Source organism: Ranitomeya imitator, chromosome 10 (genome assembly GCF_032444005.1).
Source record: "Ranitomeya imitator isolate aRanImi1 chromosome 10, aRanImi1.pri, whole genome shotgun sequence".
Classification (NCBI taxonomy): domain Eukaryota; kingdom Metazoa; phylum Chordata; class Amphibia; order Anura; family Dendrobatidae; genus Ranitomeya; species Ranitomeya imitator.
This window is the reverse complement of record NC_091291.1, coordinates 128,062,163-128,134,251: the sequence shown is the minus strand read 5'-3', so window position 1 is coordinate 128,134,251 and position 72,089 is coordinate 128,062,163.

Genomic DNA, 72,089 nt, shown 5'->3' with positions numbered 1-72,089 from the left:
ATCCCTATTTTTTTCCTAATGAAAATTTCCTGACTTTTACTGCTAATTAACTTATCACATTTTTTTATAGAATATACTTCCAGCGTTTTAAGGTTGCAGATAGACACAAGTTCGTCGCTTTCAACCTATACTCTAATATGTTGATCCAGAAGAAGGTAAAAACCTCATGAGGCAGATGACTCCACACACGGCAATCATCCTAGATCCTTGGATTAATGTCCCATTACAGAATCATGTACCCATAACCTGTAACATTATATTTTTCAATAAAGGCGTCCAAGTCTTCCTTGAAGGGTCTTGAATTGACCACTGAATTGACTTTAATCGACCATCATAATAAGGCGCGGCAGAGCGGTTCACTGTCTCACTCCTGTCGTTGTTTCTAGCATAAGAAAAATTGTGAAAAACGCTTTGAAGACATGGTGTAAATGTACTAACTTAGTTCTTCCTGAGGGTCACCACTTTCACTTTCGATATCTCATTACTATGCTGAGACACAGGAAAGAAATATATCTTGGTACCGTGCTGAGACATGACTGATAGAAGTTACAGGCCTGAAGCCTGACTTTCCACTACTGAGAGGTTGTGATGGCAACAAGTCCTTCTCTGTTTTCGTGAAGACTTCATGTTGCTTTCGTCCATCTCATTATTACCATGAACCTCAAATAAATAATAACACAGAGTAGATTAATCCTACAAATGTACTCCTACATGTCTTCCCATGACATATCAGTCTCAGCCACCATATAATTAATCTCTAATGAATATTTTCATGTGTACATTTCTATCCAAGATGTCTTCGTTCACGAGTCACAAGTTTGAGTTACTATCTTGAGCTATACAGTATGTTTTAAGATTGACCTGGGCTTTCCTTGACCTCTTTTTCTACGATGACACCAGTCGTGGGGTTCACTCATGAAATGCCAAACTAGTTTAGAATATGTCCTACTTATTAAATGGTAATTAAACAGGAGCTGCTTCCTCATAGCAACAGTGTCAAGCAAAACTATGACAAATGACACAGACCTTCATTTATCGGTTGCGTCATTTAAAGATTCCATAAGATGGAACCAGGCACTTTTTGGTGGTGCTGGGATGCAGGGTTGTGCATGGTCAATGTTCCTCGCCCCATCTAGGCTGAAAACATCCTACTTATTGGCCCAACACGGGATAATCATTAATCCTGATGTCATATTAAACTACCTCAAATGTTTGGCTTTGTCAGTGACATGTCTTGTATTTTCTATACCACCTTGGTAAACTAAAAATTGATTCCCCTGGTTATTAACCATGGATGCCCATTCTGTATTGACCTTGGACCATCTCACCACTCTTTGTTCATGAGTGCTGCTTGATCTCTTGGACCATAACTGGGCCGTTCTTAACTAAAGGGTTCCGTAAACAATAAATAGCTGTCGGACGAACGATGGTTCAGCCGGCAGCTATTTCTGCCAGCTCCTCCCAGCAGAGCGAGCGCTCCTATGTTCTTTACGAGAGAACTGCTACCAGAGTGCTCAGGTGGAGGCTTATCTAGAAAAGAATCGCCATTTCTAAATCAGACATGCTAGATGCTTATTTCCTCCGAGATCATGGCGGGAGAGAGTCTGGAGCCCCCAAACACATTAGACTGTTGTCCGAGACTGCTGATATCGGTGAGTTTGACCAACATTCATTTATTGTATATAGGTGCCTTCTGTTTTTAGTTCTTGCCTTATTGTTTTTACTGGTTTTGATTTTTCTTCAGGTCTGTCTAGCAATCAGCAACTACCCTGCAGATGAATTCTGAAGGAAAGCTGTAAAGACCAGACAAACCCTGTTAAATAGAGTGGGCAAAGCCTAACCATGGAAACACACTTTAAGCTGACAAGTCATTGCAATTTTAATAAAATTAGGAAAAGCCTTTATTTTTTAGAATGGCCCTCAACAAAAAATGAATCATTTGGGGCTAGGATCTCCAGTGATCATCAACGATCTGCACAGGAGCCTGATAGCAAGTGTTCATTTTCCCTGCAGTGCCGCCACAGGAGAAATTAAGTATTGCATTATTATCATCAACAAGGAATGGGGTGTCCATGTGAAGCACAGACATGCTGGGTCCTCCAAACTTAAAGACAATCTATGTAGCCATTTCTGTTCAACCCAAATAGATGAGCATTTTCCATAGAGAACGTGACTCTTAACCCAGAACTGCTTAATTTAGGTTATCTAAAAGTTGGGTTTTCTAAACCAGACAACCTCAAGATGAGACGCTAGATTTAGCGGCTTCTTATTATATTGTTGTACATATAACATTACATAGTGATTTACCAATATCACTGCAATAATTCGACCTAAGACCGATTAATCATTTTGTTATATCACAAAATGTTATCACCTTCCGAGAACCGATCTGACTGTGTGAGGGAACTATACTAGAAATTAGATAATATATTAGATAACTGCCTGTTATAATATTTTGCGCATTAGAACATTAGCCAAGTAGGGCAGCCATGTAATTTCAGCCTGATTTAGATGATTCATATAGGAATGGATGCCAAACAAGAAAGCTTTATAGGAAGAACATGTCTAGTAACATTGCAGTGTAAATTGTTCTGAGGTCGTCGTGTCTGCAGAGGAGTATCGGTAAATGATAAGGATTAAGGAACCAAGCTAAGGTTCACCTTTCAACGGAAAGTATTGGCAGTAATGAAGCGTGTAAGGTGGGGGTGCCGTAATTTTTAGGCGTGAAAACTTTCCAGCCCAAACTGAATAATTCGCACTGCACATGCCCTGTAAGTGCTCTGCAGCAGATCTCCGCCTCTCCTCTCCTGTTTCTCAAAAATTTTGTGAAAGGAGATACAGAAACCATCTGGAAGAATTGTCTCTAATTTTTTAAAAAAAAGTGTTCTTTGTAAAACCAAAAGAATACTAATGTTTTATACAGGAAAAATATATCTTTGTACCATGTTAGCCAATAGATGGCCGCACTAAAGGTACCTTCACACATAACGATTTCGTTAACGATATCGTTGCTTTTTGTGACGTAGCAACGATCCTGCTAATGATCTCGTTATGTGTGACAGCGACCAACGATCAGGCCCCTGCTGGGAGATCTTTGGTCGCTGGGGAATGATCAGGACCATTTTTTGGTCGCTGATCACCCGCTGCCATCGCTGGATCGGTGTGTGTGACGCCGATCCAGCGATGTGTTCACTGGTAACCAGGGTAAATATCGGGTTACTAAGCGCAGGGCCGCGCTTAGTAACCCGATATTTACCCTGGTTACCATTGTAAAAGTTAAAAAAAAAAAAACACTACATACTCACATTCCGATGTCTGTCACATCCCCCGCCGTCAGCTTCCCTGCACTGACTGTCAGCGCCGGCCGTAAAGCAGAGCACAGCAGTGACGTCACCGCTGTAATCTGCTTTACGGCCGGTGTTGACACAGTGCGGGAAGCTGACGGCGGGGGACGTGACAGACATCGGAATGTGAGTATGTAGTGTTTTGTTTTTTTTTACTTTTACAATGGTAACCAGGGTAAATATCGGGTTACTAAGCGCGGCCCTGCACTTAGTAACCCGATGTTTACCCTGGTTACCCGGGGACTTCGGCATCGTTGAAGACAGTTTCAATGATGCCGAAGTCGTTCACCTGATCGTTGGTCGCTGGAGAGAGCTGTCTGTGTGACAGCTCCCCAGCGACCACACAACGACTTACCAACAATCACTGCCAGGTCGTATCGCTGGTCGTGATCGTTGGTAAATCGTTTAGTGTAACGGTACCTTAAGAGAAGGTTCACACCCATTGGATTTGTTATATATAGGACAATATTGGAAAATCAGCCTCATGAGATCGCGCCCCGACACTGATCTCCATTGTACCTTGAAGATTTTGTATCCCTTTAAGAGGAATAGTGTTGCCTGTATATTATTAGCAATATACTTTCCTTCCCATCTGGCGGTAGGCAGCAGAGTACATGGCTCTGTAGCCCTTACACTGAAATTGCTCCTCAAATCTCCTGTGTCAGCGAGAGAATTGTGTCGTGTAGTTTTCCAGCCAGATGTGCATTCCACACCTGCTCTCGTGCTATCCAAGAAGGTGAGAGCCGTGCTCGCAGTCTACTGCTTGGGATTTTTTCCTCATTTTTTTTTAATATATATTGTATATGCACCCATATAAATCTGTTTTTTCAGCTTTATCAGTAACAGCTCCTTTGCAAAAAAAAAAATTAACTTTTTTTCATTATTTCAAATGGCGCTTTTTGATGAGTTCCGTTCCATTCGGAAAAAAAAAATGTATCTGTTCAGACAGGATTGTTAATATCAGCATTTTACATTTTTGGGGTTTTAGAAATGAAGGATAACTCAATTCTGTGCATTTTTCCAACTATTTTTCAGCCAACTGACAAAGGAAGAAACTTCATTTCTCTCCGAATTGCATGCCGTTTTACTATGTTGGGGTTTTCCAGGCTTAAAGGGAATCTGTCAGCAGGTTTTTGCTACCTCATCTGAGAACAGCATAATATAGGAAAAGAGAAGCTGAATCCAACAATGTATCACTTAGTTTACTGGGTACAGCCGTTCTGACACAATCACAGCTTTTAGATTTAGCATGAAGCAGAGCTGAGAAAGCTAACTCCGCCCACCCCAGGCTCTCTGACGTGCATCATTTTGGGGCATGCACGCCTACTGGAGATGGACACCCAGACGCAGTCTACTATGTCTGAGTGTTCACCTTCAGTAGGCATATAAGCCCAAAAATGATGTACCAGTCAAGTGTATTGCTGCCTCTGGGGAGCGCAGAGGAAGCAGGTAAGTTGGATGTAATGAAAGGTCCACCGCAGCTCCAGCTGTGTGCCTCCGATGGAGGATGGGTGCAGTAGTAGAATGAAAAAAACGGTCAGAGGAGCACTAGGAACTCAAGGACACAGGTGTATTAGATGATTCCACAATGCGTTTCGACGGTAACCCCATCTTCATCAGGTGCAGATCTCCACCTGATGAAGACGGGGTTACCGTTGAAAAGCGTTGTGGAATCATCTAATACACCTGTGTCCTTGAGTTCCTAGCGCTCCTCTGACCGTTTTTTTCATTCTACTCCAAAAATAATATACGAGAGAGCACACGGTGACTCCATCTGGAAAGGCATGGTTTGACCTCAAGACATAGTTACAGTTAAAGTTGGGGCATTCACGATCTTCCGGGACAGCAGGACAACTCCGGAACGTCTGGACTGTCCCTCTGGATCCGCTACGGTTGGGGGGTATGCTATAAAGATTAGACTTGTTCCATGACTTTGAATTCCAAATACTATGCCAGATATGTATTTGTGTTGCATAATAATTGCCCTGTAGGTAATAGCAGCAGAATTAGGCATACATGTGGAATGTGCTTGTACGTGCCTATCTGTGATCAGAGGAAATGAGGGTAGACGAACAGGCCAAATCTTCTTTTCATAATTAAGATAAAGTAGTACTTGTATAAATGTACTGCTTTTTTGTGCTAAAGATATAACAAGATGGTATCACCCAGTATGGTACCTCACATAAGTGGCATTACTAGGACCAGAAAATCATTACTCTAGACAAACATATTCCTTCCTGTTGTGGCATGTCGAATCAAAAGTTAAGAGGGACACCCTACTTGAGTCAGGTTTGGGAGCAGCTGTCTTGAAGATCCTGTGGCTGCTCTTCATGGATCTGACACCTTTCCATCCCTTTTAAGATATCTGTGAAAATTACAATGATCGTATAATTAAGTATATAATATTCCTATGCATGGAGAAGCACATTGTATCCAGCAGTCATGTCTTTTTTGCCTTCCTTGTGTTGTAGCTGTGATGCCAAATCTTCCATATGCCGCTACTCTGAAATCCTCCAGAGAAGGCAACGTCAGCCAATGCTAGACATATAAATGGTTGTAAATATCATTTGCAGCCTGTTTTCATATGTCTTAGCCTTATAGCCCCCCAAAACTCATGTACTAAGGGCATTTTTAAAGAAAACTTAGATGGACAGTATGTCATTTACATGTATGGTTTAGCATTAGAGGCAACAGTCTTAGCAACTGTATCATTGCATTGAGATTTTTCATTTATACCAGGTGGCACAAAAGTAGATATATAGTACTGATCTCATTATGTTTAAACTTTGAGGAGCTCAAACTTGGGACAAACTAAACACACAGTACTAATCAATTCACGTTTATGGTTAGGTGCTCTAAATGTCCTCCTTCGATGTTGCAACATTCCTGGAACCAAACTCGACTGTCATGCGTCTGGGTTCAAACCCTTGAGCTTGTGCTTTGTGGTCAGCTTCTCTGTTCGCTTAGTCACAGCAGATACATTTTTTTCTCCAGGTGTTAAGTTTCTGCTATTGTTGCTTCAACCTTTTTAAGGTAACGTGTTTTCATTTACGCATTTGTCTGCCCTCTCACCTTTCGGGTGCGTCTTTATTATACCTTCCCCTTGCTGGTATTTCCTGCTGGTTGGATGTCCAGCCATACTACTATAGTTTAATCCAGTCAGCGAAAGACCAGCTAGGGTTTATCTCTTCATAGCAAACGTTGCCTAAAGTCATCCAGTGTGTGAACAGTGACACTACCTGTGCCCAGCTGTTTGCACACAGTGGTAGGGCACATTCTCATTCTTGGCTCCTCGCTGCTGATGCCACTTGCTACATTTCCGTGTGGGTCAGTGTAGGGAACGGCATCAGCAGAAAGAAGCCAAGGGAGAGAATGACCACTCCGACCACTATGTTCTCGCATGGCTGGGCACAGGCAGTGTCAGTGCGCACTCACACATATGCCAGCTGACTTTGGGAAGCGTGCGCTGTCAATCAGGAGTGGTGGAAGCCCCAAACATGCTTTGAGATTAAAAGTATTATTCTCAGGAATTGTACCAGTAACAGACACAGGGCAAGTATGATATTTATAGGGGCTAAGTTCCCTATGTCACTGTATATCTCATTTAAACTGCATTTTGGGGGGGTGACACACTTCACTTAGGTAACACTTCTACTACACTGACACTATTAGTGAATAAATAAAATAACCTGTTCTATTATAGGATTCTAATTGGTCTGTCTTTCTCATATATAGTTCTACTCCCTTTTTACTTTTCCTACATGTACACGTACAGATTACCAGTTCCTCGCCCACATTGATATACCTACTGCATACTCTACTTAGAAATTGCTTCTTCATTTTGGTTTTAATCTGAAATCTGAGACACGAATAAATAAAAATCAACAGGTTTCTTTTAATAAAGTTCGAGCTTTAAACCTATTAGGAAAAATATTGTTTTTCATATCATTGAAAGGGATTGTTCAGTATTAGATTAACAGATCAGATTTTTTTTTTTGTCCCAGAAACAGCACCACATCTCTCCACAGTCTGTGTCTAGCATTCCAGAGTCCAGCTAAAGGGGATGTCCAGGCTTGGGGTCTATGTCTGCTGTTACGGATCTGCAACACAGGACTAAGGTAGAAGGGGGAAAACTGACCCTGCACTATGACTAGGCTGAAACCCTACGATGAAGTGGGCGACCCATTCCTTGCGAATAGACCCACCGACGATCCTAGGTTAATCTCAAGCAAAGACCTATAGATAAGGGGAAGGGGTACCCTAAAAGAACTAAGGACTGGGTACAAAAACGGGTCACCTCCTAGTGGAAAACACAGAGAAGGCTGCAGAAACCAATAGAAAACAGAAACTGAGGCTAGCAGAACCAGAGGTACCAGCACTGCACAAATAACACACACGGAACACAAAGCAAAGCACCAAGCTAGAGCTGAAGCAGATGAACCCTGTTGTCCAGCAAGGACTGGGAGGAAGGTGCTGGTTAATAAAGAGTGGAACAAACACCTGACCCAAAACAAACCCAGCACCAGAGGAAAAAGACCATCAGCCAGAACTCCACAAGAAAATGGTGGATAGTCACAAACTAACCAGATTCCAACATCAGCAGGCTTGTGAATTCTCACTGTGCGCAGTGTACTCGCTGGCAGGATTCTTCGGTTCCTTTGTCGGGAGCTGGAGGTCATGTGATTCATCTGTGCCGGGATTAGGCGGGTGCATGACCACTGCAATTTGCAGACATGCAGTCACGTGTAGACTAGACGTGCAATGCCTTGCTCAATACTAGTGATACGTCTAGTGGAAATGTGGCCGGAAATTGTATACTTGTGCACTGGAGAATCCTGACAGCATACACTCTGCGCTCTGAGAAGATTCACAAGTCTGCAGTAACATAGACTGTCTGCAGTCACTGATTGAAGACTTATACCCCAAACCTTAACAACCACTTTAAGCCTTACTTGTAAGGGGGAAAATCAGCAATACCTGATAAAACCTATGGACAGGAGCGACACTGTTTCTGACATCCCCAATTATTATATTTAGTATAATAGCGTAATACATTGTAACACGTCTGCTTAGGGTCTTATTTAGCTCTATGGTTAACTATGTATAGTACATATGAAAAGACCATAAGTATCAGATTTGCTTCAAGTGATCGACATATGTAATGTCCTAAAAAGAGACAAATGACATAAGCAGCCCTTTGGAAGTGATAACGACCTTGTGAATAGTCAAGTTCTCCAACTAGACGCCAATGAAGGGAAAACTGCAGAATTAAAAATGCCATAAAAGAGGTTAAAGAGTTAGCGGATGATTCCTCTATTCATACCCATAGACAGTAACAGAAGAATGCATTAATGGTGCTCCAGAGAGTCTACGGGATTATGTGGAAACACTTGGAGTATCTGGAAAACTACTTACAATACAGCTTGAATCCATCCCGCAGAGCATGTTCTCCAGCGGGCTAGGAGACCGTAAAAATGCAAAACGTTGCAGCTTTGGGATACCCCTTTAGTGTCAAATGTAGGCAATAAATTCACATCTCAGGCTACTTGTATCAGAGAGGGAACTTGCACCTGCAGAACTATGAGCCCCAATAGTCATCACGTGCAGGAGAATCCGCAGCACATATTTATTTCCTGCATCTTTAGGAGAGGATATCTATACTGCGAGAATAACCTGTATGATGCGTATTTCTGGAGATACAGTAACTCTAGAGCTCTCAGTTTAAAGAAGTTTTTCATTACTTGGTCAACTTCTCCTGATACCCCTCGCTTGGCACCTATAAAATATAAAATCCTTGAAAAACTTGAAATCTTGCAATTTTCATAGGAGCCGGTAGGTCTTATACGAGAGTCATATTTCCTTCATTAACCGATTGCGTCTTGCTTCGTCAGGTAATTAGTCAGTTTTAGGGCGCATTTCGGTTGCATTTATGTGCGCTGAATTCTGGACATTAAGCAAGCGCAATCGTCAATATTCAGGTTATCATTTACCAGACGATGGGCACAGAACGATCACTAGCAGATCAATCTGTCCCCATACAGTATCATGTTATCAGCAGCAGATCTGCCGTTTACACCGGGCGATGTGCTGCTGAGAACTAGGATTGTTGTTCCAGCATAAACAATTCAATCACCTGATGAATGAGCAACATTTTGCTTGTTTGTTGGGCAATTGCTGCATGGTTACACCTATAAACTCTTGTCTGCGCTGCCGGGATTCATAAATGTGGATGTATGTGACACAAACACAACATCTTACACACACACGTATATATTCACAGCACACACAAACGTATACACCGAGCATATACACACACATATATGTATGCAAATAACAGATGGATGCATACACAGAGCACATACATACATTTATACATACACAGAGCACATACATACATTTATACATACACGGAGCACATACATACAAATGCATGCATGCATGGAGCACAGACATAGAGACACGTGTACAGATACATGCATACATGTAGCACATACTGTACATACAGAGACATGCATGCACATACATACATAACATGTATATACATACTGAGACATGCATGTACAAGAGCATATACATACAGAGACATGTATTTACAGGCACATACATACAGACACATGCATATACATGTGTCCATACCATAGAAACCTTCAAAAAGAACCTGAAGACTCATCTCTTCCGACAAGCCTACAGCCTGCAGTGATCCTCAACCTACTGAACAGCCGCACAGCCAGCTCTTCCCTCTCCTAGTGTATCCTCACCCACCCCCTGCAGACTGTGAGCCCTCGCGGGCAGGGTCCTCCCTCCTTATGTACTCGTGTGCCTTGTTATCTGCTCATGTTTAATGTATTTGTCTATATTTGCCCCGTATTCACATGTAAAGCGCCATGGAATAAATGGCGCTATAAAAATGTATAATAATAATAATAATAATAATAATATACATACAGAGACATGCATGTACAAGAGCATATACATACAGACACATGCATATACTGTACATACAAAGAGAGACATGCATGTGCAAGCATATACATACAGACACATGCATGCACATAAATTCCGACCGCATCATCCCACTTAAACTGACCTGACTAAAGTCTCCAATGACCTACTAACCACTAAATCCAAGCAACACTACTCTGTCCTCCTTTATCCTGGACCTGTCATCTGCCTTCGACACTTCCATCTTACTACAGATTCTCCCATCTCTTGGCATCACAGACTTGGCTCTATCTTGAATCTCTTCAAACGTACTGGATTTTCAGCATCTCCTACTCATGCACCACCTACTCATCTTGCCCCCTGTCAGTGTCCCCCAAGTCTCAGTTCTAGGGCTCCTGCTCTTTTCCATTTACACTTTTGGCCTGGGACAGCTCATAGAATCCCACAGTTTGCAGTATCACCTCTATGCTGACGACACACAGATCTACATCTCTGGACCCAATATCACCACCCTACTAACCAGAATCCCACAATGTCTGTCCACTATTTCATCCTTCTTCTCTCCAAGATTTCTAAAACTTAACACGGACAAAACAGAATTCATCACCTTTCCCCCATCTCACTCAATCTCTTCAACAGACCTATCCATTAAAGTAAATGGCTGCTCACTCTCCCAGTCCCACAAACTCGCTGCCTCAGAGTAACCCTGGACTTTAATCTCTCCTTCATACCACAAGTTAAAAGCCCTTTCTACTTGCTTCCAATTCCAACTCAAAAATATTTCCTGGATCTGTACATTCCTTAATCAAGAATCTGCAAAAACCCTAGTGCACGCCCTCATCATCTTTGGCCTCCATTACTGTAACCTCCTGCTCTGTGACTTCCATTTTAACACTTTCACACCCCTTCAATCTATCCTCAACTCTGCTTCCTGACTAATCCACCTGTCCCCCCTCTATTCCCCAGCCTCTACCCTGTGTCAAACCCTTCACTTTGTACCACATTACCCAGAGACTCCAGTTCAAAAGCCTAACCATGACATACAAAGCCATCCACAACCTGTCTCCTCCATACATCTGTGACCTGGTCTCCCGGTAATTACCTGCACCCAACGCCAATCCTCACAAAATTGACTTCTCTACTCCCCTCTTATCTCCTCTTCCCACAATCACATACAAGATTTCTCCCATGCATCCCCCCTACTCTGGAACTCTCTACCCCAACATATTATCTCGCTGTTAGGGTTGGCGGATTGCGCTAAATAAAATAATAAAGCGCAACTCGGTGTCCACCTTGCAGAGATGGAAAACTGCTGCTAGTAAACAATGATGGAACACACGGCGAGCGATTGCCTGTAGACACTGGGTTAACGCCACTCAGTGTGAACAGGACGCTGAGTTCCAACCTCTGTTACTCAAAACGAAAGAGAAGCTCTGCTACTGAGCTGTGACACTCGCACACAGGAATGAAAGAGGTGCTCTGCAACTGAGCTGTGTCACTCGCACACAGGAATGAAAGAGGTGCTCTGCAACTGAGCTGTGTCACTCGCACACAGAAACGAAAGGGCCACTCTGCACTGAGCTGTGTCGCTCACACACAGAAATGAAAGAGAAGCTCTGCAACTGAGCTGTGTCACTTGCACACAGAAATGGAACAGATGCTCTGAGCTTAATACCCTGACTAGGGTTGTGCAACTCTGCTGTGCTAACCGCACACATGTAGGAATCAGATGCTAAGCCAAACGGCTAATTGCCCCTACTGATGCTAGCTGCCTGCCTACGTGTACAGTCCCAAAGCTAGACAGACATACGACACTCGCAGACAGAATGGAAGGGTCTTCACTCACATAGTCATGTGCAAGATCTGTGTCTAGTAATTATTTTAAGTAATGCTATTTGTAATGTTGCAATATTGTCATGTTTGAAATGCTGTTTGTAACACTGCTGTAATACCATAATTTCCCTGGGGACCAATAAAGTGTATCATATCATATAGCCACACACAAATGATACTAGCGCACCGGCGTGTGCCTCTAAGAGCCTTTTATACACTAAAGACTCATGTCCAGATAGACAGGACTTTGCCTGTGGACCAATCTGGAGCTGCCACATCACCAGAACAGCTGACTTCCATCCACAAATGACAGGACGCCATCTCACGGACATGCTCAGTGAGGTGATTTCTGGACAAACTCCAGAGCTCCAGGCTTCAGTTGCCTATCGCTGGTTGCTATAGATTTGGCTGGAGAGTCAGCAGTAACCAAACGAACACTGTGAGCCTGAGCATGAGCAAGACACTGGAACTGATGTCTATGCTCAGCAGCACCCACAGTGGCGGAGTTGGAATGGGAGACCGCAGAGGCAGACAAGGCTCGGGATCTATCCTGCCCAGTGGGAAGATCCCGACACCTAACACTCGCCTACTGTGAATGGAGAAGGTGAAGAAACTTGTTTTTTCTCTCCACATCTGAGAAAAACGGATGCCACTCTAATCAGAATCTGATCACAATAATCAGACTGTTTTCTCAGACGTGGAGAAAACGGTTGTGTGATCCTACCCTTAATGTGATTCGATTGGAGGCCCCTGCTCCCCCAGGGTAGCGGCAAGTCACGTAGCCGCTATGGGGCCCCTGTGAGGCAGGGTGGCCCGCCTGCCGTCAGCACCGACTCCCCCGCCGCATTGAACTATACCGGCGTCTGCCAGTACAGTTCAAATCAATGATGAAGGAGAGAGCATCACCTGACACTCCCTCTCCCATCATTCCACTCTCTGCCTCTGACACAGCAGGTGCGCGTCATCGCGCACTCACTGTGTGCTAGGCAGTGCGGCAGCAGCCGCCGACACAGGAGCAGGGAGCAGTGAAGTGCTCGAGGAGAGGTGAGGAGCTTGTTTTTTTTTTACTGGACTGTGCGGCTGTGGTACATACTACTGTGTGGGCAGTGCTGTATACTACTGTGTGGGTTGTGCTGTATACTACTGTGCGGGCTGTGCTGTATACTACTGTGTGGGCAGTGCTGTATACTACTGTGTGGGTTGTGCTGTATACTACTGTGCGGGCTGTGCTGTATACTACTGTGTGGGCAGTGCTGTATACTACTGTGTGGGTAGTGCTGTATACTGTGTTGGCTGTGCTATATTCTACTGTGTGGGCAGTGCTCTATACTACTGTGTGGGCAGTGCTATGTACTACTGTGTGGGCTGTGCTGTATACAACTGTGTGGGCAGTGCTGTATACTACTGTGTGGGCTGTGCTGTATACTACTGTGTGGGCTGTGCTGTATACTACTGTGTGGGCAGTGCTGTATACTACTGTGTGGGCTGTTCTATATACTACTGTGTGGGCTGTTCTATATACTACTGTGTGGGCTGTGCTGTATACAACTGTGTGGGCAGTGCTGTATACTACTGTGTGGGCTGTGCTGTATACTACTATGTGGGCTGTGCTGTATACTACTGTGTGGGCAGTGCTGTATACTACTGTGTGTGCTGTTCTATATACTACTGTGTGGGCTGTGCTGTATACTACTGTGTGGGCAGTGCTGTATACTACTGTGTTGGCAGTGCTGTATACTGTGTTGGCTGTGCTATATTCTACTGTGTGGGCAGTGCTATATACTACTGTGTGGGCAGTGCTGTATACTGTGTTGGCTGTGCTATATTCTACTGTGTGGGCAGTGCTATATACTACTGTGTGGGCAGTGCTATATACTACTGTGTGGGCTGTGCTATATACTACTGTGTGGGCTGTGCTATATACTACGTGGCTGTGCTATATACTACTATGTGGGCTGTGCTATATACTATGGGGGTATATTATATTCTATGGGGGAGGCTGTGTTATATACTATGTGGCTGTGTTATATATTGGGGGTACATTATACATTATATACTATGGAGGAGGCTGTGTTATATACTATGGGGGCTGCATTATATTCTGTGGGGGGCTTTATTAGATTTTATGAGGGATGATTGCATCATACTTTTTGATGGGGCTACATTATATTCTATGGTGAGGTGGGCTGTATTCTATCCTGTTCGGGGCTACAATATATTTTACGGGGGGCTGTATTATATTTATATTCTATGAGGGGTGATTGCATCATACTCTATGAGGGGGCTACATTATACTATATGGGGGGGCTGCATTATATTCTATGGGGAGGTTACATTATACTCTGGGGGGGTTACATTATACTCTGGGGTGGCTGCATTATACTCTGGGTTGGCTGCATTATACTCTGGGTTGGCTGCATTATATTCTGTAGGGGGGTGGCTGCATTATATTCTGTAGGGTGGTGGCTGCATTATACTGTATCGAGGACTATGGGGAATACATTATACTATATGAAGAACTATGGGGTGCATTATACTATGGGAAGTGAATTGTACTACATGGATGACTATGGCGGTGCATTATACTATATGGAGCACTGTGAGGAGTGTATTATGCTATATGGATGAATGAGGAGTATATTTTAATATATGGAGGACTATGAGGAGTGTATTATACTATATGGAGGACTATGGGAAGTGTATAATACTATATGGAGGACTAGGAGGAGTGTATTATACTATATGGAGGACTATGGGGCACATTATATTGTATGGAGGACTATGGGGTGTGCATTTTACAATATGGAGGACTGTGGTGCACATTATAATATATGGAGGAGTATGGGATGTATTATACTAAACAAGGAAAATGCTGCATATTCATTGGGTGATTGGATTGTTTATGCCGGAATAAAATTCATTGTTCTCAGCAGCACATCGCTGGTGTAAGCTGTAAATGTGCTGCTGATAACATGATACTGTATGGTGATCTGTTAGTGATCTATTAGAGATCGTTCTGTCCTCATCATTCTTTCTCAGACGGTGGAAAGAGGCCGGGAAACAAGCGTCCAACGACTTCAGTATTGTCGATCACACTCGTTTAGCAGCCTGAACTCAGCACATGTAAATGCAACCAAAATACTTCTGTGTGATGTGCAATACATTAGCATTTGGGGCCCCATTTTATACTTTGCCTAGGGCCCCACTTTGCCTAAAACCGGCCCTGCCTATAGGAATAGTCCGATTGAATCCTACACTCCGAAAATCTATTCTACCATCTCTAGTAGACTTTGTAGGATGGTCGTCAGTCCATGAGAGTCCAGGTAAAATATTTTACATATGGAATTGGCTGCCTCAGCCTTGCACGGTGTGAGATTTTCTGCACGCCTTTTCAGGAGCCATGTTGTTTCCAAATGATTGATAACTTATTCATTTCAGTTCTGCTGTGTTATGTGTGAAGATCAAGGGTGACTTGTGATTGTTTTTACACCGACAGCCTTGGGTTAATGTAACCAGCTGTGCTTTGTACGTGTACCAGGCACACTCCTGAGGACTGCGGCCAAGTTCCGAAGAGTCGAAAAATCCCACGCTGCTCGACAGAAAATAACTTACATTGCAGATTTTGGGCGGGGCTGAATAAAATGTGCCTCTGTATTCGCGGTGCCGCGGCCTCAGGGTGCATATTTTTGTAATTAGTCCCTTTCTGCTCAGCAGTTTTGCAGCTGTGATGACATTTGGGTGTCGCCCCCTTGTTTCTCACGCTTTCCTTGCCAAGCCGTCTAGCCGCTGGTCAGCAGCCAAGGGTGAGGCCTGTGGGCCCCCACTCCTTGTGTACACGGGGAAGTGAGCCACGGTTTCCCTTGACGGTTTCCCTGACAAGGTCGTCACAGCAGACTAAGCCCTCCCTGCTCACATGGACAGAAGTAAAAGAGATTAGAAAGGAAAGGAAGGAAAAGAGGCACGTTGTGTCCCTCCTCACAAGTTTTATCCAATTTCACTAAATTGGAAAAACAGCAAGCGGAGAAGCTGGAAGTGTGCATAACAGATTTGCAGTAATATTTACTAAATTCATGTAAAGATCACCCTTCTATTACCCCTGGGACCATTTTATGGCTCTGATTTCTAGTTTTTGCCTAGATAAACCTCACACCACAAACAGCATTCAAAGAAAAGGGCAGACTTTACACTCGTTAACATGGAAATTGCACCAAGAAGGAAAAGCGGTGGAGCTATGGAAATAACAGGATGGATAGACATGTTACTGATGTGCAAATGATGAAAAAATGGAAACAAAAGTTTCTAAACATCTCTATTTGTTCAGTATGCGGTATCTGCGCCATGTGTAGAAATGAGGTTATCAATGGTTGTGTGAGGAATTTTCGACCTTGCTGAATGCACTCATCAAGATCTGCTGCTGGCGGCTCCCTTTGCAATGTAATAATTTGGTGTTACATTGATTTGGTTGTGCAGCCAGTGGTACAGCCATTTCTTCAAAGAATGGCCTAAAAGTGCTACCATGGCCTGCAATATCTCTGGACTTGTCTATCATCGAGCACATCTAAGAAGTCATTGGTTGACATTAGCAAAAGGAGCTGCCAGCAGCGGATCTTGATGATTTTCATGCACAAGTGCATGAAGCGTAGCAGAACATTCCTCAGACAATGACTAATAACCTCACTGATAGCAGTCAAGGAATGTAAGTCCTGTTTTGAAAATGTTGCATTCATTTGTTTGATCAATTACGTGCAATCAAGATGTCTATCCATGTTGTGAATTCCAATAATCCCATAAGTTTTCCTTCATGGTGTTACAATGGTATTTCAGTGTTGAGGAGCATAGAATAAAGCCACTGCAACACAGTAACTTACTATGCCCAACAATAAAAAGCATATTACCCATGAAAGCATGGGGCACACTGGGTCAGGCCTCAGCCGATGGTTGGCCATCTCAATTCCCTATGTCATAGGCACCGCTAGAAAACAAGGAAGGTGAGAGCAGCTTAAAAGTCATAACGTTATGAATCATTCATTTTCACAAAGAGTCCAGAAATATTGGCATAAAGATATGACTGCCCTTTTTCCAAGTTACTTGTGTTGCAAGACTGGATCGATAGGCTAAGAGTTTAACAAAGCGTGACTGATCTGTGCTTTCCTCTGGTCAGACAGTAAATGGGCCTCAAAAAACCATCAGCACTGATCCTTGACTGTGAAAACAACAATGACTGGTGGAGTAACTTCCGTTTGACAGACATTTTTACATGAACATCAGTGAGATGCTATAAACAAGGTAAAAAAGAGGGCATCTGAGAAGGTGCTAAAAATACTAAATATATATGTTCAGACAACTTCAGCATTTAGGATCAGCAAGAAGGACCACGTGATACACTTCAGGTATTTCTTTGGTGGCCTAGAAAGTAAAACCATATGTCATCTGGCCCTTACTCATGAGATACCACCATTCGCATGAGCGCTTGGTTTATTCACCAGGATCCTATGCCAGCTTCTTATCTTTCCTGAAAAGCAAAGACTCAGATGTTGAAGTTTCAATAGCGTGATCCTTACAATCCCCAACATCATCCATGGTGGAATAATTGAGAAGACCCAAAACACTTCAGATGCTTGGACAGCTAGATAGTTAATATAGTTGAAACAAGACAAATGTCCATCACGTTCAACCGAGGGATGGGAAATGATAAAGGGAATGTGGTATATGTAATACCACAATGCATGAGCCAGTCTGCCTCAGAGGAGGTAATCCTCCTGATCCCAATTGTTGATCTAATGGACCAATCAGTCAGAAAAAAACGTACACCTTTACATAATTATTAATGTTATTTTCTTCTTTAAAAAAAAGCATCAAAACCCCTTTTGAAACCATCAACGGTTTCCGATGTGACCAGCTCCTGAGGTAGACTATTTCACAGATGAATAGTTCTTACGGTAAAGAAGCCTGGTCTCCTCTGTAGATGTAACCATTCTTTCTCCGGGTAAAGGGAGTGCCCTCTTGCCTTTTGATGGGGTTTTAGATGAGGCATCTTTTAATAATAGTTTTTGTATGGGCCATTTATATGTTTCTTCAAGTTAACTATGTCTTTCATTAGACATCTCTTCTCAATACCAAAAAAATTTAATTCTTTTGATCGTTTCTCATAATTAAGATCCTCATGTTCCTTATCAGTATTGTGGCTCTTCTTCATACTTTTTCTAACTCCAGGGCGTCCTTTCAATGAACTGAACTGCGTATTTCAGATGAGGTGCACTTACGCTTTGCAAAGTGCTAGTGTTATGTCCTTGTTTTGCGAGTTTACACCTCTTTTAACACATGACAATATCCTGCTGGCTTTAGAAGCCGCTGATTGGCACTGCATACTGCAATTTAGTCTGTGATCTACAAATAACTCAGATCCTTCTCTACAAGTGACTCTCCTAGTTGTATTCCCTCTTGAACACATGGTGCCCACAAACTATTAGTGTCCATGTGCAAAGCTTTACAATTATCAACTTTGAAGCTCATCTGGAAAGTGAATGCTCAAACACTTAGTTTGTCCAATCAACCTGTAATGTCTATTCTCCGTAGACCATAGTACTAAACTACTGAAATTCTCTGGGTTTGGTGGACTTTCATACAATGGTTGTGGGGGCCTTCAGCATGGCTATCAGAGTGAGTTTAGGTTTGTTGGAAAACTCTTGCATATGCTTAACCCACAGTTAGTCTTGCCAAAATACTTACACTATTAGTCCGCACATCACTGTGGCATATGTAGTCGATACCACGTCTCACGATGCACCAAGGAGGGAGCGGCGCCTGAGCTAGGAAGGTGTCGAAATGGATGGTTACCTATCTTCCATACTTGTGGAAATATGATGAAAACAAACTCGCTTGGAATCCAATGGACCCTAGGTGAAGAATTAAAGGTTAAAGAGGTTTGTGCAGTGCTACACAAGGCCACCTTTGGTTCTTCTTTGTTGTGTCCCTCTTTGCAGTGTCAAGTTTTTGCGTTGATGAGGAGGGGAACGGATCTAATGTATTTGGTTAATTTTTCTAATATTTTTTCATTACGGTCACATATTGGTGGAATAAACCTGGATGAATGGATGGTAGTGGTAGTACCTGAAATGAAAGGTAATTGCAGAGATAGCGGACCTAATCTATTCTGCTTCTATATCCTTGCTCAGATTTCATGAGCATCTTCCTGCCTCCTCCCTTCCAGTCTTTTTCTCTCACCTCCCTGCTCCCACTCCAGCATGTTGCTCACAGAACTGCTAAATTAAAGCAGGGAGGCCTTGACACTTGAGATGCTTCCTACATCATAGAAGGTGCTGACCCCCATCACTCCCACCCTGCTTCCTCCCAAAGGTTCCTCCTGCAGAATTTAATGACGTTCAGAGATTAAAGTCCCCCTCACAGATCCAGCACACCCTCCGCACACCTTCCTCTTACTGCCTCAGCTGCAGGCCCGGAAACAGCACTCCAGCTGCTGCTTATTGCAGGAGGAATGTCTGTCTGGGGAAAGTGGGAGCTCTGCCAGATATCACTCAGAGCAACTAGCTGGACGGGCGGATTGTATCTGTATCGGTGCCAACTATGTGTGCAACGCTTTCCAAAAAGGGACGAAACCGAGTGCTCTAACGTAACGAGATGCAAACAGGAAAATAAGGAGCGGTGCAAACTTATACCACCAAAATGCACAGCTACGAATTCGACAGGTCACATCCTTCCACCCACGATTGGGCCAGGACATGCACCTGTAATACAAATAATGTCCGTAATACGCTCATCTGAAACTGCTGTAGGGCGCTCTCTATCCATCCGTAGTGACCGCCTTTCATAATAAAAAATCCCAAATGGTCTGTTGGATCCACCGTTGACAAATAATATGGGTATCAGAGAGACCCCACTGACTTACACTCCCCACTCCCTCATGTTCCATCATGGTGCTTGTTGTTTGACAGGAGATACACTATGTTCATAAAAATATTGGACACACATCTCAAACATTACATTTATTTTTTTCCTTCAGTCCCATTGCTTTTGTCCTCTGTGGGTCATTTGCATTGTAGCTGTTCCATCTAGCAGGTCCACATGGATATTCCCTCTCTGAACCCTGCTTATACTGGTACTATACAGATGATCAGGTTTTTAAATACATCAGATAGGGATTACATACATTAGTTAGGACTGCTCTATTATGGGTATACCTTGACGATTGGTGGAGCAGCTTAATATACATTTTTTTTGCAAAAAAAGTATTAACTAAATACCCTGTATTGTTTCCATCTTTGACTAGCACTTGCTTATTTACAGTGACTTTTTTACAACAGAGTATTTTTGACCTCCCTGTGCTCTTTTGTGTTTTCCCATTGCCCTTGTTGTATAATCTCCAGCCCCTCGCCCTCCGTGTATAACGTCCGGCCACTAGTCCCCCCCACTCGGTATATCACATCCAGCCCCTAGTCTCCCCTGCACCTAGTGTAAAACAGCCTTACATCACCAAGCACAATGCTGAGCGTCGGATGGAGTGGTGTAAAGCAGCCACTACTGGACTCTGAAGGAAACGTACTCTGTGCAGTGATGGACCACACTTCTCCATCTATGTTATCTGATGGATGAGTCTGGTGATTGACAGTAGAACCTTACCTTCCTGACTGCATTATGCCCTCTGTAAAGATTGCTGGAGGAGGGATGAAACTATGGGCTTTTTTAAAGGGTCGGCCTCGTAGTTTCAGTGAAGAGAAATGTTATTGTTTGCACAGACAAGACATTTTGAACAATGGTCACTTCCAGCTTTGTAGAAACAGTTTGGGGAATATCCTTTTCTGTTCTTCATGATTGTGCCCATACAGACGTAGATGGGGGAGTTTGATGTAGAAGGACTTGACTGTCCTTCAACCCAATCAAATTATTTATTTTTGAGTGGTGACCTCCCTCAATTAACTTTACAACATCTAGTCCTGGCAAGCCGCAGTCACAAGCATCATGTGGCCTAAAAGGGAGTAGCGCCCCTATATATATAGCCCACATGCTCAACCAGGACTCCCATTTTCATGTAGCGTGCGGGTGTAAGGTGCGCAGGACGGTAGCTGTGGGCAAGCTGCTGCTCCATTACCCCCTGGCACTTTACAAACTTGGAAGCCTTCACTGTCTTCACGTCCTCAGTTCCAGGCCCAGCCGCACACACATGAGGGGACACCAGGTTCATTTTAACAAGTTCAACTTTACTGGACAGTCCAAGTACATTAGTCTTTAACAAGCAGTATCGGGCACAGCACCTCCTGTTCTTGCTTCATCAACACAGCACATTGCAATAATTTTCTTATGTTCAGCTCGGACTATCTCTACTTTAACAGGTGCTGTTAGCCCTAGGTATTCCCCATGCGGCACCGCAGTATTTCCGAGATCCACGGTTACCCATCCAGCTTCCTCTATATGGAAGGGATTAAGGCACTCTCCTCAATGCCTATTTCAGGCCATAGGCCCAAGATTTTACAGGAATGTCAGCAGGACTTTTGTTGTCACCTCATACCTCCATAGCAATATGTGCTTCACTTTCCTCCGGCTCACTGCACCTTGAACTTGGCCTTGTCTCTCATGAACCCTCTAACTTTTTAGTAACTAACTGCACCAGGAAGAAGTTCCCTTTTCTACTTACCCTAGCCATCTACCAATTCTGGGCTATTCCTAAAATATTACCTGTATCTTGCCCTACTGTACATACCGTAACTGTCTATCTCTATCCTAAGCACTAAACTATATCCTACACTTTCCCTATACCTGAGCTGAGTGAACCAGAGGTACCTTAGGCGTTACCTTTGCAGTACCCACCCAGCAGTATCAGTACCTATCATACTGTACATTAGTTGCACTCTATACATTTTACATTTCACTTGTCACTATAAAATGGAGTAAAAACGCCTGACAGTATTCCTACTACACTATTGTTGTCTTCAGGAACACAACAGTCTCTGTCATACCCTTACACCGGGAAGTAGAAGATGAGTACCTTGGCCAATGTGCCACTTTAGAAAATTTGTAATATTTTGAGCTTTTTATTTTAGTAAAAACCATTCACACAAGATATCACCCAGACAAGAACTCACCACTTCTGAACATAAAATTGTTATAAAATAAGGTACTGCAGCAGCGAGATCTCATTCAGCCATCTCAGTTCTGCAGGAAGCCAGAATATCTGGTACATTGTACAAGCAGCTCTCATTGCCAAGTAGGAAGATGGTAAGCCAGAACACAGGCTGACTCCTCGGTAACGATACTGCAGTAAGATGCTGCCGCTTCCAAGCTGTGAATTGCCAACTAGGACATTCCTAAAGAGAAATGCTTTCTTTAAGGAGGATATGCCATCAGAAAATAACCCATTGGTTCAATCAAGATTTTATATTAAATGTACAGTACTTTGCAAAAGTTTTAGGAGAGTGTTGAAAAAATGCTTTTAAAACTAGAAATGTTAATTGTTTACTTTTATAAATTATCAAAAGGCAAAGTGATTGAGCAAAAGAGAAATCTATGTGACATCTAGCTACACTGCAATTTGCCAAAATGCACATGAGTAAGCCAAAATCCTTCTGGCAAAGTGTCGTGTCTTGTGGACAGATAAGACAAAGATAAAGCTTTTTGGTAAAGCACATCATTCTATTGTTTACCGAAAACAGAATGAGGCCTACAAAGAAAAGTACATAGTACCTACAGTAAAGTATGGTGGAGATTCAAAGATGTTTTAGGGTTGTTTTGCTGTCTCTGGCACTGGGTGTCTTGAATGTGTACAAGGCATCATGAAATCTGAAGATTACCAATAGATTTTTGGTAGCAATGTAGTGCCCAGTTTCAGAAAGCTGGGTTTGTGTCCTGTGTTTTCTACAGTATATAGAGGTGTTATCAATCATTGTGCAGGAGACGGAGGAGATAAGCTGTGACATCACCTCCCCTATTGTGAATTGTGGATCCTGTGGTATCTACTGTCTATAGAGGTGATATCAGTCATTATACAGGAGGAGGAGGTGAGCTGTGATATCACGTATTGTGAATGGTGGATCCTGTGTTATCTACTGTATATAGAGGTGTTATCAGTCATTGTACAGGAGGAGGTGAGCTGTGACATCATCCATATGAATAGTGGATCCTGCGTTACCTACTGTAAATAGAGGTTATATCAGTCATTGTACAGAAGGATGAGGGGAGCTGTGAAATCACCTATTGTGAATGGTTGATCCTGTGTTATCTACTGTATATAGAGGAGTTATCAGTCATTGTACAGGAGGAGGAGGCGAGCTGTGACATCACCTACTGTGAATGGTGGATCCTGTGTTATCTACTGTATATAGAGGTGTTATCAGTCATTGTACAGGAGAAGGAGGAGGTGAGCTGTGACATCACCTATTGTGAATGGTGGATCCTTTGTAATCTACTGTATATAGAGGAGTTATCAGTCATTGTACAGGTGGAGGAGGGGAGCTGTGACATCACCTATTGTGAATGGTGGATCCTGTGTAATCTACTGTATATAGAGGTGTTATCAGTCATTGTACAGGAGGAGGAGGTGAGCTGTGATATCATCTATTGTGAATGGTGGATCATGTGTTATCTACTGTATATAGAGGTGTTATCAGTCATTTGTACAGGAGGAGGAGGTGAGCTGTGACATCTCTTGTGAACAGTTCGTCTTGTTATGTACTCTATATTGAGGTGTTCTCAGTCATTGTACAGGAGGAGGTGAGCTGTGCCATCACCTATTGTGAATGGTGGATCCTGTGTTATCTGCTCTATATATGGGTGTTATTAATCATTGTACAGGAGAAGGTGAGCTGTGATATCACCTATTGTGAATGGTGGATCCTGTGTAATCTACTGTATATAGAGGTGTTATCAGTCATTGTACAGGAGGAGGAGGTGAGCTGTGACATCACCTATTGTGAATGGTGGTTCCTGTGTTATCTACTGTATATAGAGGTGTTATCAGTCATTGTACAGGAGGAGGAGGTGACCTGTGACACCACCTATTGTGAATGGTGGATCCTGTGTTATCTACTGTATATAGAGGTGTTATCAGTCATTGTACAGGAGGAGGAGGTGAGCTGTGACATCACCTATTGTGAATGGTGGATCCTGTGTTATCTACTGTATATAGAGGTGTTAGCAGTCATTGTACAGGAGGAGGAGGTGAGCTGTGACATCACCTATTATGAATGGTGGATGCTGTGTTATCTACTGTATATAGAGGTGTTATCAGTCATTGTACAGGAGGAGGAGGTGAGCTGTGACATCACCTATTGTGAATGGTGGATCCTGTGTTATCTATTGCATGTAGAGGTGTTATCAATCATTGTAATCCTGTCTGTGCTGGCAATTACACTATTGAAAAATCATGTATACAGAACAGGACTTATGAGCCTAATATAAAGTTTAGCAGCCAGTGTGAAAATAGCAAGATTAATAATTTTTTTAATGTAGATACTGATGTGGAAAATTGGGAAAAAAATGTTTTAAAAATGTAAAAAAAAATACATTTACCACCAAATTTTAATTTAAACAAAAGGAAATTTTCTGATGACACATTTCCTTTAAAAAGGCTGTCATCACTAGGATAGTGTCTGAAAAAATCCCAGTATCCCGTTCAGAGAACACAGGGTTCCACTGAATACACTTCGGATGCCCCTGCACTATTGCATTAATTCTATTAATTTATATACAACTCAGCTCCCTTCTAAAAAGAAGAAAATAGTTTCCTCCTTTTGGAAAAGGCCAATATCCTTAAGACTTGTTCACAGACCGTATAGCAGACATATGTTTGGTCCAGACCTGGAAAAACAGCCTCAAAGTCAAATACGAGGCCGGGCTCATGTAAGATTCCACTACTATCTACTGTAGAATTTAGTGACTGAATACATAGAAGAGAACATAAAATATCAGGTCACTAGTACTTAATCCTATACACTTTATTTCTAAAGCTAGCGACTAAACTGCAGTTTTGTACATGATGCCATATGCACCTAGTAATTTCCACGCCGTTCCCCAACCGCTTGGCCTTTCTTCTTCTAACATTAAATGTTCCTTTATTATAGACAAGCCACTTCCAGGAACATAGTGACATTAATGGAGATTTATTGAAAAACTGTGCCAGCGAGCGATGTGGGCAGCTAAGATATCAGACTTCAGTGATTAAAATTAGTAGGGTCTGGACCGGAGGTGGAAAGATTACATTTTGATGGTAAAGTATTGATAATTATCAGCAAGACTCTATTAGATTACCCAATGTTGAGACATAATCAGTGCGGTGTATACCCAGTATACATTTATGATTATAAGTACAGCTTATACCCGCGAGCGGAAACTGGGGCAGGTGTGCCACGGATTAACCCTTATCCCACTAGTGACAAAGCTATGTAAGCAATGTTACTCACCTGTCCATGGTATTCCGGGCTCTGCTTCCTTCCTCTAGATCCTCTGCCCTCTGTTGTGCCCCACATCGGGTTTTCCTAGTAGCCTGGCATGGATCTGAGTCGCCCACCAGGGTCGTGGGGTACTCGGTACCGGGTCCGGTGTTCACAGGGGAATGTCACGATGGCTGCGACCCAGTCCGTGACCCTGGGCGCCCAAGTAAAAGGGAAAGGTCTTTAAAGGGATAAAGTTTATGTTCGTGATGCCACCTGTGGTATTCGGTGACCGACGCTGCTTGAAGGGGTCTGCTGGGGCGATGTTATGGCAGTTAGATAGTATATCTTCCCACAGGTGAAGTATGTCCCCAGGGCTCCCGATGTATAGATAGTGAGAGGTGCAGGGAAGAACGAGGACACAGGATTGCAGTCTCTTTACCTGGTTTACTGTTGGTTTCAGCAGCCACAGTCCAGGGCACTGGATCACAGGGCAGGTAGGTTCCGGTCGGTTCAGAGGCAAGTCCAGAGTCCCCTTATCCAGGTGGAATACAGAAGCCTTCCTTTGCGCTGTAGTGATGTGGTCCCTTTCTGCTAGAAGCTTCACAAAAGGTCCTCACAGATGTTATCTCTCTCTCTCTGTCCCCCAGATAGGATAGGACAAAACCCGTATGACTGGTGACTTGAGCCTGTTTATAGGGTCTCCTAGATGACCCGGCTCTGTGGGGTGTCACCGCGCCCCCTGGGTGTGGGTGTGGGCAGGCAATGCGCAACTAGCTGTCCTGCCGGTCTCTGACGTAAGGCGTGAAGGTCCTTACAACCTCGGTGTTCCGGCTACCAGTGTTCTGCTCCTCAGAAGGAGGCAGCCCGCTCGGGGCTGGCCCCCTTCCGGCCTGTGGTACCTGGTTACAGTTATCCTTTCTTGCCTCCAAACATAACATCACTCTGAAGACGTAAGAAATGTGATCTCAAGATAGCCATGATGAAGATCTTTTAGATCGAAACACGTTGCCATTAGCAGGTTTTTGTCGCTGTTCACATTCCCTTTTGTGCAGCTATGATTTTTAAGGATATGGATCAATAAAGGACTTTTAATCGAAAAGGAGCTGGAACAATCTTCACATTTCTTACGTCTTCAAGCTGCTGCTACGTCTGGGTCAGGACGGGTTCACGTGCTCCTGTGGTCTGTTGGTGAGCTGACTGGGCCTTTGGCTCCTGTATTTCTTTCTATTGATATAACATCACTCTCCCCGGGAGGAAAGCAATGCTACTGTGACGACCAGGACCCTAGGGCGCCACAGATCAATAACATTATCTTAAATTCCTTCACAACCTACGAAGTACTTATACGTCATAGGTCGCCTCTCTCTTTGATGCGGGCTCCGGCGCTGAACCCACATCTTTTCCCGCACATGACAGCTGATCTGATCAGCTATTATGTGCCCCTAACAGTCGCAGGTGGAATTGCGATCCAGCTGCGGCTGTTAACATGTTAAATGCAGCTGTCAATCTCTGACAGCTGCATTTAACATGAGAATGTCGGAAGCATGTCACAAAACCACGCCCATCGGTGCCCCTGTCACATGATCGCGGGTCGCCAGTGCGTTGACATGACAATCCGGGGTCTGCAGGAGAAGCTCGTGCTTGTCATTGCAGATATGCTATGAGTGTCGCTCCATGGTCGGCGTTCATAGCAGATTATTTTTTCTACACATAGCAGGGCCGAAGTCAGTAGATCACAGCTTCAAGTCTCCTAAGTGGAATATTGCAGCCAATGAAAGGTAAAAAGAAATGTTTTAAAAAAATATAAAAGTTCAAATCACCCCCTTTTGTCCCACTCAAATGCAATAAAAAAAGCCCACATATTTGGTATCTCTGCATTTAGAAATGTCTGATCTATCAAAATATAAAGTAAATTAATCTGATCCATAAACGGCGTAACAAGAAAAAAAAATCAAAACTCCAGAATTAAGTTTTTAAGTTTTTTTTTTGGTCACCACAAGAATGCAATAAAATGCAATAACAGGCGATGAGGATGATATGACGGCTAGTGTTAAGCGCAAGCTCTTGCTACTCGAGTTTGCATTGGTTGCTCGGTTATGCACGGAGTATCGCGGATCCCAGCATGTTTTTTGGGGTGACTAACAGCCGTGAAACTTGAGGGGCAGGAATTCGAGCACCCACAATATTTGGTGCATACCCGATCTCTCGATGCAAAATGAAGTGGCGAGCACTTGCGCTGATCACTAATGACGGCATATTCAATATGACGACCTAATGTTATCAAATTTTGTGACGTACCTGTGGGTTCAAAATGCTCACTATACCGCTGGATAAGATCTTTGAGGGGTGTGGTTTCCAAAATGGCATCACTTGTGGGGGAGTTTCCACTGTTTAAGCACATCAGGGGCTCTCCAAACGTGACATGGTGGACGTTCTCAATTCCAGCCAATTTTGCATTCAAAAAGTGAAACGGTGCTGCTTCCCTTGCCATGCGCCCAAACAGTGGATTCCCCCTCCATATAGGGTATCGGCGTACTCAGGAGAAATTGCACAACAAATTTTTGGGTCCATTTTCTCTTGTTACCGTTGTGACAATAAAGAAGTGTAGGTCTAAAGTAATTTTTCGTGAAAAACGTTAAATGTTAATTTTTTCCTTCCACGTTGCTTTAGTTCTCATGAAGCAACTGAAGGGTTAATAAACTTCTTGAATTTAGTTTTGAGCACCTTGAAAGGTGCAGTTTTTCCAATGGTGTCACTTTTGGGTATTTTCCGTTATATTCACCCCCCCAAAGTCACTTCACATGTGATGTGGTCCCTAAAAAAAATGGTTTTGTACATTTTGTTGGAAAAATGAGAAATCGCTGGTCAACTTTTAACTTCGTAACGAAAAAAAATTATGCTTCCAAAATTGTGCTCATCTAATGGTACAAAAATGAAAAGTTTGGAAATTAAAAAATGTTCAACATTTTTGCCAAATTTCAGTTTTTTATTCATAAATACACGCAAGTCATAGTGAAGAAATTCTACCACTAACATGAAGTACAATATGTCACGAAAAAATCAGTGGGATTCGATGAAGCATTCCAGAGTTTTTTTTACCACATAATACCATGATAATGGCAGGTCAGTTTTAGCCTTTAGAGAACATGGTAGAAAAAAAAAAACAATTGTGGAATTGCACTTTTTTTGTAATTTCACCGCACTTGGAATTTGTTTCCCATTTTCCAGTACACCAAATGGTAAAATCAATGGTGCAATTCAAAATTACAACTCATTTTTCAAAATACAAGAACTCACATGGCCATACTGATGAAAAAATAAAAATGTTATGGCTTTGGGAAGAAGAGGTAAAAAAATGTAACTGCAAAAATGGAAAATCCCGAGGTCGTGACTGGATTAAGGCCCATTAAGACACTCACCTGTGTATTGGGATTTAGTTTATGTTCCCATGTTTGGTGCGCTGCATGACATTCTCCCTGGCTCCGCTTCCTTCCCCTGGGTCTGCTGCCTCTGTTGTGCTCCACATCAGGTTTTGCTAGCTGCTTGGATCAATGACATCATCTCTCTAGACCTCTTTAAGGTCCATTAAGACACACATCTGTGTCTTGGGATTTAGTCTCTATTCCCATGTTTGGTGCACTCCATGATATTCTCCCAGGCTCCGCTTCCCTCCCCTAGGTCTGCTGCCTCTGTTGTGCTCCACATCAGGTTTTGCTAGCTGCTTGGATCAATGACAGCATCTCTCTAGACCTCTTTAAGGTCCATTAAGACACACATCTGTGTCTTGGGTTTGAGACTCTAATACTATGTTAGGTGTGCTCCACCATCTGTGCTTTGTGTTTGTGCTTGCATTCCTTCATGTTGGGTTCCACTTCATCTGCCTTGCTGCTCCTGAGATTTTTCTATGTGCCCACTTGCCTTCCTGCATCAACGCCTGAGGTCCGTGTTCCCTCACGGACACGAGGCTTAGAGAATCCACCTCACCAGGAGACCCTAAAATGCAACATTTGCCAAAAACATAAAAGGATGCAATAAAATAAAAAATAAAATATGAGATTAAAAGTAATAAAAAAACAGCATAATAAGAAACAACAACATAGAAATGTCAAAATATACCAATTTAGATGATCATACACAGGCAGATGTGTTAGCGACTTTGTCAGTAGGTGATATCTTTTTGTACTTAGACCAGGGTGATGAACACAATCCTACTTTTTTCGGCAACGTTGCGCTATACCGTATATTAAAATTGGCGGGACAAGATTTCTGGTGTTTCAATATGCGCTCTACCATCATCACACTAATATTTAGCCCCTATGTTAATGGCACCCTAGGCAGCCACCTACTTCTCCCTGCCCCATGTATCGTGAACATTTTTTATTTCTTTAGTTTGGAGTGGCGCACTTTTTCATTTCATGACACATTGAGGTCATTGCTGCCGTAGTACATGGGCTGATGACGCTGGATTTAGGAGACGCGTTTAAAGCGCTGTTTAGACGTGTTTTTCTGATTACTGACGGTCATCTTCGTACTTGTTATAACAGTACAATAGGGATGAATAATTATCATTATGAACACATTGAATGTTTTAGTGCTATGTGTAAATTAACATTCGCACCTATAATTTGCAAAATTCTTGTTTTGCTGCAAATTTCAGGATGAGTTTATAGTACTTGAAAAGTAACCATCATTTTAATTTTTTGTTTTTTTTATAAATGTATATTACACATGAAAATTGGAAACTTTATTATATATCTTATCAGAAAAATCTGCTTCTTTCTCCTCCTGGACTAATCTCTTATTATTTTCAGAATTCTTAATTCACAGATAAAACACGCTTTCATTTACCCCTTCCCGACCGGTTGATTTTGTGTTTTTTTTGTGTGCTTTTTTTGCGCCTTCAGTTTTTTTTCTCCCCTTTTATTTTACATAGGCATGTGAGGGCTTTTTTTTTTGCAGGGCGATCTGTACTTTTGAATGACATCATTTATATCATGTGATGTACTGGAAAGTGGGAAAAAAATACAAGTGCATTAAAATAGGGAGGAAAAAAAAAACGCAATTCCGCAATTGTTTTTTGGGTGTTTTATTTACAAAGTTAATTTTTCAGTAAAAATAAACTATCCATATGATTCTCCAGGTCACTAGGTTTACACAGATCCCAAACATGTACAGTTTTTTTCATTTAAAAAAAAAAAATAGAAACTTGCAAAAATAAAATTTTGCTTGTGTTGTGATTTTCCAAAAGCCATAACGTTTTCAATTTTTTTTGGATATGGAGCTGTGTTAGCGCTCGTTTTTTTGCGGCCTGAGTGGATGTTTTTATTGATATCACTTTGGGGTAGATACGATGCTTTGACTTTTTTAGATTAAATTTTATTGTGGTCGCAGTGGATGAAAACAGCAATTCTGGTGTTTTCACTTTTTTTCTTGTTATGCCGTTTACAGATCGGATTTTTTTTATTTTATAACTTTAATAGATTGGACTTGCAGCAATAACAAATGTGTTTTTTTTAACCTTTTTTTAAATTTCTTAATCTTTAATGTGGGAAAAAGGGGAGGTGATTTGATCTTTTTTTTTTTCATATTTTTGAAAACCTTTTTTTTGTGTCACTTTTTACTATATTTATTAGTCCCCTTAGGGCACATGAACCTGCAAACACCAGATCGCTTCTGCTATACATAGCTGCTATGTATAGAGAAATTGACGATCTCCTATGAAAGCAAGCTACAGGTTGATTTTCACAGGAGTATGGTAATAACAGTCATGAGGGTCTCCAGCAGGCCCCCAGCTGTGATGCTAACCCATTGGCTCCCCGGGATCACAAAATGGATTGACGTACCTCATTAAATGCCACTGTCAGATCATTTAACAGGTTAACAGACATGGGCAGAATCTCGTTAGCGGCAGATAATAATATTAGCAAATACCACCAAGTGGAAGTGTAGGATAGTTCTTCTGATAAGCTATGTCTCCTTCCTCATGTGCAGGACCTTAAGTATCCATGGTTACGTCCATTGATATAGTAACCGCTAGTTGCTAGTGGTCATAACCATGGATACCTAAGGTCCTGCAATGCCCTGCACATTAGGAAAGAAACATAGCTAATCAGAAGAACTATACTACATTTCTAATTGGAGGTATTTGTGAATATTATAACTACTCCATATTGGGATAGGATATTGGAGATGGGAATGCTGCTTTAAAGATTAATTATTTATTAAACATACATCTTTATAAAAAAGGAATAAAAACATGACTTTTCTACTTGACACTAATGTCTCTTTCAATCTCGACAGAACGTCTGAGTGACAGAATCTGGGCCCCACTTCTCAGAACTGAGGGGGGTTCTCACTGTATTAAAGCAAATCTGTCAGGTTGTTGTTTCTTTGCCCTTAAATGATCATGCTATGTTACAAAAACTGACAAAGTTTCCAAGTTCATCTCAGAATGGTAAAATCTCAAAAATCACTTTTTTACAGCATTGACCAATGTGTAAAAAGTGACCCTTGAAAAGGTATCTGTGCAGTGACAATAACATGGCGCAATACTCCAACTCCAAAGCTTGTATTACATGGCCGATATCTGAGACAAATTGCGCCAAAATATAGTAAATCTTCCATAAATTTTCTAATGTACCGCAACTCTGCAAGCAAAACCATAAGAACCTTTCCGACCAACTTCATAATAATCACCAAGTTTCAAAAACACACATAAATCAGCTCACCAGTTCCGTGTGTACGTTACGCTGAAGAACAGGACTGGTTTCCAAAGCAGGTAGTGGAAGAATGGAGATGTAGCCCAACAGTCCAATAAAATGTTAAAAAACGACGCGTTTCAAGTGGATAGGTCACCCTTACTCATGGGGTTGAAGGTAGTAGAAGATCCAGTATTTGTAGGTAGATTAAAAACAATTACACCGGTCAACGCAATTTTTCTGGCAAAAGGTTTTAAAACATATTTTAAGTCAATTTTGGCTGCTGATTACGAATATGAACTCCGTTTTTGGCTATCACATCAGGATTCCGAGATATTTTCAATTTTTGGTGAAAATTACTCCTATCTAATGTTTTATGATAAAAACACATGATTTTCGATACTACATTATATATTTTTAATCAAGGAATAACAAAGATTACAAATTCCATGTACAGCAAATCAAATATACTTAAAGAATTAAACTACAAAATATAAAAACACATATATATGGCACACAGATGAATGACAAATGGCCGTTATTAGAACTTTCTTTTCTTGGCTGATCTGTGATGTACGGCTTCTGGGTTTTCTCTCATTAAGCTCCAGCAATAGTCGGCCATCATATGTGAGTCCCACCGGCCTTGATACCGTTCTTCCATTGTTTTAATGTCCTGAGGAAAACGCTCCCCTTGTTCCTCGCTCACATCCCCAAGGTTCTCTGGAAAAAAGTCCAAATGGCCGGGTAAATAGTGAATCTTGATACTCATTCTCCATCCAAAATTTCGCAGACTCGCTAGTAGCTCTTCCACAATCTCTTCATAGTTGTCGGCTTTCTTATTCCCTAGAAAATTCTGCACCACATTACAAAATGCATTCCAAGCTCTTTCTTCTGTCTCACTCATTGATGTGATAAAATTTGGGTCTTTTTCTTCTCTTCACTAAGACCAGGAAAAGTTGAACATATATAGTTACAGCATTCTCCACTGTGATTGAGAGCTTTGACGAACTGCTTCATCAATCCAAGTTTTATGTGTAAGGGAGGAAAGACAATGTCCTTCCTGTCCACTAGGGGATCCTGGATGACATTCTTATCGCCAGATGCCAAACTCTGCCGCTGAGGCCATTCAGGTTTCACCCAATGCTCTGCTGTAGCTCTACTGTCCCAGTAGCACAGAAAACAAGGGTGTTATCATAACAAATGGGAATTATGCATGTTCAAAGAAAGCAAAGATATTCTCACATTTATTGGGAGACTAAATGAAAACTAAATTTACCTTAGTGAACCGTATAAACCGGCACTTTTCATACACTACTTATATTTATCATGGAATTCTTGAAAATGGGCTATATACCTGTAGCCCAAAAACGTGATGTGATTGAGAAATTATAAGATCAGATTTGAATTCAGCACCCTCAAATTAGTCTAAAACTCTTCTTAAAGTCCAGGCCAGAAAACATTTTTTTTTTGTAGACCAGTGTTATATGGTTGTTTTTTTGGAGGGGCGGGGGGCGAAATAGTATAAAAAGGAACATTAGTGTTAGGAATTAGCATTAGGGATAGGACGAGAGGGGAGTTGGAAATCCATGTTAGACGTGGGAGTGCGGACTGCGTTCGAACGTGTAATCTGCCTTCTTAGTCATCACTATAAGTAACCATGAACCATGAGTAAAGGTAGTCTATGCACTTGAAACGCGTTAGTTTATTTAGTCTTTATCCTCACGTGTCCTTTTGATGGATGTAAAGAGAATGCTTTTCTAAAGTTTCACACTAATCAACCTCTGGTCTCAAACTTTTGTAAAAATAAAAAATTCGGTAAAGAAATATTGTGCTAAGAATGTCTTCAAGGGTTATTACCTATCCAAAGAATCCGAGACAACTTGCAGGATCAATGGTAGCCCGTATCTGGGGGGTGACTGATAATGTGCGCCATTGTTCCGTTCATTCTTTAGTATTACCATTTATATGCTTTGCTTATATATTACGCCATCATATTCTACAGATATTATCATCACTGTCCCCATTGGGGCGCACAAACTAGATTGCCTATCATTACGTCTTTGGAGTGTGGGAGGAAACTGGAGAGTTCCGAAGAAACCTACGCAAACATGGGGAGAACGTACAAACATACATCCTTGTTTGTCCTTGGTGGGATTTGAACCCAGGACCCCAGTGCTGCAAGGCTGCAGTGCTAACCACTGAGCCAACGTGATGCCCAACTACAGTGCTGGGCTATCTACAAATGGGAATCCATGGAGTGGTAGAGCGCATTTGATAGCCCTGACACCATGCACTGTAAGCGAAGATTAAGATGGTTTCAGGTGAGAAGATATGAACTTGTAACCTCGAAGAGAGAGTGGTTCACAAATCAAAAGTCTTTGCCGTAACATGCTGTCAGCTTAAACAGGACAATAAGGCTTTTTGACAATGATGACGTACATCACGGCTGCCACAATGTAAGCCGAGCTTTAATTCTGGATGGACCGGGTGCATTCTTCTCTTTCCCGATACACAGTTCAGACAGGATAAGTTGTAGCATGAGAAAAATGGACGGCATAACAAAGGCTGACTACTAGCGTAGGGATTTAGCCATCACAGAAGCTGTCATGTGCACCAAAATAGTTTCCAACGGCCAATAGTCAACAGAGGGTTCACACCGCATCACACTTCATTACGGAATAGCAAAATAGACAATGAAGAGTTTAGATACACCATCAAGGTGGTTGTGCAGGATCAGGCTGGGGCCATACGGCAATTTTGGCCGTGACCTAGAATGCGTGGCTACAAATTGCTCCACGTCGCAGATGATTGGGTCGCATTGTGATCGGCAAGGTACTGCGACAGCGACAAGTCAGTTTAAAAAGTCCAACTACGTCTGACTATTACCATTAGGATCACAATGTGACCCCATTTACCTGCATTATGCTAACAGAGAGTTAGTTTTGGCCACTGGATCTAGCTTATGGCCAAAATCTCCGTGTAGTCCCAGAATTAAAGGAGTGGTCTAAAATAGAAGTTAATTTTAATCCTAAATCCGTATCTATTTAATGCCATAATCTAAACTACTTTTTAATATACTTTAATTAAAAATTCACTATCTTTCCCTAACTACACTATTTAACTGCTTTTCTTTTTTCTCCCTACTTCCTTTTTGATGACGCTTCATTTGAGAATCAAATTGCATGCTGGGATACTCACATGAAGCGTCATCAGGGGCACTGCCGCAGCCTCTGTCCCCTTCCTGAAATAAAGTGTCATCAGTGACCTCCGTTTCAGGACCTGGGCTAGTCCCTGTGCGATGTGCATTGCTCTCTTGCCGGGTCAGATCAGTAGTAACAAGATGACAACAGAGTGCACTGTCAATGCATGTTGTCAGAATACCAGATGTGCAGAGACCAGTGACGTCACTTGCAGGGGTGGAGCTGGTCTCTGCAAACTGGGTATTAGTCTTACATTGCAGACTGACAGTGCGCTCTTGTGCTGGCCTATTACTATTGGCCTGACCAGAGAGCGCACTGTCATTGTGCATTTCATAGTACACAATGCGCAAGGACTAGCCCAGCCCCTGAAACAAAGGAAGATTTGCAAAGTCCATTGATCAGAACAGAAAATCTTTGCAAGGAATATCTCTTTTCCTTTAGGATTAGACTTATGGATCTCTCTCACACATTTTATGAACAGCATCATTTTAAGAGAATTCAAGATCTGTGTACCTGGGCGACAACTGATAATTACTGGTGTCTAAGCAGTAGCATTACCCCATCATCAGGCCATCGTTTTTGGGACCTGCTCAGTCTGATCCTGCGTACCTTCCACGTGCCCCTTTTCTACTGTTTGCCGAAGATGGGGCAGAAGAAACCAAGTAGAACATAACTGTCCCTGCCAGTACTAACCAATCCTGCCTGAACTGATGTCGAATGGTGCATTTTCTCGTTTCTCTTAACTACGTTCTCTTGACCAAAAAAAAGGTGTAAACGTAATAAAGAATGTCATTAAGATCTAAACAGGATCTTCCATCATCCAGCTAACAGAACAGGACATGTGGAGTGTCTTATAATTACCTTCTGTCATAGGACAAGGCAGCACATCACCTAAAACATGGTGGCGGGGCATATCACCCGAAGGCTGCATACATCACAGAGGTGGCAGAATTCACAGGACCTCTATTGTTCGCAGCACATCAGGACATTTAAAACTCAGCTCTGGGCTCATTTCATTTTCTGGATTCCTACTGTGTGTTGTCGTGATCACAAGTACAATAATGTCTAACGCAATGAAAGAGACACCCGTCAGTCACACTTCAGGCCTAGGGAAACACACGATTAAAGTGTATCTGTCATTTCAGGTGACGTTTCAGAGTCAGATGTCACGTGTGAGTACATGAGGAATAACACTATTTCTGGCTACTGTATGACTTGTATCTGCATTTTTCACTTCTTCTTTTCCCCTCTGCAGACTCTCTAATTTTCAGTTGTCGCTGAGCTGGTGGATGGAGACAAGTTTCCCATGCACAGGACAGACAGACATGAATGATTCCTGCTCTCATGTCTCTAGGAAGCACATTTCACCGATTCATCCATAATATTTGTACTGTCTTTTATTCATACGCAATATTCACATTCTCAAGGGAGATACCTCTTGTAATTAGTATGGCTTAGCATTTTAGCAAATTTCAGGAACAGCAGCGGCATGGGGGAAATTCTAAAGCAGTACTTAGAAGTGTGGATGTGAATTCAGCACTTGGGCGAGTTAAACACTCACTAGAAATCAACAGTACCATCCTTGTACTTTCTCTTTCCCTCTCGTGTTCACTCTCCATAGATTTCTATAGACAGCTGTAATCTGATTCCCTAGTAAATTGGCAGCACCTTTTGTTTTGACCAGAGATTAGGAGATTTTTCAAAAATGATGGGGAGAAGAAAAGGCTTAAAAGTGGAGAAACAAACATATTGCTGAGCTAACAAATATCATAAAGTTTCTTACTATTGATTCATGCAAAGCCTGTTGAAATGACAATGACTGTTTGTGATCTCTTAACACCTCATATGTTTTCTTCTCTTAGCCTTAATTTCCATGCAGTAGGTTTCTTAAAAATAATAAATATATACAGTACAGACCAAAAGTTTGGACACACCTTCTCATTTAAAGATTTTTCTGTATTTTCATGACTATGAAAATTGTACATTCACACTGAAGGCATCAAAACTATGAATTAACACATGTGGAATTATATACTTAACAAAAAAGTGTGAAACAACTGAAAATATGTCTTATATTCTAGGTTCTTCAAAGTAGCCACCTTTTGCTTTGTTGACTGCTTTGCGCACTCTTGGCATTCTCTTGATGAGCTTCAAGAGGTAGTCACCGGGAATGGTCTTCCAACAATCTTGAAGGAGTTCCCAGAGATGCTTAGCACTTGTTGGCCCTTTTGCCTTCACTCTACGGTCCAGCTTACCCCAAACCATCTCGATTGGGTTCAGGTCTGGTGACTGTGGAAGCCAGGTCATCTGGCGTAGCACCCCATCACTCTCCTTCTTGGTCAAATAGCTCTTACACAGCCTGGAGGTGTGTTTGGGGTCATTGTCCTGTTGAAAAATAAATGATGGTCCAACTAAACGCAAACAGGATGGAATAGCATGCCGCTGCAAGATGCTGTGGTAGCCATGCTGGTTCAGTATGCCTTCAATTTTGAATAAATCCCCAACAGTGTCACCAGCAAAGCCCCCCCACACCATCACACCTCCTCCTCCATGCTTCACGGTGGGAACCAGGCATGTAGAGTCCATCCGTTCACCTTTTCTGCGTCGCACAAAGACACGGTGGTTGGAACCAAAGATCTCAAATTTGGACTCATCAGACCAAAGCACAGATTTCCACTTGTCTAATGCCCATTCCTTGTGTTCTTTAGCCCAAACAAGTCTCTTCTGCTTGTTGCCTGTCCTTAGCAGTGGTTTCCTAGCAGCTATTTTACCATGAAGGCCTGCTGCACAAAGTCTCCTCTGAACAGTTGTTGTAGAGATGTGTCTGCTGCTAGAGCTCTGTGTGGCATTGACCTGGTCTCTAATCTGAGCTGCTGTTCACCTGCGATTTCTGAGGCTGGTGACTCGGATAAACTTATCCTCAGAAGCAGAGGTGACTCTCGGTCTTCCTTTCCTGGGGCGGTCCTCATGTGAGCCAGTTTCTTTGTAGCGCTTGATGCTTTTTGCCACTGCACTTGGGGACACTTTCAAAGTTTGCCCAATTGTTCGGACTGACTGACCTTCATTTCTTAAAGTAATGATGGCCACTCGTTTTTCTTTACTTAGCTGCTTTTTTCTTGCCATAATACAAATTCTAACAGTCTATTCAGTAGCACTATCAGCTGTGTATCCACCAGACTTCTGCACAACACAACTGATGGTCCCAACCCCATTTATAAGGCAAGAAATCCCACTTATTAAACCTGACAGGGCACACCTGTGAAGTGAAAACCATTTCCGGTGACTACCTCTTGAAGCTCATCAAGAGAATGCCAAGAGTGTGCAAAGCAGTCATCAAAGCAAAAGGTGGCTACTTTGAAGAACCTAGAATATAAGACATAATTTCAGTTGTTTCACACTTTTTTGTTAAGTATATAATTCCACATGTGTTAATTCATAGTTTAGATTCCTTCAATGTGAATGTACAATTTTCATAGTCATGAAAATACAGAAAAATCTTTAAATGAGAAGGTGTGTCCAAACTTTTTGTCTGTACTGTATGTATATATATATATATATATATATATATATATATATATTATAACGCTGGGAGCGTCACTCTGTCCGAAGCCTTTATAGACTGCGCGAGCGCCGGCGCAGTCTGGCCCCCACAGAGTGACGCTCCCAGGAGATCGCGGTATGCGTAAACACTGAACGCACACCGCGATCTCCACCGGAGAGTCAGGGACCGCAAGGAGAGTGAGTATATTCACCTGTCCCCCGTTCCAGCGCTGCGTGCGGCTCCGTCTCCCGGGTCCTTTGCTGTGACGTTCACAGTTCAGAGGGTGTGATGACACGCTTAATGCGCGCCGGCGCCGCCCTCTGACTGAACAGTCACAGCCAGAGGAGCCGGAAGATGGCGGCGAGCAGCGGTGGAACGGGACAGACAGGTGAGTATAGCAAGTGCTGGGGGTCTGAGCTAGCGGTGATACCGGCACCTGACCCCCACAGCACGCCGGTGTCCCCGCCTGCTCAGGCCCCCAGCACTCGGCGCCCAGCGTCCATAGGTGAGTATGGTATTTTTTTTTTTATATATGGCAGCAGCATACGGGGCATATACAATGGAGCATCTTATGGGGTGCATATAATACAATGGAGCATCTTATGGGGGCATATAATACAATGGAGCATCTTATGGGGGCATATAATACAATGGAGCATCTTATGGGGGCATATAATACAATGGAGCATCTTATGGGGGGCATATAATACAATGGAGCATCTTATGGGGCCATCAACCATAATGGAGCAGTGTACGGGGGCATATATTATGGAGCATCTTATGGGGGCCATAAACCTTTATGGAGTAGCGTACGGGGGCATACACACTGGAGCGTCTTATGGGGGCCATAAACCTTTATGGAGCAGTGTACGGGGGGCATACACTATGGAGCATCTTATGGGGGCCATCAACCTTTATGGAGCAGTGTACGGCTGGCATACACTATGGTGCATCTTATGGGGGCCATAAACCTTTATGGAGCAGTGTACGGGGGGCATACACTATGGAGAATCTTATGGGGGCCATAAACCATAATGGAGCAGTGTACGGGGCATATGGATGGGAGAAGCAAATTAAAGAATGGTGGCGCAGGATGGGAGCAGCACATGACAGAATAGGGCAGCACATGACAGAACGGGGGTGCAGGATGGAAGCAGCACATGACAGAATGGGGGCACAGGATGGGAGCAGCACATGACAGGATGGGGGCGCAGGATGGGAGCAGCACATGTCAGAATGGGGCGCAGGATGGGAGCAGCACATGTCACAATGGGGGCGCAGGATGGGAGCAGTACATGACGGAATGGGGGCGCAGGATGGGTGCAACACATGACAGAATGGGGGCACAAGATGGGTGCAACACATGGCAGGATGGGGCGCAGGATGGGTGCAGCACATGACAGGATGGGGACGCAGGATGGAGCAGCACATGTCAGAATGGGGGCGCAGGATGGAGCAGCACATGACAGGATGGGGACGCAGGATGGGAGCAGCACATGACAGGATGGGGACGCAGGATGGAGCAGCTCATGACAGGATGGGGACGCAGGATGGAGCAGCACATACCAGGATGGAGACCATATACCAATATAGATGCTCGCCACCCGGGCGTAGAACGGGTTCAGTAGCTAGTATATATATATATACACACGCACACACATATACCGTGTATATATTATATATGAAAAAATATATATGTAATTCTAGAAGGCCAAGTTTTTTTTCTATAATTAACTTTAAGGTATTATTGCACACCTCTAGAGCCCAATTTGATTTGTCTGATCAAGAAGAGTAGCTGTAGGAGGGTGTAGTGGTGGCAAAATGCATCCAGGTCTCCTGGTGTCTCAGGGGAAACCAATGTCCCCTGTATCACATAAGAAAACAATAAATCTACACGGTAGGTGGGGAGAGGGGCAGACACTAATTTTACATCTGGGTCCAGGAGCTTCACGTGGCATGAAGTTCTGGTTTTTGTGATACATACATTCTCGGAGCAGACTCTAACTCTATCTAACTTCTTCTATCACAGTCTTCGGTAGTAACCACTGGAGCCTGTCTGAAGAACGAAGCGCAAACTCGCTTCCGCCATTACTATTCAGACTATAAGCAGTGAAATAAAGGCTAATTGGCAAGTGCAGTCTCATAAATGTGTATTTATTATACTGACCTTTCCGTCCGATATGTAAAGATCCATCATCCGGCAATATTACTAGAGTCACAATGGCTCATGCTCATGATATATTCTTGTTTGGAAGCGCTTTCACGTGTGCTGTCTGATCCACTCCTGCAATCCTCGTACACGAGTAATGAGGCATTTTTCAGATCTGTTAATCATTGCTCGCACAGGACTCCATCCATCTTCTTACCTAGTGTCTGAACCAACTCAAGGACAGATGCTTGCCACATGGATCAAATTAACATTCTAATTATGGAATAACGACTATTTCACACCAAATTAATTTTCTTTTCCATGTGTATCTGATATATGTTACAGACAGGCTCCCAAACACATTAGAATAATGAGGAAGCGGTATTCACTAGACGCGAAACGCGCGTTGGGGTAAACAACAGGGACCAGGACAGGACCGGACACACCGACCATGGGTAATTAAAGCCTTGAATGTTACTTTAACGTATATATGCTACTATTACAAACATTTGATTGGTCGGGCGATCTAATTGCTGGGGTGTACTATTAGTACGGTGTATACTTACTCTAGTGGACAGTCCTAACTCCACGGTCTGTTAGTGGATCTATACCAGTTATTATAGCACATTTGCTGCATGATATTTATATATCTATTTGATGAGGTCCTGATCCAGGGTCTACTGTTTTTTGATGTACTCACGGATTTTTTCACATGTCATTGTATATGTAGTACTAATTTTAATTATATTATATTGTTCTTAATAAAGATTGAATATGATTGATTACGTTATTTTTGGCAGTTTCTTTGACTCTTAGTTCTCCTTGGATACACATTAGAATAAAGTTGACCAAACTCACTGATTTTGGTGGGATTGGCCAATCATCTACCGTGTATGGGGACCTCTTGACTCTACGGTTTGAGTTTACCCTCTTCGCAAGCCAAGGTTCCCATCAGCCCTTAAGTTAATTGAGAAAAAAAAAAAGAAACCCTCAGTCAGCCGAAAAATTAAAATGTTATGAGTCTTGGTATGGGATTGAACAAAGCCACAAAATGTACCTGTATTTTATAATATTCTGTATTGTTTTTTTTCACTCAAAAAATCAATGCATGTTTGGCCTTGCTGTAAACGGACCGACCTGAACAATCATGTTTCCAGGGTTTACCGCACAATGAACGCGCAAAAATAATACCCAAAAAACAATGGTGGAGTCACTTTTTTTTCAACATTTCATTCCACTTGAAATTTTGAATTTTTTTTCCCATTTCTCAGTTAAAAAAAAAGTTATGGATTAAGGTGAGGAAAAAAAACAAAAATGCAACAACAAAAAATTTGCTAGTTCTTGGATTAAATGCCCAATCCAATTATTCTTCAAGCAGGATAGTCGATACTTGATCAGCTGAGCATCATGTTTTGGGGGAGTTGGGAGAGATATTTGTTGTCCTAATGAGTGTTCAGTTTAGAGTTATTGATGGTTTATGGGCACCTTTAGATATTCCTAGATTTTGGGTACAAAACCTGAAACTACATGTAGATATGATTTATATAACTTTGGAGACCCTCAATCGAGTGCTTGTATATTTTAAATGGGGAGAGAAGAAAACCACTGCCATACACCTTTGGCAGTGGCTTATCCCCCTCTGAAAACCAAAAAATGCTCCTTTACACAATAAAATTCCTTTACTCCCTGTGGGGTGAGAGTTGAGCAGACGCCCATAGGCATCAGATAATCGTCAATCCTGCCAAAATTGGTGGGATCCACCAATTTCCAACTAATGTGTATGGGAACCCTTAGTTTTTCCAAAGGGTAACTCCAAAAACAGAAGATTCTATGCAATAATTGCCAAAAAGAGTTGCATGGGCCTGGCAGGATAACAGAGGATCCTTTAACTAGGCCCAGTCTCCGGGGCAATAATGGGTCCCTAAGGTCCAGCAGAGAAGAACCCCTTTTAATAGCTATTTTTGTAGACAATTGCTTAACAATAGAGTCTCATGGGATGAATCACACGTTATTCTATCTTATTGATGATAAATCCAGAGTGTTAATTATTTTAACCCCTTTACCCCCAAGGGTGGTTTGCATGTCAATGACCAGGCCAATTTTTACAATTCTGACCACTGTCCCTTTATGAGGTTATAACTCCGAAACGCTTCAACGGATCCTGGTGATTCTGACATTGTTTTCTCGTGACATATTGTACTTCATGATAGTGGTAAAATTTCTTTGATAGTACCTGCGTTTATTTGTGAAAAAAACGGAAATTTGGCGAAAATTTTGAAAATTTCGCAATTTTCAAACTTTGAATTTTTATGCAATTAAATCACAGAGATATGTCACACAAAATACTTAATAAGTAACATTTCCCACATGTCTCCTTTACATCAGCATAATTTTGGAACCAATTTTTTTTTTTGTTAGGGAGTTATAAGGGTTAAAAGTTGACCAGCAATTTCTCATTTTTACAACACCATTTTTTTTTAGGGACCACGTCTCATTTGAAGTCATTTTGAGGGGTCTATATGATAGAAAATGCCCAAGTGTGACACCATTCTAAAAACTGCACCCCTCAAGGTGCTCAAAACCACATTCAAGAAGTTTATTAACCCTTCAGGTGTTTAATAGGAATTTTTGGAATGTTTAAATAAAAATGAACATTTAACTTTTTTACACAAAAAATTTACTTCAGCTCCAATTTGTTTTATTTTACCAAGGGTAACAGGAGAAATTGGACCCAAAAAGTTGTTGTCCAATTTGTCCTGAGTACGCTGATACCCCATATGTGGCAGTAAACCACTGTTTGGGCGCATGGGAGAGCTTGGAAGGGAAGGAGCGCTATTTGACTTTTCAATGCAAAATTGACAGGAATTGAGATGGGACGCCATGTTGCGTTTGGAGAGCCACTGATGTGCCTAAACATTGAAACCCCCCACAAGTGACACCATTTTGGAAAGTAGACCCCCTAAGGAACTTATCTGGATGTGTGGTGAGCACTTTGACCCACCAAGTGCTTCACAGAAGTTTATAATGCAGAACCGTAAAAATAAAAAATCATATTTTTTCACAAAAATTATATTTTTGCCCCCAATTTTTTATTTTTCCAAGGGTAAGAGAAGAAATTGGACCTCAAAAGTTGTTGTCCAATTTGTCCTGAGTACGCTGATACCCCATATGTGGCAGTAAACCACTGTTTGGGCGCATGGGAGAGCTCGGAAGGGAAGGAGCGCAGTTTGACTTTTCAATGCAAAATTGACAGAAATTGAGATGGGACGCCATGTTGCGTTTGGAGAGCCACTGATGTGCCTAAACATTGAAACCCCCCACAAGTGACACCATTTTGGAAAGTAGACCCCCTAAGGAACTTATCTAGAGGTGTGGTGAGCACTTTGACCCACCAAGTGCTTCACAGAAGTTTATAATGCAGAACCGTAAAAATAAAAAATCATATTTTTTCACAAAAATTATATTTTTGCACCCAATTTTTTATTTTTCCAAGGGTAAGAGAAGAAATTGGACCTCAAAAGTTGTTGTCCAATTTGTCCCGAGTACGCTGATACCCCATATGTGGCAGTAAACCACTGTTTGGGCGCATGGGAGAGCTCGGAAGGGAAGGAGCGCCGTTTGACTTTTCAATGCAAAATTGACAGGAATTGAGATGGGACGCCATGTTGCGTTTGGAGAGCCACTGATGTGCCTAAACATTGAAACCCCCCACAAGTGACACCATTTTGGAAAGTAGACCCCCTAAGGAACTTATCTGGATGTGTGGTGAGCACTTTGACCCACCAAGGGCTTCACAGAAGTTTATAATGCAGAGCCATAAAAATAAAACAAAATTTTTTTCCCACAAAAATTATTTTTTAGCCCCCAGTTTTGTATTTTCCCTAGGGTAACAGGAGAAATTGGACCCCAAAAGTTGTTGTCCAATTTGTCCTGAGTACGCTGATACCCCATATGTGGGGGGGAACCACCGTTTGGGCGCATGGGAGGGCTCGGAAGGGAAGGAGCGCCATTTGGAATGCAGACTTAGATGGAATGGTCTGCAGGCGTCACATTGCGTTTGCAGAGCCCCTAATGTACCTAAACAGTAGAAACCCCCCACAAGTGACACCATTTTGGAAAGTAGACCCCCTAAGGAACTCATCTTGATGTGTTGTGAGAGCTTTGAACCCCCAAGTATTTCACTACAGTTTATAACGCAGAGCCATGCAAATAAAAAATATTTTTTTTTCCACAAAAATTATATTTTAGCCCCCAGTTTTGTATTTTTCCAAGGTTAGCAGGAGAAATTGGACCCTAAATGTTGTTGTCCAATTTGTCCTGAGTACGCTGATACCCGATATGTGGGGGGGAACCACCATTTGGGTGCATGGGAGGGCTCGGAAGGGAAGGAGCATCATTTGGAATGCAGACTTAGATGGATTGGTCTGCAGGCGTCACATTGCGTTTGCAGAGCCCCTAATGTACCTAAACAGTAGAAACCCCCCACAAGTGACCCCATATTGGAAACTAGACCCCTCAATGAACTTATCTAGATGTGTTGTGAGAACTTTGAACCCCCAAGTGTTTCACTACAGTTTATAACGCAGAGCCGTGAAAATAAAAAATCTTTTTGTTTTCCCACAAAAATTATTTTTTAGCCCCCAGTTTTGTATTTTCCCAAGGGTAACAGGAGAAATTGGTCCACAAAAGTTGTTGTCCAATTTGTCCTGAGTACGCTGATACCCCATATGTTGGGGTAAACCCCTGTTTGGGCACACAGGAGAGCTCGGAAGGGAAGGAGCACTGTTTTACTTTTTCAACGCAGAATTGGCTGGAATTGAGATCGGACGCCATGTCGTGTTTGGAGAGCCCCTGATGTGCCGAAACAGTGGAAACCCCCCAATTATAACTGAAACCCTAATCTAAACACACCCCTAACCCTAATTCCAACGGTAACCCTAACCACACCTCTAACCCAGACACACCCCTAACCCTAATCCCAGCCCTATTCCCAACTGTAAATGTAATCTAAACCCTAACCCTAACTTTAGCCCCAACCCTAACTGTAGCCCCAACCCTAACCCTAACCCTAGCCCTAACCCTAGCCCTAACCCTAACCCTAGCCCTAACCCTAGCCCTAACCCTAGCCCTAACCCTAGCCCTAGCCCTAACCCTAACCCTAGCCCTAACCCTAGCCCTAGCCCTAACCCTAGCCCTAACCCTAGCCCTAACCCTAGCCCTAGCCCTAACCCTAGCCCTAACCCTAGCCCTAACCCTAGCCCTAATGGGAAAATGGAAATAAATACATTTTTTTTTATTTTTCCCTAACTAAGGGGGTGATGAAGGGGGGTTTGATTTACTTTTATAGCGAGTTTTTTAGCGGATTTTTATGATTGGCAGCCGTCACACACTGAAAGACCCTTTTTATTGCAAAAAATATTTTTTGCAATACCACATTTTGAGAGCTATAATTTTTCCATATTTTGGTCCACAGAGTCATGTGAGGTCTTGTTTTTTGCGGGACGAGTTGACGTTTTTATTGAAAACATTTTTGGGCACGTGACATTTTTTGATCGCTTTTTATTCCGATTTTTGTGAGGAAGAATGACCAAAAGCCAGCTATTCATGAATTTCTATTGGGGGAGGCGTTTATACCGTTCCGCGTTTGGTAAAATTGATAAATTAGTTTTATTCTTCGGGTCAGTACGATTACAGCGATACCTCATTTATATCATTTTTTTATGGTTTGGCGCTTTTATACGATAAAAACTATTTTACAGAAAAAATAATTATTTTTGCATCGCTTTATTCTCAGGACTATAACTTTTTTATTTTTTTGCTGATGATGCTGTATGGCAGCTCTTTTTTTGCGGGACAATATGACGCTTTCATCGGTACCATGGTTATTTATATCTGTCCTTTTGATCGCGTGTTATTCCACTTTTTGTTCGGCGGTATGATAATAAAGCGTTGTTTTTTGCCTCGTTTTTTTTTTTTTTTCTTACGGTGTTTACTGAAGGGGTTAACTAGTGGGACAGTTTTATAGGTCGGGTCGTTACGGATGCGGCGATACTAAATATGTGTACTTTTATTGTTTTTTTTTTTTTATTTAGATGAAGAAATGTATTTATGGGAATAATATTTTTTTTTTTTTTCATTATTTTGGAATATTTTTTTTTATTTTTTTTACACATTTGGAAAATTTTTTTTTTACTTTTTTACTTTGTCCCAGGGGGGGACATCACAGATCAGTGATCTGACAGTTTGCACAGCACTCTGTCAGATCACTGATCTGACATGCAGCGCTGCAGGCTTCACAGTGCCTGCTCTGAGCAGGCTCTGTGAAGCCACCTCCCTCCCTGCAGGACCCGGATCCGCGGCCATCTTGGATCCGGGGCTGGAGGGAGCAGGGAGGGAGGTGAGACCCTCGCAGCAACGCGATCACATCGCGTTGCTCCGGGGGTCTCAGGGAAGCCCGCAGGGAGCCCCCTCCCTGCGCGGTGCTTCCCTGCACCGCCGGCACATCGCGATCATCTTTGATCGCGGTGTGCCAGGGGTTAATGTGCCGGGGGCGGTCCGTGACTGCTCCTGGCACATAGTGCCGGATGTCAGCTGCGATAAGCAGCTTACACCCGGCCGCGATCGGCCGCGCTCCCCCCGTGAGCGCGGCCGATCGGCTATGACGTACTATCCCGTCCAGGGTCAGATAAGCCCAGGGCACCTCGACGGGATAGTACGTCTAAGGTCACAGAGGGGTTAACATCCAAGTCAAAAGTACAATTAAAATTGGACGTACTCATACATAGAGGAGCTGGTACGAAGAGGTCTTATTTGCTACAGAATGTTTGTGTCAGTTTAATTAAAATTCTGATGGTCTCCAAAGGATATCAAGTTGGCAAGTGAAAAAGACGTCAACGGATCAATATCTGCGGTGCTTTTAAGGTCACACGGGTCTAGGTGGAGATGGTCAGGTCTTGAACAAACCACATCAGAAGCTGATAGAAATCAATACGGATGTTCTCTGATGTGAGCTGCGCTGTTGTTGGCGTAGGCTTTCTACAAATTTTATCTTATGCTGTCAGTGTCCTTGTATGAAATACAATCTGGAAAAAGTGTGCGAGGCTCACTGCTGACTCAAAGGAAAGGGAAAAGATGTACAACATGAAGTCTGGGAGATACAAAAGCATTAATAAGGGTGATGATGATAAGAGGGGTCTACTGGTGAGAACCAGCGGTGTTGGGTATGTTCATACTAAATAGTTTTTTCTTACCATGGGGTCACCGCTTCAATCTAAAGTGCATAGGCACCTTTAAGAGACCCTGTCTGAAACTTTTACCCACCCAAAATCATTTAATATGATTGTGTAGCCCTTCAAATGATATAATTCCTTTATGATCCCAATACATTGCTCCAGCAGCCATAAATCGTATTTTGAGGTTGTGTCCGGAAGGACATTGTGGCATGATTATGCAAATATTTCTTCACAGCCTCATTGTAACATCTGTCAGAGGCCACAAGCTATAAAAAATAATGCCTCAGAAAGACTTGGTGCAAGCCACATCATCTGGATGATGTCAGAGGAACCCAGCCTTCACCCTTTAACCCCTCTAAAGGGTTCTGGTCTTACAATGTGAAACGCCAGTGGCGGCATCCCTGCCCCTCCTGACAGCAGGGATGCGGACATACCACGATGCCGCACAGCGGTATCCCATTCCCTTCTTTGGCTTCCAGCTTCTCTAGGCCTGGGCACGCTACAGTGGCACACCTTGTGCTCACGCTCCATGAGTCTTAAATCGGCAGCACGTGCACTTTAGAAATTCCCCCAGCCAATAGCTGGGAGGAATCAGTTATATAAGGCACCCTCTCCAGTAGAGAGGTGCCTGACGACTGCTGTACTTTGCCTACTTAGTGTGTGTGCAGCTAGTATGTTGCCAGTTCCCTGTCCTTGAAACCCATGTTGACTGAACCAGAACCTGTCCTTGAGTATCGGAATCAGTGCCTGAAATGCATGTTGTCTGAACCAGAACCTGTTCCTGAAGTCTGTGTTGTCTGAACCAGAACCTGTTCCTATAGTCCGTGTTGTCTGAACCAGAACCTGTTCCTGAAACCTGTGTTGTCTGAACTAGGACCAATGTCCGTCCTGTCTAGTGATCCATAATTCATACCATCTCTACTATCTCCAATATCTGTTATACCAGAATCCAAATCCTGTCCTGCCAGTGACTCAGAGTCTGTGACTGCGATCCTGACACTTGGGGTTAGTTGCTGCAGTACTGGGAACTATCCAGGAGTGGTACCTGGCGGTTATCCGCAGTGCAAGCCTAACTCCGCCACCAGGAGCTCTAGCAAAAACCAGGTAGCCACTTAGCCACGCCCGTCCTGGGTAAGCCTGGCTCGTGGTACAGTGGGCCCAAAATCCATGTGTGTGACCCAATGGGGTCCACCAGATTGCTTCCACAGAAGGGATACTGTCTGGAGGAGTGAACCACAGCAAGAGAAGTATCTGGTAGCTTGGTCAAAACCAAGAGGACAGAGAAGGTACAAAATTGTCAGGCAAGAGAAACATCAATAAACAAGACAAGATCAAAACAGGTAACGTACACTATGCAGGAGAAGAGAACACAGACATTAACCAGAGGAGCACAAAGCTATATCTTGTAACTTCCAGTAGGTTGTAGTGCTTCCCAATAGGTTGAGGCAGGGAACTGATAGCTCCAGTTGGACAGTATACACACCCATACTGGATGGCACTGCAGATACCATGCACCCTAACCTTAGTTGCATCCACAAGTTCTGGTTCCGACAGCTCTTCTATCACCAATGAAGCCCACAGAATGAATGAGGCAGAGTCACAATCATATTAATGGTTTTGTAGAGGAAAGTAAACAATACTGACAGGTTCCCTTTAAAGTGCGAGTGCACTTTAAATACCTTTAGAGAGGACGCTTATTCGACTGAAAGCTCTTCCTTTGTGCTCCCTCGCACCATGTAAGGCTTCTTTCACACTTCCGTCTTGAGACGGCCATCATAATGCATCTGCGCGTGAAACGGATGCGTCGAATTTGTTATTACCTGAATTGCAATGCATAATATTCGAGAAAGAGAGAGTAATTTTTCCCTGACTTGAAAATCCTTCCTGGCATGCTCAGAATGAAAAAACGGGATACGTCGCTGGATTCCTGTGTGTGACGGTCAGCAATGGATCCTGCATCCATAGGCTTCCATTATAGCCAACGACGGACAGCGCAGGACCGGTCGCTGAGAGATTTTCCGACGTGCAGAAAAAACGTTCCTCTGAACGTTTTCTCCTCACGGCGGACCACTATTTTCCGACGGATCCAGTGCACGACGGATGAAACGGATGGCCATCCGTCACAATCCGTCGCTAATACAAGTCTATGGGAAAAAACAGGATCCTGCAGAAAAATTTACAGGATCCTGTTTTTTCAAAAATCGACAGATTTCGACGGGAGGAAAAAGACGGAAGTGTGAAAGAGGCCTAAGTGGATGTATTTTTAATGGGCAGGGCTTACTTTTTGTCTGCTGAGCTGATGTTTTTATTTATACCATTTTGAGGTAGATATGATGTTTTGAATTCCTGTCATTGCAATGTTGAGGCGACCAAAAAAAATTATTTTTTTTCTCGTTATGCAGTTTACCGATCTGATTTATCATTTTATATTTTGATAGATCGCTCATTTCTGAACGTGGCAATAGCAAAAGTGTATTTTTTTCTGTTTTATTTTGAATGGGGCAAATTTTTTTAAAATATTTTTTTACTATTTTTTACTTGCTTCACTAGTCTCCTTAGGAGACTTGAAGCTGTGATCGTTTGATTGCTTGTGCTACACATAGCAGGGCTTCAGCACTACTATGTGTAGCAAAAATCATCATCTGCTTTGAAGGCCGGCCATGGGCCTGTGATCAAAGCAGATCAGAAATGACAAGCACGAGGGTCTTCTGCAGACCTCCAGTTGTCATGCCAACCCATTGGCCTCCCGCGATCACGTAACAATGGCGCCAATGGGTATGGTTTGTGATGCGCTTACAACACGATCATGTTAAATGCCGCTGCGCTGTCAGAGGTTGACGGCGGCATTTAACATGTTAACAGCTGCGCGTGGATCGTGATTCAACCCACTGCTGTTAGGGGCACAGGACAGCTGATCAAATCAGCTGTTAGGTGCTGGAAAAGATGCGGACTCAGCACCAGAACCCGCATCACAAGGGGATAGATGACCTATGACGTACCTATATGTCATACATCATAAAGGAGTTAATATTTTATAGAAACTTATTTTGGAACATTTAGATGTTAAATATAAAAATACATCAATTTTAAGATGGTAATGATCTGTAGATGTCCAGAGTGAGCAGAATAAATCCAGTTTTGAGTTCCCAATTCTAAATATAAAAGCTTTCAAAAACATACCTGTCATCAAGAAGCTGGAGCTGGACACGTCTTCAAGTCTATGTAGAGGTTACTGTGTCTTGGTGTGAACTGGAATGAAGTTGATTACTTAAAAAGGGTCAGACAGTGAGACATGTTAAAGTCAGTGCATAAAAGAGCAAATTACTCATAAAATCTGAAAGTCACCTGTAAAATAGTCTTTATCTGTAACAGTTGGATTCAAATGAGCAGATCTTCTTCTTGATATAAGGGATGCCTATGGTGTAGCACGCAGTGGAAAATTATCATCAATCCTAATTTATACCAGGGACTTGTGAAGCTGTGGGGTTAACCTTGATGATGTGGTTTCTGTCTGCTGTCAGCGATGGGTGAGGCTGTTCTATATAAACCTCTAGCAGGCAGTTCTCACTGCCAGTCAATGGTTCAGCTACCCTGGTTCACACCTCTGGGCTGTGCTTCCATGTTTTGTCCTGGTTCTTCCATTTCTTCACCTCTGCTTGATATTTGACTAATCACTTGTTTTACGATTCTGTTCCTGATGGGACCTCTTGGCTTTGACTCTGATTGTCGACCATTCCTGCCTCTAGTTCGCACCCCGGACTGCAGCACTTCCTTGGTATGGAACCACTGGATCCTGTTGTAAAATCACATCCCTATATAATGGGTAAAAGGCATTGTGGTTCCTGTGGAATCTGTCAAACGCAGTGGCTAGTGCCAAGTCTGTCTGAGGTAGCCTTTCTGAGTCGGTGGCCTCAGGCAGACGTGACACAAAGAAACCAATTGGCAAGAATATTTACTATGTGAAGCTTTGACATGAAAAATGGTAACGATATACTGAAAATTATTGTTTACCACGGATTATCTTGTTGCCAGATATTAAAATGCAGACCTTATGAAGAGGAAACAGGAAAAATGACAAACAGTTCGAAGCAGAATAAACATACAAACGCAATGACTTACAGATGACCGTTTCTCTGATTGTAGTCAGTATATTTAGTTCTTTTTTTCTCAATTTGGCTCAAAACGCCATGTAGTCTTCTCCTTACAGTTCTGTCCATTTCCAATTTCTGAGGCTAATTACTCTAATGAACTTATCCTCTGCAGCAGAGGCAATTCTTGTTCTTCTTTTCCTGGGTCGGTCCACGTGAGACCTAGTTTTATCACAGCAATTGATGGTTTTCATGGCTGATCTTGAGGATAGGTTCTAGAATTTTTTTAATTGACTGACATTAATGTCTTAAAGTAAAGATGGACCGTCATTTCTTTCTAGTTAGTGGAGTAGTTCTTGTTATATTCTGGCTTAGAACTGTTGTGTACTAACACTGCCTCTGTAAAACATGCCTGATAGTCGGTTGCAAACATTTTTTAAAGGTCGGCGATTGCACAATCTATTGATAAGGCATAATTGTCCATTAGAAGCCATTCCAGGTGATGACCTGATCAAGCTGCTTCAGAAAATGTCAAGGGGGTGAAAAGCTGTCATCAGAATAGGGAATCTGGTTTGTTTCACATGTGTTTCTTTACTCCTTGTTTCCATGTGTTTTTTCATGGTTTTGGTGTGCACATTCCAATAAGAACAAGAAAAACCATTGTATGAACAGGTGTGTCCAGTGAATTATATCGGCCACTATACCGGCTTACAATACTAACCTGATGGAGTTACCCTTCTGACATCTAAATATGTAGGTCTCCTTTCTTCTATCCACTCATCTACAGAGGCTATCCATCTTTGTCACAGCACTGACTGTCCTGAAGAAGGGCATGAATGAAATGCTTGAAATTATGTTCGATTAATATATCCAATTTGGTGGTGAATTTAACAAATTTCTGAAATGGCAAAGTCGATTTTATGAGTGTTGTTTCCCTATTCTTTGGAGGTTACAAGTGGCAAGTGGGTGTTTATGAGACACACACAAAGTTATGCCAACGTGACGCCACTTTGTGTGGTTTCTTTTAGCCGCCATTACTTTAGGACAAAAAAGGCAGTGCAATTAGAAAGGAAACACTTGGCAGCAAGCAGAGGACCAGTTTGTAGCTGCCATCACTTGTTCCCTGAGGAGGCGGACACAAATAACTCAAGAGGGCACTGAGCTGTTGTCTGTCTTTTCACCGATTTCCTGAGTCAAACGGTTATTTTGACAACCTCTTTAGGGGCACTGAAGATACCCCATCACTGTTCTGTCAAGATTGAAAAAAAAACTAACTTCTACAATGATACAGCTGACTAGTTATGGTAGATGACAACCACACTCCAAAGTTTGGCGGGGTTCACCATAATTTTGTCTCCTACTCCAAAACAGATTAATAGCTCAACTTCCTGTGACTGAAAACTGGGACATTTCTGCAGCAGGTGCATGCATTTCTTCAAGTCCTTTTCAATAAATCTGATTGAATGTGAATATACCCTTAGGAAAACTGCTTCTTCAGGAATAAAGAGGACTTGAACTCTAGATCCACATATTTGAAGTAGCGATCCTAAATGTCAATATCGACTCTTGTCATATGACTTACGATAAAAGCCAAACCACAATCTCAATTTGTAGACACGTGTTACGGGATGTTACCTCTCCTCAGTGCAAAGCTTTGGCTGTCATGGATGTTATTCTCAACAAGGAGAAACGTTAACCCCTTTAAACCCCAGTCAGAGCCTCTCATACAGCCAAATCAGATCTCATGCTTTGCACAGATGAGGGGCAACATCACAAAACACCATGTCTTCAAATTGAAATTCTAATTGGACTTTTATTCTAAAGGTACCGTTACACTAAACGATTTACCAACGATCACGACCAGCGATATGACCTGGCCGTGATCATTGGTAAGTTCTTGTGTGGTCGCTGGGGAGCTGTCACACAGACAGCTCTCCAGCGACCAACGATGCCGAAGTCCCCGGGTAACCAGGGTAAACATCGGGTTACTAAGCGCAGGGCCGCGCTTAGTAACCCGATGTTTACCCTGGTTACCATTGTAAATGTAAAAAAAAAAAAAACACTACATACTCACATTCCGGTGTCTGTCACGTCCCTCGCCGTCAGCTTCCCGCACTGACTGTCAGCGCCGGCCTTAAACAGACATGACGTCACCGCTGTGCTCTGCTTTACGGCCGGCCGACGCTGACACAGTCAGTGCGGGAAGCTGACGGCGCGGGACGTGACAGATGTTTACCCTGGTTACCAGTGAACACACGCCGATCCAGCGATGTCAATGGGTGATCCAGCGACAAAATAAAGTTCTGGCCTTCTAGCTCCGACCAGCGATGTCACAGCAGGATCCTGATCGCTGCTGCGTATCAAACACAACTATATCGCTATCCAGGATGCTGCAACGTCACAGATTGCTATCGTTATCATTCAAAAATTGCTCAGTCTGAAGGTACCTTAAGTCATATGGCAAGGCTTGTTAAAAGGTCAATATTGACTTTTAGGATTGCTCCTTCCAATAGGTGGCACTACAGTTCATTTCCTCTTCCTATTTGCATATTTAATTTCCCAGAGGAGAATTTGCATGACTTATAAGACTCCTTAACACTACTGGCATGTCACTCTCCACATTGCCCCTAATATAATTAGTGATAGGTAAACTTTTTGAAAATCCCAAAAGGTTAAGAAACGCATGAAAACACATATTGGATCTATAACAACAACAACCTTATTGTTTGTCACCCAGCTGTTAAATATATAAAACTCCAAATCAGTCACAAGAAGAAAAGTAACGGAGCAAGGATCATGGGTGCCTCAAATAATTATTGAGACCAAAACCTTCGCATCATATCCAAGGAAAATGTGTTTTACATTTGACCGGCACTACTTGTAAGACTAAAATAAGAACCTGAAAAGGAAATGTGTAAGCAGATGAGGATTCGGTAACGTGAACCGGGTGCAAAATATCCCAATCAATATAGATTTGCAGGAAATTGGCCACTTTTGTGAGGCTTTATACTAAAATTATAGTGATAACCGATAATGAAAAAGAACTCAGTGCCTGGAATATAGCTGCACAGCGAGTATCCTCGGTTCATAGAGAAAAGGGGTGGAGGAGTTCCTGGCCTTATTTCCTTTATTTAGACAAGAGTAGCAGTTGTATCGCCGTTGCTGTAGCACTGGATGGCCGGAGTCAGGAGAATAAGTGAAGGAGGTGGAGAATGGCGTGGATGACAAAGAAACTTTCATGCAATTATCTCTGTGCAAAATTGGCACTCCGAACAAGCCACAATGCGAGACAAAAGTTGACAGAGTTGGTGGCTCGGCTGGGAATAAAGATAGCACAGCTGTGGCCAATGCCAACACATTCCTTTTCAATATGGAGTGACCCAAGTTCTCTTGCAACCTGCTGATTTAGCCAACCCTCCTGTCTCCTGAAACAAAAGCCTGGTAAAACAAGGGTTCTGTCTCCCACCCCTTGTTCCCACCACTGGTGAGTGAAGTTCTGCTCTGTCCACGTTGGAAACACATGTAAACTTATCAGCCAACGACAGCAGCTCCCTTCAATTGAACGACACGAAAGAATCAAGTAAAGTGAAATAACGATATAACACATGGCGGAAAAAAAGGTATAAAGTTCATAAAAAATAGAATATAACACATGTATGATGCGCACCAAGGGGTGATTGCACCGTACGGTACAGAGCGCATCCTTCTAGGAAACTTCCCCATCTGAAGATGAAGACATACAATTTTCTTCCAATAGGGAAGATGCAAAAATACAAAAGTGAAGTTCTTTTATTTATACTATTCCAAAACATGAAACTTCAGCAAACTTTTCGGGTAAAATTTGAAGAGTATTTTATAAATCTCAAGGCATCAGACGTAATATAAGACATAACACACCATACGTGCAGCACATAAAGATATCAAGTCAATAAAAATGATCACACATGAAAAGAAGTTAAAAAAACATTAAAAAGCACATGATCCAAGACATAAAAGTATCAACTTTATCAAATAAAATCTTAATACATAGAACGTGAGAGACACAAAACACGAAGACATCAAGTAAACAAAAACACGATATAGCAATTTTTGTTTTCGCACTTTTGTTTTTTCCTCCCCTTCTTCCAAAAGCCATAACTTCTAGTTTTTCCATCCACTTAGCCATATGAAAACTTGTATTTTGTGGGATTGAGTTGTAGCTTTGAATTAAACCATTCACAGTTCCATGTAATGTACAGAAAAATGAAAAAGAAAAAAAAATCCAAGTGAGGTGAAACGGTGGGAAAAAAAAATCATCATTGCTCTTTGGGATTTTGTTTTTATACTGTTCATTGTTCGGAAAAAAATGACTTGGCAACCCAATTCTCCAGGTCAGTACTATTATGGAGATACCAAACTTGTACAGATTTTTAATAATTTGAAAAAAACTCAGAACTTTTAAAGAGAAAAAAAATTGTTGATTGCCACTATTTCCTTCTGTTAATGAACTTGTATGAAGAATTGTCCTTTGTATGCCAAATTTTAACTTTTAATTGTTCCATTCCGAGATATTCAACTTTTGATTGTTTTTTATTGCACTTTTTTTTTTTTTTTACGGTGGTGTGGCTAACAAAAAAGAAAGCAAAAAACAAACAAAAAAGAACAGCAATTTTGGCATTTAGATTTTTTTTTTATTCTATGGTAATATTTATTATTCAGATTGCATCATTTTATATTTTGATAGATCGCACTTTTATAGATGCAACTGTACTGTTTTTATTTTTTTATTTATTTTATATCTAACTTAGGAAAAGTGGATTTGAATTTTTATGTTTTTTAAATATTTACATCAGTATTTGTAGCCAAAACTAGGAGTGGGTGATAAATCCAGAAGTGGTGCATGTGTTTCTATTAGACTTTTCCTCTGATTGTTCCACTCCTGGTTTTGGCTTACAAACACTGATGTAAAATACTGACCAAATACTGAACAGGTGACCGTGGCCTATAAAACATAATGCTTGATATGGCTCATAAAAAATAAGTACTGTGAATAAAACATGATATCACACATTATTTGGGCTATGGAGTAAGTAAGAATAAGTGCGGATCCTTCATAAATGGCCAATAATTAGTAATAACACATTTATTACAGTAAATTGGTAACATCATGGTATCACGTTTTTTAGATTGATAACACATAAAATATATTTATATACTTAATATTTCTACATTTCTACATGTATGAGTCTAAATAAGCCCCAGTGGCCGGTGTGAAAATTACAAGATTACTAATTTAGTTTAATCTTGTCTCTGATGATAAGGAGTCTGCTGTAAACAGTCCAAAAAAACCCCTAGTGGCCAATGAGAAAATGGCAAGATTGCTAATTCAGTGTAATCTTGTCTCTGATGATAAGGAGCCTAGAGGAAATTTTTTCCAGAAGGTACAAGTCTAGAAAAGCCCCAGTGGCCAATGTAAAAATGGCAAGATTACTAATTTAGTGTACTAATCTCTGGTGATAAGGAGCCTGCTGCAAAGTCTTTAAGGAAATATGAGTCACGGCCACATTGACCAATGTGAAAATTGCAAGATTATTAATTTAGTGTAATCTGTAACGAATGGAAACGGAGGCACAGAAGTTGAAGTTCACATTCGTTTTTATTAAGATTCAACGTGGAACCTCGGGACCATGGTCCAGGGGCTCCAAAGGGGGCGTGACTACATGAGCCCCAGACACCCGTGGTAAGTCCCCTTGAACAGGATCAGAATGGAATGCCTGGGGGACATGGGTGCTACCTCCAGTTAGACCCCGAACTCGTAGCAGCTGTCCCAGCGGGATAAACGGACAAGCAGGGTTAGCGGGAGACGTGGAGCTAACCAGGTGATACCGGGTGGACAGGTAGAAGCTGGTTCCAGCGGTACTGGTGTTGTCCGGAGATGAGGATGGCAGATTGAGACGGATCTGGTGTAAACAGAGCGAACGTCGTCCAAGATAGCCAGGTAACCGGTAGCTGATGATCTATGGAGACAGAGAGTATAAGCACAGCACTGGCAGAGAACTTCAGAAGCACATGCTGACAGGAACCTAAAGAAGCAACAGTGGATACGTGTTGCTCAGGCGCCCTCCCTATGGTGGAGGAGCTAGAAATAGCAATGAACAACACGCCATTGGCCAGAAGCATCTTTTGAAAAATGCGCGCTGTCTCTTTAAGAGACCGGGAGTGAGCCCGAGTGTGACCTAAGCACTCTGCCTGAGAACCTGCTGGCAGCGCGCCAGGAAACAGGAGAGGAAGGAGAGGCAGGGGCTGCATCCTGACAGCGTGGAGCCGGCACAGAGTAGGAGTCCCGACGGGGACCCCACAAAGGTACAGAAACCGAGCCGAGTGTAACATAATCTCGTCTATGATGATAAGGAGCCTGCTGCAAACACTTCCAGGAATTATGAGTCTAAAGAACTCCAGTGGTAAAGGTACCGTCACACTAAGCGACGCTGCAGCGATACCGACAACGATGTCGATCGCTGCAGCGTCGCTGTTTGGTCGCTGGAGAGCTGTCACACAGACAGCTCTCCAGCGACCAACGATCCCGAGGTCCCCGGTAACCAGGGTAAACATCGGGTTACTAAGCGCAGGACTGCGCTTAGTAACCCGATGTTTACCCTGGTTACCAGCGTAAACGTTAAAAAAACAAACACTACATACTTACCTTCAGCTGTCTGTCCTCCGGCGCTCTGCTTTCCTCTGCACGGTCTTCGGCGGTCAGCCAGAAAGCAGAGCGGTGACGTCACCGCTGTGCTTTCCGGCTGTCCGGCGCTGACACAGGATGCAGGAGGAGTGCAGAGAAGCAGAGCGCCGGGGACAGACAGCTGAAGGTAAGTATGTAGTGTTTGTTTTTTTTAACGTTTACGCTGGTAACCAGGGTAAACATCGGGTTACTAAGCGCAGCCCTGCGCTTAGTAACCCGATGTTTACCCTGGTTACCAGTGAAGACATCGCTGGATCGGTGTCACACATGCCGATCCAGCGATGTCAGCGGGAGATCCAGCGACGAAATAAAGTTCTGGACTTTCCTCAGCGACCAACGATCTCCCAGCAGGGGCCTGATCGTTGGTCGCTGTCACACATAACGATATCCTTAACGATATCGTTGCTACGTCACAAAAAGCAACGATATCGTTAACGATATAGTTATGTGTGACGGTACCTTTAGTATGAAAATTACAAGATTACTAGTTTAGTGTAATCTTGTCTCTGATGATAAGGAGCCTGCTGAAAATTCTTCCAGAAAGTATGAGTCTAAAGAAGCTCCCGTGGCCAATATGAAAATTGCAAGATTACTATTTTTTTTTTTTAAATAAAGATCATAGTATGAAAACTAACATTGCCAAAATTCCTTCTAAAAATATATGTAAAAAAAGACCCCGATGTAAACAATAGGATATCATCTGATGAGAACTTCTTGAAAATTTACCTATTTAAATCATTGGGGCCCATTTCAATCAACGATCCCATGTGATGAAGCATCAAACGGTTTTTAATGTCTCCTCCGGGTTGAGCCACAGTTGACAAGTGCCTTCAAGAAGGCGTTGGGTGGGGGGGGTTATCGCTCTCTTTTTAGACCCCACTTTAAACAAATGAAGAAGTGGCACACTGAGGATGTGGATTGTTTCGCCGGCCTGATTTATACACTGCCTTAAAGGACCTAATGAATAATTCACAGTTATCATTTCCAGTTTTGTGATGTTTTCCCGCAGCCTTTCACAAGGATCCAGGTCGTCCCATTGACCGGAGATCTTCGGATGAAGAGGCTTCAATGAGAAGCGAAGCGAAGAAAAACACACAACAAGGGAGGTGGCGCTGTGCTCCTCCGCTGTCAGATTGATAAATATAATGTGTCACCAATTAAAACCTCATTGCCATTCTCTAATTCACTCATCGCCTTGTTAACCATTACTTAGCGGGGTGGCTCCTCGGAGTTTTGCCCATCATTGTTGCCTAACCAGGGCTGTCTTTTCCCATCCGATACAATTTCAGGCTGCCGCATTTGCATGTGAACAAGTTATTCTCTGCACATCACTATCTCATAGAAAAATGACTAGAAAATGCTTTTGACTTCTAAGAATTTTTTTTTTTTCTCCCATTTGCCGTCAGGCTAAAGACAATCAAATCAATAGTTTGATTTTTTTTTTCTTAAACCTTTTTGTGCATTCTTATGGAAATGGCTGAGAAGTGACTTATGTGTGGGAAGTGAGCGGTGACCTCTGGATATAAGGGTAGCGTCATGAATCCATGAATCCAAACTGTTGTCCTTAAATGTATTACTTTTACTATAAAACGCGGCATTCATTGGAGTCAATTATATCGAGGGATGGACCCAACTCTCCCCCACCACCCCCTGATTTTTTTTTTCCAAAGTCAAAACCCACATATTTTTCTACAAATTCAATTTTCGATTAACTAAAATTAATAAAATAAAAATAAAGGAAATTAAATGAAGCTTTATTACTTTATTATTTTAAACTTAGCTAAAATGGAAACATTTTATTAAAAAGCGTTCACATAAGTTTGGTGTATCCTGAAGTTTTTTCGATGGACATAAACCTGAAACTTCTGACAGCTACTCCTTCCAACCCTAAATATAGTTGCACACTTGGCTCGGTAGAGCGTGGATGTGTTACATACCGTAGGTTGAAAAAAGACATACGAGACATTCATATGTAAAGATATTCGTAGGTCCATCAGGTCCAGACATTTTCGCTATGTAATTTGAAAACATCATGAGATAAGGGCTGAAACACAGATTTTAGCGATGTGCTATTTATTAGGCTATATGCTATTGTTTACTTACAGTGAAGGTTTTATCACAAGGAGATTATCACTGCAGGACTACAGCTCATGTGACTGCTAGTCCAACCCTCACTGTCAATAGACAATGGACATGAGAAGCCTGGTGTGGGCGGGGTTAACTTTCTCAGCTCTGCTACATGCTATATCTAAAGAATTTTGATTGTGTCACAACTGCTGTACCCAGTAAACTAAGTGATACATCGCAGGAATTAGGTTTTCTTTTCCTACATTATGCTGCTCTCAGATAAGGTAGCAAAAATCTGCTGACAGATTCCCTTTAACCCCTTACCGGCATCGGACGTACTATACCGTCCGATGCCGGCTCCCCTGCTTTGATGCAGGGCTCCGCGGTGAGCCCACACCAAAGCCGGGACATGTCAGCTGTTTTGAACAGCTGACATGTGCCCGTAATAGGTGCGGGCAGAATCGCGATCTGCCCGCACCTATTAACTAGTTAAATGCCGCTGTCAAACGCAGACAGCGGCATTTAACTACCGCTTCCGGCCGGGCGGCCAGAAATGACGTCATCGCCGACCCCCGTCACATGATCGGGGGTCGGCGATGCGTCTGGATGGTAACCATAGAGGTCCTAGAGACCTCTATGGTTACTGATCGCCCGTCGCTGTGAGCGCCACCCTGTGGTCGGCGCTCACAGCACACGTGCAATTCTGCTACATAGCAGCGATCAGCAGATCGCTGCTATGTAGCAGAGGCGATCGTGCTGTGCCTGCTTCTAGCCTCCCATGGAGGCTATTGAAGCATGGCAAAAGTTAAAAAAAAAAAGTTTAAAAAAATGTGAAAAAAATAAAAAAAAAGTAAAAGTTTAAATCACCCCCCTTTCGCCCCAATCAAAATAAATCAATTAAAAAAATATCAAATCTACGCATATTTGGTATCGACGCGCTCAGAATCGCCCGATCTATCAATTAAAAAAAAGTATTAACCTGATCGCTAAACAGCGTAGCGGGAAAAAAATTCGAAACGCCAGAATTACGTTTTTTTGGTCGCCGCGACATTGCATTAAAATGCAATAATGGGCGATCAAAAGAACGTATCTGCACCGAAATGCTATCATTAAAAACGTCATCTCGGCACGCAAAAAATAAGCCCTCAACCGACCCCAGATCATGAAAAATGGAGACGCTACGAATATCGGAAAATGGCGCAATTTTTTTTTTTTTTTTAGCAAAGTTTGGAATTTTTTTTCACCACTTAGATAAAAAATAACCTAGTCATGTTTGGTGTCTATGAACTCGTACTGACCTGGAGAATCATAATGGCAGGTCAGTTTTAGCATTTAGTGAACCTAGCAAAAAAGCCAAACAAAAAACAAGTGTGTGATTGCACTTTTTTTGCAATTTCACCGCACTTGGAATTTTTTTCCCGTTTTCTAGTAGACGACATGCTAAAACCAATGATGTCGTTCAAAAGTACAACTCGTCCCGCAAAAAATAAGCCCTCACATGGCCAAATTGACAGAAAAATAAAAAAGTTATGGCTCTGGGAAGGAGGGGAGCGAAAAATGAACACGGAAAAACGAAAAATCCCCCGGTCATGAAGGGGTTAATTAAAAGCAGAGAAAAACAACTCTCAGACTCCTGGGGCCATGAATTATCTTCCAAAAAAAATAAAGGAATCGGGCATAATAAAATCCAATATGTTGAATTCTTGTTTTCCCCAAAAACACATACTGTAAAAAAAATACTATTAAAAAAATCCACTAATATCTATATTTCCCCCTAAGGAGCATTTAGAAAAGATTTGGAAACAAAGTCCTAAAGTGGGAGCACGGATAAGAAGAAGCATTTCTTGATTTGGCAGACCAACGCAATAATGTATTCCATGATCAGCCATAAACATTGATAACTGGCAAGTGATACTGCATGAAAAAATTTGCAGCCGGCACAGCTGATTCCTGGGAGTTTCTAAAGGAGATCGAAACAAATCTAGTTGACCCCTTTTCGCCGCAGCCAATTTTCATTTTTGCAATTTCATTTTTTGCTCCCTTTCTTCCAAGTGCCATCATCCAATATAAATGTCAAATGTTAGCGTGTATAGAACCAATGGTTTGTGCAGCAGGTTTTAAACATTGAGTTTTTCATTATTCAATCCGTTACTGTATACTGTACACACTGTAGGTAATTTGCGTTCTACAAGTTTTTCTGCAAATCAAAAAAATAAAAGGTGAGGTCATGATTCCTTTGCTCAGTGTGTCTTGGACGCAGTGAGTGACAGTTCGGTCGTGCAATCTAGTGCAGGGGTGTGCTGAGCTGTCAGTATTTTGATAGACAGCTCAGCCGTCCAATCTGAGACTGGGAAGTCCTGAGCTTTCTTCAGGTGCTCCCTGTTCTAAATGACTACCCAGCTATTTAACTAAGCTGTCAGCCCCAGATCTCTTTCAATTGTAGCATTTGCTCTGTGGCGCTCTGTTTGTTGATCCATTACTACCTGACCTTGGACCTGGCTCTGACCATCCATTTGCCTAGCCCCTTTTCTCTGATCCTCTATCTTCCTGATATTCTGACCTCGGACCGTGACCTGACTTTACCTTTGTCTTTTCCCTTTTCTTTACTAGATTCTCTCTTGATATCTAACTCCGGAATGTTTGACAACCCTGCCTCATGGCTTGTCTGTGAGTAGTGACTAGCGTCACAGGTGAACAATAAAATGGTACCAACTCGAACATTAAAGAAAACCTGTTACTAGGATTGTATACCCCAAACTAATGACATGTATGTGCAGGTATTCCAAAGTTAATTAATTCCTTTCTTTTGCTGTAGAAATCCGTTTTGCGGTTTTAGAGAAATTCATAGTTGAAATTGTATGCTAATGAGATGCAAGTGAGGTGGGTGTGGCCTGCACTTACAGCTCTCCCGCCTCTCTCCTTATTCCCTGCCCTCTGCCTGCCTCCAGTCCCTAGGTCACTTATGTTTCAGTCAGTCATAGACAGGAGGCAGGCAGCGGGCGGGGAATAAGAATTAGAGGCAGTCTTAAATCATGGAGAGCCAACATATTTTAAGGGCACAAAGCAAAACCATTATGAATTTTAAAGATATAGGTAATACATATCAGCAGCCTAGAATACTAATATGCAGACGACTGTGACCTGTAAGACATATCTTTCTAGTATACTTCACTTTAGAAATGGTCTCTGATTGCTGAAGGAAGAGAACAGCTATGGGCTAGGACATTTATTTTAAATTTCTTGTCCATTAGTTACTTTTTAATTAGAGGAATGGAATAGAAAATTAAGATTGTATGCTGAACAGGGGTGTCTTGTCGAGCAAAAACAAGAAAAGTCACCACTGTCTTCCAAGTCACAGCAAAAAATGCTGATCCCATTCCCAAAAGTAAAATGCAGAAATGACAGTAGAGTCTTGCACAGACTTTGTCGTAGAGATTGAGATTCAGCAACCAAGCGAGTCTACTTCCAAGGAGTTTCGGGATTTCAGAACAGGTTATACTTTCTTTGACTGGGGATAACATTATTCTGCTTTGCCTTCTTATTATCCTAAAACTTCAGCATATAGCAAAAAGTCCAACAATAGTAAAGCACTGCAATATAGAGTTTCCTTCTTCGAGGTATCTTTTTGTACTTATAAAAGATCCATAAAAAATAGCATATAAGATATAAAGTAAAGCCAAACTCAAGTTTCACCACTGCGGCTTCTTCCTAGGTATTGCTAGCTTTGAACTCCACCTCGTATTTCTACTAATCATTGTTGTAGCAGGATCCATTTTATCTTGCTTGCCTCCATTTTGTGTAAGTGTTACTAGAGGTCAGATAAACAAGTTGTTATTCACTATTCTTCATTTAGCTGATATTGCTGTTATTGTAGCAGGGCATGGAGAATGAAATGTCCTTGGTAAATAACGAATAATGTTTGTATAGAAAAATATGTTTGTGAAACCATAGGGAGACAAGGGAGTAAACTCTCCGACGCTTAGCCCATATATGGTGAATCCGCTTCAGACATAAGTATGCATAAAAAGTGTGTGCAAGCTTAATAAACTAGAGATACTTTAGATACATACAAGGTGTATTGTGTCTTGTCTCTCCGGCGCCATGACGTTATCTCTAAGGTGGACTCATCAGAGAGCAGGTCGAGACCTGCGACAACATCATCCATGTCTACCCCAAACACATAAATAATTGTATCAAGATTGTATGCTACCCATAGGTCACCTTTTTGATTGAGACAACTGTTAACAACCAAACACCAATTGGAATGTAGATCTGGAGGACAAGAGGATCCTTTATCGGCCAAGGCTGTGGCACCATTGTAAACTCCAAAAAAATTGCACACAGGGTTAGAGATGAGTGAATCGATTTGCAGGTCCCTGGTCCAGCGGCCACGTTAGTAGTCTGCGGTCGCCGGATGGAAAACAAATTAACCTCCTCCTACCTTTTGGAATCCCTTTTTTTTCTGATTTGTAGGCCAGGAACTATGTCACTGTTGCAGAGTGTGCACATATGATGTCATATCAGAACTACTAGTCAGAAGATGCTAGAGGACGCCGGCAGTTAAGAGTCGGTCCGTAGGGCTACCAAATGGTGGCAATGGACTACTGACAACCTCCACTGGATCAGCGTCTTCCAAATTGATTCACTGATCTCTACTCTAGAGTCTATTTTGTATCAATTGATTTTTAAATGCCGGATTAGATAGACCAATGTTGACCAAACCCACCGATTTTGTCACGAACATCCAATGAATTTGATGGTTTCCTGACTATTTCCAGACAAATTATGACAGAGGTTAGAAGGTTTAGCCATGTTGATTTTCAAAGCTCAATAGTTTTGCTCTTCTCAGAGATAAGTTGCCACCAGAGAAATCCTGCCACCTGATATGTATGGGCACCTTAAAAACCCAATCATGATAGGTCCTGCTCGTACATTGACAAGAAGAAAATTTGCACTATTTTTGGGCTTAACAACTTATTTTCCAACGACAATTAAGGCCGTCATACACATAAGATTAAAGAGGTATTCCCAACATTAAAAGTTATCAGATATCTAAAAAATATGTGGTAACTTGTGGATCGATGGTCGTCTGACTGCTGGGCCCCCCACCAACTCCAAGAATGGGGCTCTGAAGTGCCTCATCTGAATAGAACATTAGACACAGATGTGCATCATCACTCCATTCATTGTCTAAGGGACTGAACCAATCCATGAGTTATCACCTTTTTGGATAGTTATCAACTTGAAATGATGGGAATAAGCCTTAAAATTTGGTTCAATTTGCCAATTTTGGTGGGACCTGCCTACAATCTAATGTGTGCGGGGGGCCACTCAACTATTTCCCATAGACTTATCACTTACTCCATTATTTAGAAACACATGAATTCACGGCCGGGCGTTCATAAGTAAGGAATAGTTGGGATTTGTCTAGTCAACAGTTGTCAAAGGTCCGACACCTTAAGAGTACAGTTTGAGAAAAAAAAGTTTCACCACGTTCTCCTTTCTGAAAATTCGTGAAAATCAGACCACACTCAGATGTTAACCGAATGCAGTCTGATTTTTTTCATGGACCCAATGACTTGCATTGTTGATTTTGATCCAACCCTTGGATCGAAATTGGTATTGTTTCCGATATTTTCTTTGAACCTCTCGGTCTGCGAAAAATCGCAGACGTGTGAACGACCCTATAGGCTTTGACTTCTTCAAAAATCTCGGATAGCCATGAAAACTGGACGTGTCAATGAGCCCTTACACCGGGTCATTGGATGGAGTCATCAGCATAAAAATACGTGTTCTCGTGTAACTGGAAACATATTAGCAGCTAGAACACTGATGGAATTTACAACCTATGTTAGTTTTACAGGTCTGAGAGTGTTTAAATGAAAACTACAACAGGAATCATTGATCCCTATAGAAGCTTTCATGGATCCCGTGTGGAGAAGAGCGCAGCGACCATTAATCATTCATACCGGCGGAATTATTCTTCCCAATCATTGGTGAGCGTAGATAAAGAAAAAACGTTGCATGTAACATTTTGGCCTTTAGTACTTTTTTTTTTGTGTAAATGTCAATTTCAATACTTTCATAGGGATCAATGATTAATGATCCCCATTTCCTGTTCTATGCCAGGTCAGCTTCCAGTGCTGCAACTGAACTAACATACGGCACACACCGCAGTGTGAACAAGCCTCAAGGGAAGGACATTCTGCGCGGCTCTGTAGCCGGACTAGGCTGGAATGTGAGCAAAACAACCACAAATGGTACCTAAGCGCTGGCTCAACAGAAATACATCTATTATATACCCCCATAAAGATATTCCAAGCTCCACTTACTAAAGCGATACTCAAAACTTCAAAAGGTAAATATTTTAATATACTTGAATACTGCAAAAATAACAGTAGAGCTATGTTTCAGTCGTCTTATCACCTTTTTTGTCACCCATATGTCTCTTTAAGGGGTGTATGGAGACCAGTAGTCATAAAAAATACCCTTGAGTGCTCAGCTGCATTTCCAAGTTTATGAGGATCTGCTGACGATAAAGTGTATGCAGCTCAGATGCCCATGAATATTAAAGATTTAGGGTACATTCTCACAATCGGTATTACTAGCGTTCTGGATGCTGCATTTTACAGTACAAGCACAGTGGATGAGATTAGAAGACATCCCATGCCCACTGGGCTTCTTTTTTTAAGCTGCGTAAACTTACCTGCGATGCGGGTTTCTGAGCAGCAGCATATCAATTCCCGGTTTTCTTTCCGGAATTTCCCTATAGACTTGCATTACATGCGGAAAATCCACAGTTAAGAAAAGCACATGCATTGTAAGCGTCTTTACGTAGGTGTTTTTGGCCTTGTTTAACCTAATAAATAAATGATTTTTAAAAATTTTGATTTTTTTTTTTTATAACCAGCCAAGGTAAAGCAGACAGCTGCAGGCTGATATTATCAGGTTGGGAAGGTCCCTGGTTATTGGGCCCTTCCCAGCCTAATAATACCAACCTAGAATTGGCGCATCGCATGAGATCCACCAATTCTGGCGCTTTGCCCAGGTCTTCCCATTTGCCCTCGTGTGGTGGTAATCAGGGTAATGGTAGTTGGGGTTGATGTCAACTGTGATTCACCATAGAGCTTGAAAAACCTACTCTGAAGCTGGCTGGATTCTTGGGTTCCTTCAGCCTCATTGCTGACTGCCACTTTTATCATTTCCTGCAATACTCTAAGCGATCAGATGATCTCAAAGCGACTACAAATTTTCAAAAGTGTTAAAAAATATACAAAAAAGTAAAAAAAAAAAATAGAGACATTCATTCCCTCGTTTCCTCTCTCTCCATTAAAAATAAAGAACCGAAAACATAAACATATTTAGTATCACCATGTCCATAAAAGTCTGTTCTATCGAAATACAAAATTAATCAACCCATACAGTCGATGCGCGAAAAGAGAAAAAGAAAAATCAAAGCACCAGCGGAAAACGGATTTTTTTCGTCAGCGCACCTCCCTAAAATAATGCAATAAAAAAATAAATCAAAATCGGTATCATGGTAAAATAAATGGTGTCCTTCAAAACTACAAGTCATCCAACAAAAAACAAGCTATCATACAGCGATAAAAAAATTATGTCTCTTAGATGAAGGAAAGGAAAAAACGCAAAAGTAAAAATGAAAATTGGCGGAGTCTTTAAGAGGTTAAAAAAACAAAATTAGTAATTTTGCAATTTTCACACTGGCCACTGGGGCTATTTTTATACTCATACTTCCTATCATGAAGAATTTTCAGCAGGCTCATCATAATCAGAGGCAGGTTTACAATGACAGGCAACACCTCTATACATATACGTCATAGCTCACCTCCTCCCCCTCCCTTCACAATGACCTTTGCACACGCTCATTAAATGCCTCAATACAAAAGGTCAAAGTCTATCCATTGTAACTAATGTACATGTTGATTTCCTGAAACAACAGGAAGTAAGAGTTTATAAAATGCGCCAGTGGTCGGCGTGAAAATGACATGATTTTTTATTTTTATTTCTAATAAAGATTGTGATATGCAAAAAAAAAGTGCTAAAAAATAAATAAATATATATTTAGCACAAAAATGTGATTAAACAATAGGTCATTTTCTGATGACACATTCCCTTTAGTGTCGGGCAACACACAGGACTGGTAAATGGCACAGAGAGAAGGAATAACTGCAGAAAAGAACACGGATTCTTCTCCTTGTATCAGTGTAGGCGCAGAAAACATATTTTAGTTCTTTCTTTAAATGTCTTTGGCATTGATTTTTTTTTTTTTACATTTTTTTTTAATAACAGGTGTGACACGCTCGCGGTGTTATAGACGTCTCCATCTGTTCTGTCACACACACACTGTGCCGATTCCAGGAACATGCCAGCAAAATATTGTAAAGAAATTAGAGCGCTTAATGAATAAATACTGTCATTAAATGCACAATAGGAGAACTTGTTTTTCTGCACTTTTGTGGCAATTTTGCTTTGTCTATAATAAAGGGAGCATGCAGTTATTGAATTATAATGTTGGAGGAGATCAGATTGTATTGTCGTTTGGAATATTATATAGACACAGGATTGCGATTGTCTGGTGAGAGCGGAAATAACCCGAGCACCGAGGCATCAGCTGGAGTAAGAAACAATAATGGAGCTGCATGGGTTTTAAAGGGCTGCTTTTAAAATGGAATTTTAGGCAAATTTTGCAAATACTTGAAAAGTAAACCTGTCGACAGTACAGTAACCCGACCGTCAAGTTTTGAAAACAATTGACAGCAATGATTTTCATAAAAATCACACCTGGAAAAAGGTGAACCCCACCGGTCACTTATGCCGAGATGCAAACAATATTAAAAGCTGTCGAGACGTCATGTTAAATCCTCATAGGAAACAGAATCTGAGCAACTAGATATAATAACCAAACAATAATAATATTATAAAGTAAAACTGAATGTGCAGCGTATGCCGGAGATGTACGCTGGGAGGATTTTCGAGCAAACGAGATCTTTGACAGCTCATACTAGTACCATTTCTGTTAAATAACTTTCATAGAATCCTAGAATGTTAGAGTTGGAAGGAACCTCCAGGGTCATCGTATCCAACCCCCCGCTCAATACAGGATTCACTAAACAATCCCAGACAGATCTCTGTTTGAAGACTTCCGTTGAAGGAGAACTCACCACCTCTCATGGCATCCTGTGCCACTCATTGATCACCCGCACTGTCAAAAAAGTTTTTTCTAATAACGAATCTGTATCTTCTCCCATTCATTTTCCTTTAAGGCACCCAAAATCGGCAAGATAGATCGAGCTTAACCTGTGCCCCGGTGGAATGACTTCTACACTTTTTTTTAATCAAAATCGTGTTAACTAGGTCCCCTTTGTTCCTTACATGTACTATTACTATTTACTTATTTATTGGCTACAGGGTATTTGCTCATTTTGTTTTTTTCCCTTTGGCTTTGTCTGTGAAATGGCCACAATGTGATCGTGCTCCCACACATTGCACTTATACCAACTTATGCTCCAGCTCATTTCTTTGGATTTGCTGTAGATCGACTTTAGCGGATGTCAAGATACGAAGCAGAATAGTTTTTAACTATTTTTTTATTTCTTTATTTTTGCACTAAGAAAATGAGGCGATTCAAGCTTGTATGTTTTTATTTTAAAAAAAAATGTAAATACTTTTTTAGTCTTCCCATGGACTTGAACCTCTGATCATTTGATTATTTGTACCACATATATTAATATAAACTGCGTAAACTGCTCTATACACCCATTCCTCGTGTAGGATGTAGTAGTGTGTCCTATCTCAAGAAGGAGTTATAGGGTAAGGACAGCTTTGAGGGCATTAAGTTATCTAAATACAATTATTAAATAAATAAAAATAATTTTTGCACTTGAGTTTGGTTAAAATTTTAGATTGTGTGCACTTGGACTAGTCCTTTCTCCCCTGCAGCTTGCTGTGTGTTGCTTCTGAACAAGGAGTAGAAAGTGTGTCAGTTTAGGAGGTGAAGAAGGAAGGCGTGCCAGTGAGAGACAGTCAGGACTATAAGTGTGTCCTAACAACGAAAGACTTGTAAATGAACTATTGGCTTCAAGAGAGAAGATCGTGCCCGTTTACTGCAGAATTGATCACCAGGACCGTGTCAGAAGGAAAGAGTCGCATCGCACAGCCAGAATAGTTCTCCCCAATCACCTGTAAACTGAGGAAACAATGCTGTGGTACCAAAAGAAGACAGATCAGTTAACCTGAAGGAAGAGCTCAACACAACCAACTCGGCTCTACAACATCAGGACCAAGCAGCAGCTACCAGACTGTCTTCTAAGCGCTACAGAACTGTGAGTGAGACACCGTTGTTCAATTGTGTTAGGATATAGAGCAGGGTTCTCTAGCTAGGGCGCTGTAGCAGTGTGGCACAGTTAGCTGAAGCTGGTTAGGGAGTGAGAAGAGAGTAGGCTATAGAAATTGTTTATACTGTTTATATTGGACTTTGTTTTGCCATAGCTGGAGCGTAGCTTGTATGACACGTTGCAGCTATCCTCTCCTTGTATCTATTATTGCTGATATCATTGCAAGAACTGTTAGTCTTATTTTTCAGGCATATAATCCTTTGTATTTCAATAAAGCCGGTGTTTTATTTCTGTCTCCTTGTCTACTGTTCCCTTTTTCAGTCCTGCCCGGCGGTGTCGTCCAGGCACAGCTACATGTCCATAAATTAAAGGCTTTGTATGCTGTTGCACAGAATTCTTTTTTTATTGTTCATTTGTCTGCATAAGGCTATAATAATGCTGGAAATAGCAAAGAAGAAAAAAAGCCAGCTCACCGAGTAGCCACCGCAGGAGCACGGAACCCAACGCTGATCCACGCGGTCATCATATGAAGAGAAG